Source organism: Callorhinus ursinus, unplaced genomic scaffold (assembly GCF_003265705.2).
Source record: "Callorhinus ursinus isolate GAN/ISIS: 27379988/994484 unplaced genomic scaffold, GSC_fseal_2.0 scaffold26, whole genome shotgun sequence".
NCBI classification, from domain to species: Eukaryota; Metazoa; Chordata; class Mammalia; order Carnivora; family Otariidae; genus Callorhinus; species Callorhinus ursinus.
In genome coordinates, this window is record NW_027397088.1 from 18,677,865 (window position 1) to 18,747,242 (window position 69,378).

General features: G+C 40.3%; 1 protein-coding gene and 1 long non-coding RNA gene across 2 annotated transcripts; one reads left to right on the plus strand and one right to left on the minus strand.

Moving 5' to 3' along the window:
* Positions 1-22,138: 22,138 nt before the first annotated feature.
* Positions 22,139-22,452, plus strand: LOC112838279 (small ribosomal subunit protein uS14-like). Its single transcript, XM_073877684.1, has one exon. It carries the CDS (start codon positions 22,172-22,174, stop codon positions 22,340-22,342), a length of 171 nt encoding a protein of 56 aa, XP_073733785.1. The 5' UTR covers positions 22,139-22,171; the 3' UTR covers positions 22,343-22,452.
* A 12,331-nt stretch (positions 22,453-34,783) lies between these two features.
* Positions 34,784-44,789, minus strand: LOC141370102 (uncharacterized). Its single transcript, XR_012373844.1, has 2 exons — positions 44,690-44,789; positions 34,784-39,506 (listed from the first exon to the last, which is right to left on the minus strand). It is a non-coding gene; the product is annotated as an uncharacterized lncRNA (long non-coding RNA).
* Positions 44,790-69,378: the final 24,589 nt, after the last annotated feature.

The window sequence follows — 69,378 nt, forward strand, 5'->3', positions numbered from 1 at the left end:
TCTCAATATATGCAGAAATAGTTAACATTATTTGACAGAAATGAATACCGATTCACAATAAACTGTTAGCCAACTAGAAATAGAAAGGAACTCTCTAAACCTGATAAAGGGCATGTAGGAAAAACTGTAGCTGACCACATACTTACTGGTGAAAAACTGAGTGTATTTCCCTTACTATCAGAACCAAGGTAGGGGTATCTGCTCTCAGCACTTTTATTAACTTTCTGTGAACAGTCCTAACTAGAAAATCAGTATGAGTGAGATAATAAATGAAAGGCATATAGACTGTAAGAGAAGAACTAAAATTCTCCTTATTCACAGATGATTCAATTCATGTACTTAGAAAATCCTAAGATATCTATAAAAACTGCTAGACTAAGTGAATTTAGCAAGGTTGCAGGACACACAGTCAATATGCAAAAATCAACTGTGGCAGTTCCATTTCTGGTCTGGCTGAATAAGCTACAGCCAGACTGATTCTCCCACAAAGGACAATTCTATACATGGGACATGGGACAACGTACAGAAAAACCATCTACCCAAAGGTGCTGGGAAGTAAACAAGCGTGGAGAAAAGTCAACACTCAGAAGAAGAAAACACAGAGTGAGCTTCCCATTTTTATGGCTTTTAGCCTGATGATAGGTTGCCATCACCAGCCTGCCAACAAGCTAAAATGCCAAAGAAAACCAGCAGTCTTTCTGATCTGAAAAACAAGGAGACAGTGTTCAGGGCGAACACAACCACTCTGAAGTGAAGGGGGGGGCGGTTTCTGAAACGAGACAGAGTCACAGAAAGGAAGACCAATATCTGTGTGTGAAGTTTGTCCAGATTTCTGACTAACCCTTGAAACATGCATGCGTAGGACAGACTCAAAGGAGCTACGGATAAAAGAATTGAATGGAGTGTTAAGCTTTTGCTCAACAGCTAAGTTACTTATCTGCTAAAACAAAACAAAATGAAACAAAAGCTATGAAAAAGGATGTAATAAAAATGCTAGAACTGAACAATATAATATCTAAAATAAAAAAAAATTGATGGGCTTTATAGCAGAGTAGAGATGCCAGAAGAGAGTCCATGTAAACGAAGATAGATAAATAGAAACTTTCTCTGGGAAGAACAGAAAAAAAAAAAATTGAAACTAAACTTGAACACAGCCTCGACAACTTGTAGGATAGCCTAAAAACATCAAGCTTACAGTTTTAGGTTCATACAGTGAAGTGCTATTCACCCCCAAAAGGAAAAAATTTGCTATTACACAGAACAACAGGATGATCTCAAAATTACTCTGCTGAGTAAAAGAAGTCCTACAAAAATGAGTCAAACTATTTGATTGCATTTATATGAAATTGTAGAACATCCTAAAGTTCTTTACAGTGTGAAAGAAAAGGAAAGGAAAGAAAAGAAAAGAAAAAAAAACAAAGAAAAGAAAAGAAAGAAAATGAAAGAGAAAAGAAAAGAAAAGGAGAAAGGTGGTTGCTTCTCAGGGGCAGGGGAGGAACATATTGCAGAAGGGTATGAGGGATTGTTGTGGATCAAGGGTAATGTTCTACATCTTGACAGGTGTTTTAGTAAAACAGATACATGCATGTGTCTGAACTCAGTGCAGGTACACTTAAGATTTGTGCATTTCTTTGCATGTATATATTATACCAAAATAAAAACTATGAAATGTATTGAAATTAGTTAGTGATATGCATGTTAAATCCTAGAGGAGAACATAGGCAGTAACTTCTTCGACATCGGCCATAGCAACTTCTTTCAAGATACATCTCCAAAGGCTAGTGAAAACAAAAGCAAAAATGACCTTTTGGGACTTCATCAAGATAAAAAGCTTCTGCACAGCAAAGGAAACAGTTAACAAAATAAAGAGGCAACCCACAGATTGGGAGAAGATATTTGCAAATGACACTACGGACAAAGCGCTGATTTCCAAGATCTATAAGGAGCTTCTCAAACTCAACACCCAAAAAACAAATAAGTCAAAAAACGGGCAGAAGACATGAACAGACACTTCTCCAAAGAAGACATACAAATGGCCAACAGGCACATGAAAAAATGTTCATCATCATTAGCCATCAGGGAAATTCAAATTAAAACCACATTGAGATACCACCTTACACCAGTTAGAATGGCAAAAACTGATAAGGCAAGAGACAACAAACGTTGGAGAGGTTGTGGAGAAAGGGGAACCCTCTTACACTGTTGGTGGGAATGCAAGCTGTTACAGCCACTTTGGGAAACAGTGTGGAGGTGCCTCAAAAAGTTAAAAATAGAGTTACCCTTTGACTCAGCAATTGCAATACTGGGTATTTACCCCAAAGACACAGATGGAGTGAAAAGAAGGGCCATATGCACCCCAGTGTTCATAGCAGCAATGTCCGCAATAGCCAAACTGTGGAAAGAGCCGAGATGCCCTTCAACAGATGAATGGATGAAGAAGATGTGGTCCATATATACAATGGAATATTACTCAGCCATCAGAAAGGATGAATACCCAACTTTTACAACATGGATGGGACTGGAGGAGATTATGCTAAGTGAAATAAGTCAGGCAGAGAAAGTCAATTATCATATTTGTAGAACATAAGGAATAGCATGGAGGACATTAGGAGAAGGAAGGGAAAATGAAGGAGGGGAAATTGGAGGGGGAGACGAACCATGAGAGACTATGGACTCCGAGAAACAAACTGAGGGTTTTAGAGGGGAGCAGGGTAGGGGGATGGGTTAGCCCAGTGGTGGGTATTAAGGAAGGCAAGTACTGCATGGAGCACTGGGTGTTGTATGAAAACAATGAGTCATGGATAACTACATCAAAAACTAATGATGTATTGTATGGGGACTAACATGACATAATAAAATAAAATAAAATTTTAAAAATAAAAAAACACAGCAAAAACAATAACAACCATAAACGCAGAGTGAAAGAATTCAGACACAGATTGCATTCATAGAAAATTCTAGAATAGACAGAGCAAATTTACCATGATAGATTTGCTTACGGTCAGGGTAGTTGGGAAGGGGCAGAAGGGAAGTTTTGGGGGTGATGGAAATGTCCTATATTTTGATCAGTTTTGGTTACTTAGGCATATGTATTTGTTGAGACAGATGTCTACACTTCAAATGGGAGCATTTTATTATCTATTCATTTTGCTTCAATAAACTTGAGTTAACAATGTGCAGTTTATCATGGAGTCAGTGGGTGGCCTGTGGCTTGATAGGGAATTGACAGGGAGATTCCCAACTGACATGCTTGTTGAAGGTTTGTCTTAACAAGTAATGGGATTGAACTGGTTGGTGATTTTCTCTACTCTCTTACTCAATTTCACTATGAATTCTTTCAGAAAGAATTGAGTGATATTATGAGGCTAAAGATAAAACTATTCCTATGAGGGTTGATTCCAATGGTGTCTGTAATCTTGGAAAATTTTTGAAATGCTTATAAATGCTTTGAAAGTTAGCCCATTTTTGGAATATGCTATTAATAGAAAGACACATTCAATGAAAGTTCTGTCAGAAAACTGTGGGTGAGCCTACCTTTTCCTACTGGGGTCTCACCATTTATTGTTAGTCATATATTTTCAAGTTGGGGCAGAACTATGCTCCTTGATTTTGGAACAAGATCTATTCTTAAAAACATGAAATTTAAAGACTGCCCTTGGGAATAGTTTTCTGTGTTCCCAAAATAATATGTTCTTGTTCTTTAAAATATTTTAAACATTCATAGTCAGCAGCAAAAGCAACACATTGCACTCATCTCTTTTTCGGTATCAAGTGTGTTTCTTTAAAGACAAAAAGATTAAGTTTGACTTTAGTTCATTAGGCCTCCAAGGAGAATGATACAGAAAAGTTTATGAAGGACAACAAACAGGAGGGGGGTCATTTGGCCTTCTCTGACTTTGGATATGCTCTCTCTTATTTACCATTTAACCCATTCCAAAAAGGTATTCTCCCCCCGCCCCCGACCCCTTACTTCAGGGAGAGTTGTGTAGACCACAAATGGTCTCCATAGTTTTAATGCAGTGGGTGCTGCTCAGGCTCCATCTCTCTTGAAAACTAATCATTCTGTACACCTAACAATTTGCTCCTTTCTGGAACATTCTTCTCTTGACTCCCATGGTGCCCCATTCTCCTCGTCTTCTCTCATCTCTGTGTCTTCCCTTTTTCTTCTTGGCTTTTCTTCCCCTACTCAACTTCTAGATGTAGGAGTGTTCAATGTCTATGTCCATTCCTTTTCTCTTGCTACTATAGCTTCTCCTTAGAAAATAATTTAATCCCAGCCTTCTAGGTGTAACAAATATGCTGACGACTAGCACGTTTATGTCTCTGTTCCAAAAGAGGCCCACATTTATATATCCAGTTGTTTCCTTTTTAAATCCACATGGACGCATAGTAGACAATTCCTGCTTAACATGCCTAAAATCTCTTTCTTTCTTCTAGTCACTTGTCATGACCTAACCTCTTCCTAAGAAGAGATTTTCCCATGTAAGGAAATTGTATCACCATGGACTTGATTGATTAAGCTCATCTCCCATGTGTGATTTCTAACTACCTTTTTCTTATGTCTTATGTGGAAAATTGTACATGGTCCAAGTACAAGAAAAACAGAATTACCAAATATGGGTACCTCCACAGGTACTTTTTTTTTTTAAGATTTTATTTATTGACAGAGAGAGTGAGAGAGCACAAGCAGGGCGAGCAGGAGAAGGAGAGGGAGAAGCAGGCTTCCCGCTGAGCAGGGAGCCCGATGTGGGACTCGATCCCAGGACCCTGGGATCATGACCTGAGCCGAAGGCAGATGCTTAACCATCTGAGCCACCCAGGTGCCCCCCACAGGTACTTTTGACTTACATTTTTAGGATTGGTTTCAAAAAGGAGCCACATTCTGTGCCTGTAGGGAAACCGATCAAAATCCATCCAAGAAAGATGATTTTAATGCCATTTTAAATTCCTGGTGAGAGTTTTCACAGCCTCTCCTGGTAGTCCGTTAATACAGTAAATGTCCTGAACACTCCCTCCCTGAAATTTAAGTCTTCTGCGTACCTTCCAGACCTTTCAGTAAAGGAATTAAACTGACTAACTTTACATGAACTTGTGGTGTCTCATCTCAGTCTATAATTGCCTCCCCTGGTTGAATATCTACCACTTATAGGAGCCAGGATGTTAGGAACTTCCTGGATGCTATTTAATTCCATGTAATTAATGTACTTAACTTAATTTTTACAACAATTTAGAAAGATGGTATCTTCCCTGTTTTCCAGAAGGGGAAATTGAGGCTTGTAAAGGTTACATAAATAATCCAAGGTCATTTAACTAATAAGAACTGATATCCAATGATGTCAAAATCAGTGCTTTCTCCAGGATCCCGTGCTGTGTATATATACATATTTATTTTAATATTCTATCTCATAACTATGTATATGTGTGTGTGTGTGTGTGTGTATGTGTGTGTGTGTGTATAAATTCTCAAAACTCAAGCAACTATTAGCCACTAGAACCCCAGTTTCAGACACAGTGTTTGGTGGTGTTGTAGCAGTGACAATGACATAATATCTTAATGGTTGTGAGTTGGGTAGAAGATTCTACAGCTGCCTGGTCCAAAACTGTGACCACTAGCCACATGTGGCTACTTAAATTTTAATTTGAATTAATTACAAGAGAATGAAGTTAACTAAAATTTAAATTTAGAGTTCACTTCTTCAATCACACTTACATTTAAGTATTTAAGTGCTCAGTAGCCATATGTGACTAGTGGGTACTATACTGGATGTTCCCATCCCCAGAGAATGATCTATTGGCCATTGCTGTTGTAGAGGATTCATGGCTTGTGTGTTTCCACAAATCATTTGTAAAGTAAGTGAAAATTAGTACTGATGTTGGTCAGCAGGGGCATTGCTAGTGACAGAGGAGACGAAGCAGGACATGAGCCTAAGGAAGTTGTAAATGAAAGGTTAATTTAGATACACAAATTATGCCAGAGTCTCAAAAAGACAAGCCTGAACTAAAAAAGAAATTATGGAAGAAAGCAAAATATTGTCCAGTTGCAAATTGAGTTAGTGATACATTTTCACAGTAACTTCAGTAATATTTACAAGGGCTTAAGTAATTTTATGTGAGCTTGAGAAGATTTACTGATAACAGAGAGAAATAATGTTATAGTCAGAATTTAAAAATAAAAGTATGAGTGGGGCACCTGGGTGGCTCAATTGGTTAAGCGTCTGACTCTTGGTTTCGGCTCAAGTCACGATCTCAGCATTCTGGAATCGAGCCCCTTGTTGGGCTCCATGCTCAGCAGGGAGTCTGCTTGAGATTCTCTCTCTCCCTCTGTCCCTCTTCCCACTTGCTCTCTCTCTCTCTAAAATAAACAAATAAATCTTTAAAAAAATAAATAAAAAATAAAAATATGAGCAACACGGGTATTTAGTAACAATCCTAAATTAATCCAGACAAAAACAAAATTATAAGATTTGATTAGATTTTGATTTTAAGACACACTCTCTTACATCATAAATGGGTATGGGATTCAAGACAGAATGCTTGTTTGTCATGGGAGGTCTGGTTGACTGCCCAAATCATAGCTACATACCCCACACCAAGTGTCCCTTCAGTAGAAGCACCAGCAGCTTCATTGAGCTGGGGCCCAGTGAGGTCTCAATGAAGGCTGTCTGGACAGTGGTAGGCAAGGAGAGAATCAGGAAAAGCATCATCCTAGAGAAGTAGGTAGTGAATGTAAGAGCCCGTCTCTGAGAAGTGTTCCTAGCCTGGCCGCAGGCATCATGTGACTCTCATCAAATGGGTTCTCCTGGCTTTCTCAGAGCTGCCGTGGTTGAATGGAAACAATGGCTAATTCTCAGACTTATTTATAAAGAGGTTCCACTCTATTGGAAGCACTGTTAATGTATTCCTACAAGGAGAGGTAGCTAGAATTGTGAGCTTTTGTCCCCTAAATCAACATAAACCCTATTTCTTGCTCCAACTCTGATCTCTTCCCCTTTTCCAAATCAAAATTAGAGTTGGAATACTCTATGCCTAGACAATTCTAGAATTGTGAAATGAAATTCACAATTTCACAATTTCATTTCATTAATAGACTTTTTTTCCACTACTTTTCACTGGCCTTGCATTTACCATGTTGCTAATAAAAACAAAGCAAAATACATACATACATACATACATACATACATACATACATACATACATAAGTAGATCTAGCCAATCTCAAGTGTAAAGTTGGGGCTAGAGGAAGAAGATCCTCTTCTTGTGGATTTTCATACAAATCTCATACCCCTCTTAGGGGTTGTGGTTCCTACTTGAGAAATACTTTTCTAGATTGGTGGTTTAATATTTTTATTCTTGTCAAAAATGTAGACATGAAAAATTATCTTCAATATATAGAAGCCTGGATTTCAAGTGAAATCGAAGAACTTAGCACAATTTCTTCCATATACTGAACAATAATGAGAAGGTTCTCGATTATTGAGAGATTTACTCCATCATACTGTACTGTTTAGAGTTGAGGACCGAGTGTTGTCAAGAAAAGATCAAATGTTTAGGAAAGATAGAAAGTATGAGATGTGTTTGACATTTTTCATCAAAACTATTAAAACATATAATTAACTTTTTAATTATAGGACATTTTGAACATATAGTAAAGTAGAGAATGAGATATATGTGTACCCACCACCCAACTTCAACAATGATCCATGGACCTAATCTTGTTTCATCTATAGTCTTTCCCTCTACATTCCTACCCCTCCCTATACTCATTTGATGCAAATCTCAGACATTATATTTCATCAGAATGCACCTTTAAATAATAAGGACACTGTTTTTAACATCATGAGCTTCTACTGTGACTACAGAAAATATAGGATAGTGTATTAATGGATGCCACACAGGTATCACTGGCAAAATTCTGAATGTTGGAAACTCTACTGGATAAACACTGTTTTCTTAACAAATAAATTGCAAAGGATAAAATAGGATTTATGGATAACTTATAAATTGAGAAAGACTAAGACACACATTGATTCTAACTAACAATTAGGAGACAATTGGGGAAATTTAAAACACTATGTTGATATCTGATGATATTAAGTGATATTAAAGAATTACTATTTTTTAAAATTTTTTATTGTTATGTTAATCACCATATATTACATCATTTGTTTTTGATGTAGTGTTCCATGATTCATTGTTTGTTCATAACACCCAGTGCTCCATGCAGAATGTGCCCTCTTTAATACCCATCACCAGGCTAACCCATCCCCCTACCCTCCTCCCCTCTAGAACCCTCAGTTTGTTTTTCAGAGTCCATCATCTCTCATGGTTCGTCTCCCCCTCTGACTTACTCCCCTTCATTCTTCCTCTCCTGCTATCTTCTTCTTTTTCTTTTTTCTTAAAATATGTTGTGTTATTTGTTTCAGAAGTACAGACCTGTGATTCAACAGTCTTGCACAATTCACAGCGCTCACCGTAGCACATACCCTCCCCAATGTCTATCACCCAGCCACCCCATCACTCCCACCCCCAACCACTCCAGTAACACTCAGTTTGTTTCCTGAGATTAAGAATTCCTCATATCAGTGAGGTCATATGATACATGTCTTTCTCTGATTGACTTATTTCACTCAGCATAACACCCTCCAGTTCCATCCACGTCGTGGCAAATGGCAAGATCTCATTCCTTTTGATGGCTGCATAATATTCCATTGTGTATATATACCACATCTTCTTTATCCATTCATCTGTCAAGGGACATCTTGGCTCTTTCCACAGTTTGGCTATTGTGGACATTGCTGCTATAAACATTGGGGTGCACGTACCCCTTCGGGTCCCTACATTTGTATCTTTGGGGTAAATACCCAGTAGTGCAATTGCTGGATCGAATGGTAGCTCTAATTTCAACTGTTTGAGGAACCTCCATACTGTTTTCCAGAGTGGTTGCACCAGCTTGCATTCCCACCAACAGTGTAGGAGGGTTCCCCTTTCTCCACATCCCCGCCAACATCTGTCGTTCCCTGACTTGTTAATTTTAGCCATTCTGACGGGTGTGAAGTGGTATCTCATTGAGGTTTTGATTTGGATTTCCCTGATGCCGAGCGATGTTGAGCACTTTTTCATGTGCCTGTTGGCCATTTGGATGTCTTCTTTGGAGAAATGTCTGTTCATGTCTTCTGCCCATTTCTTGATTGGATTATTTGTTCTTTGGGTGTTGAGTTTGATAAGTTCTTTATAGATTTTGGATACTAGCCCTTTATCTGATATGTCATTTGCAAATATTTTCTCCCATTCTGTCGGTTGTCTTTTGGCTTTGTGGACTGTTTCTTTTGCTGTGCAAAAGCTTTTTATCTTGATGAAATCCCAATAGTTCATTTTTGCCCTGGCTTCCCGTGCCTTTGGCGATGTTTCTAGGAAGAAGTTGCTGTGGCTGAGGTCGAAGAGGTTGCTACCTGTGTTCTCCTTTAGGATCTGGATGGACTCCTGTCTCACGTTTAGGTCTTTCAAGCATTTGGAGTCTATTTTTGTGTGTGGTGTAAGGAAATGGTCCAGTTTCATTCTTCTGCATGTGGCTGTCCAATTTTCCCAACACCATTTGTTGAAGAGACTGTCTTTTTTCCATTGGACATTCTTTCCTGCCTTGTCAAAGATGAGTTGACCATAGAGTTGAGGGTCCATTTCTGGGCTCTCTATTCTGTTCCGTTGATCTATGTGTCTGTTTTTGTGCCAGTACCATACTGTCTTGATGATGACAGCTTTGTAATAGAGCTGGAAGTCCAGAATTGTGATGCTGCCAGCTTTGCTTTTCTTTTTCAATATTCCTCTGGCTATTCGGGGTCTCTTCTGGTTCCATACAAATTTTAGGATTATTTGTTCCATTTCTTTGAAAAAAGTGGATGGTATTTTGATGGAGATTGCCTTGAATGTGGAGATTGCTCTAGGTAGCATTGACATCTTCACAATGTTGGTTCTCCCAATTCATGAGCATGGAATGTTTTTCAATTTCTTTGTGTCTTCTTCAATTTCTTTCCTGAGTATTTTATAGTTTTCTGAGTACAGATCCTTTGCCTCTTTGGTTAAATTTATTCCTAGGTATCTTATGGTTTTGAGTGCAATTGTGAATGGGATTGACTCCTTGATTTGTCTCTCTTCTGTCTTGTTGTTGGTGTATAGGAATGCCACTGATTTCTGTGCATTGATTTTATAGCCTGCTACTTGACTGAATTCCTGTAGGAGTTCTAGCAGTTTTGGGGTGGAGTCTTTTGGGTTTTCCACATAAAGTATCATATCATCTGCAAAGAGTGAGAGTTTGACTTCCTCTTTGCCGATTTGGATGCCTTTGATTTCTTTTTGTTGTCTGATTGCTGTGGCTAGGACTTCTAATACTATGTTGACTAGCAGTGGTGAGAGTGGACATCCCTGCCGCGTTCCTGACCTTAGGGGAAAAGCTCTCAGCTTTTCCCCATTGAGAATGATATTCGCTGTAGGTTTTTCATAGATGGCTTTTATGATATTGAGGTATGTACCCTCTATCCCTATACTCTGAAGAGTTTTGATCAAGAAAGGATGCTGTACTTTGTCAAATGCTTTTTCTGCATCTATTGAGAGGATCATATGATTCTTGTTCTTTCTTTTGTTAATGTATTGTATCACGTTGATTGATTTGCGGATGTTGAACCAGCCTTGCAGCCCAGGGATAAATCCCACTTGGTCATGGTGAATAATCCTTTTAATGTACTGTTGGATCCTACTGGCTAGTATTTTGGTGAGAATTTTTGCATCCGTGTTCATCAAGGATATTGGTCTGTAATTCTCCTTTTTGATGGGGTCTTTGTCTGGTTTTGGGATCAAGGTAATGCTGGCCTCATAAAATGAGTTTGGAAGTTTTCCTTCCATTTCTATTTTTTGGAACAGTTTCAGGAGAATAGGTATTAATTCTTCTTGAAATGTCTGATAGAATTCCCCTGGGAAGCCATCTGGCCCTGGGCTTTTGTTTCTTGGGAGATTTTTGATGACTGTTTCAATTTCCTTAGTGGTTATAGGTCTGTTCAGGTTTTCTATTTCTTCCTGGTTCAGTTTTGGTAGTTGATACATCTCTAGGAATGCACCCATTTCTTCCAGGTTATCTAATTTGCTGGCATAGGGTTGCTCATAATATGTTCTTATAATTGTTTGTATTTTTTTGGTGTTGGTTGTGATCTCTCCTCTTTCATTCATGATTTTGTGGATTTGGGTCATTTCTCTTTTCTTCTTGATCAGTCTGGCCAGGGGTTTATCAATCTTGTTAATTCTTTCAAAGAACCAGCTCCTAGTTTCGTTGATCTGTTCTACTGTTCTTTTGGTTTCTAGTTCATTGATTTCTGCTCTGATCTTTATGATTTCTCTTCTCCTGCTGGGTTTAGGCTTTATTTGCTGTTCTTTCTCCAGCTCCTTTAGGTGTAGGGTTAGGTTGTGTATTTGAGACCTTTCTTGTTTCTTGAGAAAGGCTTGTATTGCTATATACTTTCCTCTCAGGACTGCCTTTGCTGTATCCCAAAGATTTTGAACAGTTGTGTTTTCATTTTCATTGGTTTCCATGAATTTTTTTAATTCTTCTTTAATTTCCTGGTTGACCCATTCATTCTTTAGTAGGATGCTCTTTAGCCTCCATGTATTTGAGTTCTTTCCGATTTTCCTCTTGTGATTGAGTTCTAGTTTCAAAGCATTGTGGTCTGAAAATATGCAGGGAATCATCCCAATCTTTTTGTACCGGTTGAGACCTGATTTGTGACCTAGGATGTGATCAGTTCTGGAGAATGTTCCATGGGCACTTGAGAAGAATGTGTATTCCGTTGCTTTGGGATGGAATGTTCTGAATATGTCTGTGAAGTCCATTTGGTCCAGTGTGTCATTTAAAGTCTTTATTTCCTTGTTGATCTTTTGCTTAGATGATCTGTCCATTTCAGTCAGGGGGGTTTTAAAGTCCCCCACTATTATTATATTGTTGTCAAATTGTTTCTTCGCTTTTGTTATTAATTGCCTTATATAATTGGCTGCTCCCATGTTCGGGGCATAGATATTTACAATTGTTAGATCTTCTTGTTGGATAGACCCTTTAAGTAGGATATAGTGTCCTTCCTCATCTCTTATTACAGTCTTTGTTTTAAAATCTAGTTTGTCTGATATAAGGATTGCCACCCCAGCTTTCTTTTGGTGTCCATTAGCATGGTAAATGGTTTTTCACCCCCTCACTTTCAATCTGGGGGTATCTTTGGGTCTAAAATGAGTCTCTTGCAGACAGCATATTGATGGGTCTTGTTTTTTTTTTTTTTTAAAGATTTATTTATTTATTTGACAGAGAGAATGAGATAGAGAGAGAGAGCATGAGGGGGGGAGGGTCAGAGGGAGAAGCAGACTCCCCGCTGAGCAGGGAGCCCGATGATGCGGGACTCGATCCTGGGACTCCAGGATCATGACCTGACCCGAAGGCAGTCGCTTAACCAACTGAGCCACCCAGGCGCCCTTGTTTTTTAATCCAATCTGATAGCCTGTGTCTTTTGTTTGGGGTATTTAGCCCATTTACATTCAGGGTAACTATTGAAAGGTATGAGTTTAGTGCCATTGTATTGCCTGTAAGGTGACTGTTACTGTATATTGTCTGTGTTCCTTTCTGATCTTTGCTGCCTTTAGGCTCTCTCTTTGCTTAGAGGACCCCTTTCAATATTTCTTGGAGGGCTGGTTTCGTGTTTGCAAATTCCTTTAGTTTTTGTTTGTCCTGGAAGCTTTTTATCTCTCCTTCAATTTTCAATGAGAGCCTAGCTGGTTATAGTACTCTTGGCTGCATATTTTTCTCGTTTAGTGCTCTGAAGATCGCATGCCAGTCCTTTCTGGCCTGCCAGGTCTCTGTGGATAGGTCTGTTGCCAATCTAATGTTTCTACCATTGTAGGTTACATATCTCTTCTCCTGAGCTGCTTTCAGGATTTTCTCTTTGTCTCTGAGACTCGTAAGTTTTACTATTAGATGTCGGGGTGTTGACCTATTATTATTGATTTTGAGAGGGGTTCTCTGTGCCCCCTGGATTTTGATGCCTGTTTCCTTCCTCACATTAGGGAAGTTCTCTGCTATTATTTGCTCCAATATACCTTCTGCCCCTCTCTCTCTTTCTTCTTCTTCTGGGATCCCAATTATTCTAATGTTGTGTCGTCTCTCGAATTCTGCCCTCGTGATCCTGTAGTTGTTTCTCTCTCTTTTTCTCAGCCTCTTTATTTTCCATCATTTGGTCTTCTGTATCGCTGATTCTCTCTTCTGCCTCATTTATCTTAGCAGTTAGTGCCCCCATTTTTGATTGCACCTCATTAATAGCCTTTTTGATTTCAACTTGGTTAGATTTTAGTTCTTTTATTTCTCCAGAAAGGGTTTCTCTAATAACTTCCACGCTTTTTTCAAGCCCAGCTAGTATCTTTAAAGTCATGATTTTGAACTCTAGGTCCGACATCGTACTAATGTCCATATTGAGTAGGTCCCTGGCTGACGGTACTACCTCTTGTTCTTTTTGCTGAGGTGATTTTTTTCATCTTGTCATTTTGTCCAGAGGAGAATAGATGAATGAGAGAACAAAATGCTAACAGGTTTACAACGTCCCCAGCAAATATACTGTATACAAATCAGAAAAGACCTGAAGCCAGGGGAAAAGAAAGGGAAAGAAAGAAAAAAGAAAGAGAAAGAAAAAAAAAAGAAAAAAAGATAAAAACAACAGAACAATACAAAAAAGCAGAATATGATCAAATATGATCAGGCTAGTGCATAGATCAGTGCCACACACTAGATTTTGGGTGTATTTTGGTCTGTTAGAAAAAAGTGCCTCCTAAAATTTTAAAGGAAGAAAGACATATATGTACAAAATAAGGGTTGATACAATGAAGGGATGGAAGATGACTGTAAAGATGAAAATTATAGAAGATTTTATAAAAGGACTTGATAAGAAGTTGTTTGAAAAAAGAAAGAAGATTTAAGAAAAAAAAAAAAGAAGGAAAAAGGGAGAGAATGTGATCAGGCAGGAGACTAGAACAGAGCCATACACTAGTGATTTAGGGTATATTTTGATCTGTTAGAAGAAACTGTATCTCAAAATTTTAAAGAGAGAACAACTTACATATATATGCCAAAAATAAGGGTAACTACTATGAAGGGATAAAATATGACTCTAAAAATGAAAAATAAAAAATGTTTTTTTTTTTTTAAAAAGAGATTGATAAGATGTTGGTTGAAAAAGGGAAAAGAAAAATAAAAAAAAAAACAGTTAACAAAAATTAACTTTGATGAACTAATGAATCATGGTAAAAAAAAGCCATGAATTCTATGTGCAATATTCCCCTAGCGCTGGAGTTCTCCCATTCTCCTTGATCGGTAAACTTGGTCTTGGCTTGCTGGCTGTTCGTGCTGATCTTCTGGGGGAGGGGCCTGTTGCCGTGGTTCCCAAATGTCTTTGCCGGAGGCGGAATTGCCCCGCCCTTGTCGGTCCGGGCTAAGCAAGCTGCTCCGGTTTGCTCTCAGGAGCTTTTGTTCCCTGCAAGCTCTCGGTACAGCTTTGGAGGACCAGGGCAAAAATGGTGGCCTCCCAATCTCCGCCCGGAGGAGCTGAGAACTCGGGGCCCCGCTCCTCAGTGCTCCCCCAGAGAAAAGCAGTCACTCCCGTGTCCCCGGTCTCCGGCCGCACTGCGTGCTCACCCGGCCTGTGACCGAGCGTTTCTATCTCTGACACCCGACCCCGTGTGGAGTCTCCAAACCCAGCAGATCCCTGCGGTGCGCTCCTGCGCCGCTCCTCCCCGGGAAGGAAGAGGAGTCTCCCCGGCTCTGCCGCTTGTTGGGTCCCTGCTGGAGGAGCAGTGGCCCGAGTGGGCCGCGGATCACAGTTTATGGCCACCCCGAGCTGAGAGCCCACGCCTCGGCTCCGTCTCTGCAGCCGGCTTCCCCGCTCCGATACCTGGGAGCTCTGCTGCACTCAGGCACCCCCGGTCTTTCTGTGACCCCGAGGGTCCTGAGACCACACTGTCCCGGGAGGATTCCACCCCCCGCTTAGCCACTGCAGCGACGTCCCTCAGCAGAGCCGACTTCTAAAAGGTCCGATTTTGTGCTCCGCGGCTCTAGCACTTGCCAGAAGCGGCCGGCGGAGGCCCCCTCCCCCACCGTCTATCCTCCCGAATATCGCCTCGGATTCACTTCTCCGCACGTCCTACCTTCCAGAAAGTGGTCGCTTCTCTGTTCAGAGAGTTGTTGCTACTCTCCTCTTCGATCTCCTGTTGAGTTCGTAGGTGTTCAGAATGGTTTGATCCCCATTCAGCTGAATTCCTGAGACCAGACGAAATCTAGGTCTCCTACTCCTCCACCATCTTGCTCCGCCCCCCCCAAGAATTACTATTTTTTTTTGTTCTTTCCTTTCTCTTTGTGTCTTTAAGCAGCTAAGATAATGGTATTATGATTATTGGAAGAATTTTTTTTAATAGTTTGCCATAAAAAACAAGAGTAAATCTTATCTATCTGGAAACTGATAACTCAGAATGACACATAACTTAGGAGTTCTGAGTAACTCCCTTCTTCCTGTGGCAATTTTTATTTTTTGAATAACAAAAAGAGAAAATGTTACAAAAGTGAAATAAAATAAAATAAACAAATCCTGAATTCAAAGGTAAACCTACCAACTCCAGATTCTTTCTGTTTTGAGGGGCAAAGAGCCGTTGTCTTTTTCAGAGTTAAGTAACAGAGCAAGGAAGCCATGATTCTCTAAACCCTTTTTCTTTTCTTTTCTTTTCTTTCTTTTCTTTTCTTTTCTTTTCTTTCCTTTCCTTTCCTTTTCTTTTTTCTCTCCTCTCCTCTCCTTTCCCCTCCCCTCCCCTCCCATTCCCTTCCCTTTCCTTTTACAAATATATCTACCAAACAACCCTGAGTTTGGCCGAACTTCTCAGCTTTTGTCATTTTTGCCTTGTTAAAAGTACAGGGACCCAATATTTTATTAATCCAGTTCATACCCTCTCCTCTGTCCTGCATGGGTGATGTAGGCCGTTGGAAAAGGCACAGAGAAGACTCCTTAGACTTTTTTCCCCAGCTTTTCACACCATGCCATATATTTAAATAACAGGCTGAGATGGGGAGTGATGAGTCTCTCAAGGAAATAAATACGGAGCACTCATTAGAAGGCTCATTAAGAATAAAGTGCAGGAAGGGGGCTCTGAGAACAGACTCTTATTCTGGTATTTATTAGGACAAAGCACTCTTTTTAATGGGGCACCTGAAATGCTCTCTGCTGCAATCATTATTAGGCATTAGTGCTTTTCCTAACTTCTTGGGATCAGCTTTACCCTTCTTTCTGCCTTGGTAAACAGTTGGCAACAATGCCTTTGTGTTCCAGACTCCTGTGGAGGATTTGTTCTCACTTTTCCCGTCTTTGCTCAGGAGTCCTGGGCTTCCACTCTGCGAGGGCATTTAAAAATTGGACCTCTCTTCCAAGCACTGTGAATTGAAGGATAGAAGCATACTTTATTGCTTGTCTCCTCTCCCGAATCCCTCTTCCCTTCCTCCATTTCATGTACTACTCTCCGAGTCTCTTTTGCTCCTTTCCCTTAGGGCAGAGATTGTGAAACTTTGTCTTTAAAAGGTCAGATAGTACAGATAGTAAATATTTTAGGCTTTGTGGTCCATAAGATCTCCCTCACAACTCTGCTGTTGTAGCGCAAAAACAGCCATATACTATACATGAATGAATATGTGTGGCTGTGTTCCAATAAAACTTTATTTATAAAAACAGGTGGTGGACCAGATTTGGTCCACAGGCTGCAGTTTGCTGACCCCTGTTCTAGAGATCTAAAAAGGAAGTTCCCATTGTACTTATAAGATGAAAGTAGGCACATGGTGTTCCCAGTTTTAACTTCATTTATTCAGTAACTCATCAAATTTCAACACCTACTGAATGTTTAATACCCGCTATGTGCCAGACAATGTGGAAGCATAAAAAACCCAAGGAACTCGCAGTCTTGTGAGTCTTTGGACAGAAGGGCGAACAACTATAATATGATATATTTGATCCTGTAATGGACATAAGGGCAGTTGAGACCATAGGTTAAGGGGATGTAAGAGGGTCTCTTGAGCATTTGAGTGTCACTGCAGGACTAGTGTATGTGCACAGGGAGGGGAGGAAAGAAAAGGAGGCTTTGCAGGTGGGAAAGTCTGGTGCTCCACGCTAGTGTTAAGATTTTATTTTGTAAGACATGAGAGCCATGGAACAATTACAGCATAGGGGATAGGCAGGTTTTCCTGCTAACTCACAGGGAGCAATGGGGAGCTGCAAGTACATCAGTCCTTGAAGGCTGTGACTTTTCTCTTGAGAAGCTGTCAAAAATAAGCAAAAGTTCACAAAACCAGAATCTTGAAAACCAGGAGGACAACTTAAAATAGCCTGAATATTCTTCCTGCTAACTTTCCATTTGCACTCCCTGGGCCAACTGCGTTGGTAGTGGATGTTCGGTGTTTGCCACAGAAAGAAATAAAGTTCTCTCAGTTCAGTGGCAAGAGGAGGAGAATCGTTAGGGCTAATATTTCCAAGATCTATAATGAAGAGTTTCTTCTGAGTATGATTTGAGGGCTTCCGAGGAATCCCTTTGCCCTGAAACACCATACTCATTCGCCTTCTGTAGAATCTAAAATTATACAACTGAAGATTTTATTCCTTTAGGTTGAATCTTGCCCTCTCTAGGCAAGGTATTTTAAAATGCAAACACTCCCAGGGAGGATGATATACTATGTCAATCATAACCTAGTTCGAATGAGGATATAAATCGGATAGGAACTCTGGAGAACAGAGACCCCAGAGACGGACAGCAGGAGGAAGCTTTTAAAATGAGGGAAGGACTCCAGAACTGGGATATGGAGGGCAAAGGATGAAGATGAACTTTGCCTACTTCTCTATATTGCCCAGGGCAGCGTGAAACATAATAAGGTAGATGAGGACAGGGCAGAAAATAGCAACTGATTAATAAACATGGGGAGGAGAAGTGTGTCTTTTTCAGACTCAATGGAATTTTTACTGCCTAACATTTCCAGAGCCAATTTGTAAAGCTGTCTGGGAGTGTTCTGTGTCTGCAAGGCAGACACAGAAAGGGGAGGGAGACAATTAGGAGTCTAAAGATGCTTCAGACTGGGGATGGGCCGCAAGTGACAACAGAATGAACCCCACCACCCCCTTACTTCCGGCAGCTCTTATTCTTCTCCCAACAAGTCCCTGCCTGCTGCTTTGTCTTCTGAATGCAAAACAAAAGTGCCTGGGTGAATAAACAAGAGCTCTCTTTCTCAAGGAGAGACAGTGCCCAGTCTCTTTGGGCTTGCTGTTTGTTCCCATGCAGTGCCCATTGATTTGAAGCTGGTGAGAGATGGGATGGCATAGCGCATAGGTGATGAGAAAGCAGCCGCTCTGGGACCACAGAATGGAACGCCTCAGGAGTCATCCTACTTCTGGCGTGGTCATGTGATCCGCAGAAAAACACTTCTGAAGCCAATTCCTGCCTGCGTAAGGCAAAAAATGAACAAACAAACAAAAAACCCCACAACACGCGCACACACACACACACACACACACAACCCAAAACACTTTCAGGCTTTCTTGATTGACTCATGCATTAAATATTTAACCATATTTGTTGCAGACCTACTTTGTGTGAAGGTTCTGATCAGGTGCCAGGGAGATTCACAGGCACGTGCGTGAACGATTAGGACACAAGATAGGTGCCTGGGGGTGATGGAGAAGTTATTATCTGAATATAAAGGAAGGAAATAGAATGGCCTCCATTCTTCAACTGTAGAAGCAACCCAAGAGACTGTAAAAGTCTGAAAGAGTTTATATGATAACCTAATGTGCCCATGAGGTGACATGGGGGACATCCGCTTGGGAACGATCTGAACAAGCCCTGATTGGAATTTGGAACGTTATAGGCTAGTGGGAAGAGACAGTCAATAGAGATAAAATGTGATGCACAATTAAACATAGTACATAAGGGTGATAAGGACCATGGGGAAGAAAGAAAAGAAAAAAAAGTAGCGTAGGAGGAAGTAGAGTAGGTGAGGACCCAGAGTCTCTCTACTGGGCCATTACATACACACCCCCCAGTTGCTTTGAGTGCTGGCTGCACCCTTCTCAAGAGCACTGTCCGGCAGCCAATGGACCTGCCTTGCCCATATACACCTAGGAGGTTATGCCTCCCTGAACGGGTGAGAAGGCTGGTAATTCGTGCACAACGGAGGGAGCTTAGGTAGGAGAATGGCGAGTCCATCTATCACAACGGGCAGGAACGTAGAGTATGAAGATACGCACGCTGGTTAGGGGCAGCGGTTCCATTTGCTTCGGTGATTTCTAATGAAGGAAGAGCAACAGTACCAGTCTAGGGAGGGAATAGAGGATGACATTTGGGAGACTGAAGAAAGAGGAAATAGTCTGAAATAATCCAGTTAGAGAGTGACCAAGTGACTGGGCCAGGCCATATTCTGTGCCAGTGCGGCTGCATGATCGCTCACCTGAAGTTCACGATCATGAATTCACAGCAGGACGGTGGATGCAGTCAGCCACGTGAAGTCAGTGATGCTGGGCAGAGGGTGCCATTTTCCCATGTAAGCGCGATGCAGTGAGTGCAGATAACATGATCGAGGGTGTGTGCGCAGGAACTGATGATGAGATTTGGCTAAGGAATTTAAATGGAATAAGTAAGTAAATGAAGATCTCAAGGGGGAGTGGGAAAAGGGGATGGAAAAATCAAGTAATAAAAAGGAGGGACTAGCAAGACTATGGATGAGACAGTGAAAAAATCAGTGGTTGCCAAGGATCTGGGCTGAGGGAGGAAGGGATGAATGGGAGCAACACAGGGGGCTTGGGGGGCAGTGAAACTATTCTGTTGGATATAGTAATGGTGAAAATATGACATTATATGTTTGTCAAAACCCATAGAATGTACAACCCCAAAAGTGAACCCTAATGTAAACTATGGATTTCAATTAATAATAATGCATTCATATTGGTTCATCAGTTATAACAACTGCACCAGGATAATGCAAGATGTTAGTAATAGCAAAAACTAGTGGGGGTGTGGGGTGGGCTGTATGTGAGGGGCTATATAGGAACTCTCTGTAATTTTTACTCCACTTTTTTCTCTAAACCTATAACTGCTTTAAAAAAAGATATTAATTTTTTTTTAAAGATTTTATTTGTCAGAGAGAGAGAGGGGGAGCGCACAAGAAGGGAGAGTAACAGGCAGAGGGAGAAGCAGGCTCCGCACTGAGCAAGGAGCCTGATGCGGGACTAGTCCTAATCCTGGACTTGTCCCGATCCCAAGATCATGACCTGAGCCGAAGGCAGATGCTTAACCGACTGAGCCACCCAGGTGTCCCCTATTAATTTTTTTTTTTTAAGATTTTATTTATTTGACAGAGAGACACAGCGAGAGCAGGAGCACAAGCAGGGGGAGTGGGAGAGGGAGAAGCAGGCTCCCCGCTGAGCAGGGAGCCCGATGCGGGGCTCGATCCCAGGACCCCGGGATCACGACCTGAGCCGAAGGCAGACGCTTAACGAGTGAGCCACCCAGGCACCCCTATTAGTTTTTTTTTTTAATGTGGGACTTAACATAATTCTCCATGAGACTAGAATTTGTTTTTTTAACAATTTTCTTCATCTCCTGAAGAAATAAGAAAGTGCTAGGCTTACATTACATGATCAATATGAGTTAAATGCAATTATGTTAAATCTAAAGTCACTTCCTTTAGATAAAAAAATGAAGAGTCATAATGTAGAAAATAGATAAGTAAAGAAAACGTTTTTAGAAAATTTATTTTTGGGTTACAGAGGCCACACACTTTACTGGCACCCAAATTGGAAAAACAATATAATTTTAATCTTCCAAGTCAGGAATAGCAAGGAATAATAATAGCAGTGACCTTGGAAGAGGAAACAATGTCTAAAGTTTGGTTTCCTTAGCCAAGAGGAGAAGCACTTTCACACCTTCTCCACTGTCTCTCTCTCTTGTGAGACCAAGAGTAGGAGGTAGGAGAATGGCAAGTACGTCTATTACAATTGGCAGGAACATACAGGATGAAGTGTTGGCCAAGACTGCTATGTATGCTCCTCACCAAGGGACTATGGAGTTTGGTGATCACATGACTCTGGTAGGCCTTTTATTCTTAAACCTAAGAAAAATTATTGTGATCCATGTCTCTCTATCTTATGGATAGAGCAATTGGAACTGCTGCTCGTAACCAGGGTGTGTATCTTCATCCTGTATGTTCATTTTCCTTTTTTTGAGAATTTAAAGGTGAGATAGTTTTACATGCATGGTGAGGCTGGTTTAAACATCTTGCATAACAAGGGCTCTCAATGCTAAATTCTGTGAAATTCGCACCTTGCTTTAAATTCAAAAGACAAGATATGGTTGTAGTGGCAAATGGACTAACATAAATGGACCGTAAATGGGATGCCTGGGTGGCTCAGCCAGTTAAGGATCCTACTAGTGATTTGGTCTCAGGTCGTGATCTCAGGGTCCTGAGATCAAGCCCCAAGTTGGGCTCTGTACTCAGTGGGGAGTCTGCTTGAGATTCTCTCTCTCCCTTTGTTCCTCCCCCCTGCATTTGTGCACTCTAAATAAATAAATAAAATCTTTAAAAAGAAATACATAGACAAATAGATTGTAAATGAACTTTATATAAACCAACTACATAAGCCAACTGTTAACCAAAATAAAGAGAATATTGATAATAATACTTTAATAATAGGAGACCTCAACACTCCACTCTCAGCAATAGACAGATCATTTAAGCAGAAGATCAACAAAGAAACAAGAGCTTTGAATGACACACTGACCAGATGGACTTCATAGATATTTACAGAACATTCCACCCTAGAACAACAGAATACTCATTCTTCTTGAGCACACATGGAACTCTGTCCAGAATAGACCACATACTGGGTCACAAATCAGGTCTCAACCGATACCAAAAGATTGAGATTATTCCCTGCATAGTTTCAGACCACAATGCTTTGAAACTGGAACTCAATCACAAGAAAAAATTTGGAAGGAATTCAACCACTTGGAAGCTAAAGACCATCCTGCTAAAGAATGGGTCAGCCAGACTTCTTTCCTTTTGCTTCGTTGCATCCGAGAGAGCAAGATGGGTCACCAGCAGCTGTACTGGAGCCATCCGAGGAAATGTGGCCAGGGTTCTCGTTCTTGCCGCATCTGCTCAAACCGGCACGGTCTGATCCGGAAATACGGCCGCAATATGTGCTGCCAGTGTTTCCGTCAGTACGCGAAGGATATAGGCTTCATTAAGTTGGATTAAGTGAACTTCCTTGAATTGGTCATCCAAGATAACCTACGTTAACTGCAGATAACCAGGATACCTACTTCAATGTCAACTCATTGTACATAAAATAAAAAATACTCCAATTATGAGTGCAAAAAAAAAAAAGAAAGAAAAAGAATGGGTCAACCAGGAAATTCATGGAAACCAATGAGAATGAAAGCACAGTGGTCCCAAACCTATGGGATACTGCAAAGGTGGTCCTAAGGGGGAAATAGATAGCCATCCAAGCCTCACTCAAAAAAGTAGAAAAATCCCGAATACACAAGCTAAACTTTCACCTAAAGGAACTGGAGAAAGAACAGCAAATAAAACCTGAACCAAGCAGGAGAGGAGAAATAATAAAGAATAGAGCAGAGATCAATGAATTAGAAACCAGAAATACAGTAGAGCAGATCAACGAAACTAGAAGCTGGTTCTTTGAAAGAATTAACAAGATTGATAAACCACAGGCCAGCCTTATAAAAAAAAACAAACAAACAAACAAAAAAGAGAAAGGACCCAAATTAATAAAATTATGAATGAAAGGGGAGAGATCACGACTAACACCAAGGAAATAGAAACAATTATTAGAAATTATTATCAACAACTATATGCCAATAAATTAAGCAACCTGGAAGAAATGGATGCCTTCCAGGAAACCTATAATACTGAATCAGAAAGAAATTAACAATCTGAATAGACCAATAACCAGTAACAAAATTGAAGCAGTGATCAAAACCTTCCCAAAAAACAAGTCTAGGGCCTGATCGATTCCCAGGGGAATTCTACCAAACGTTTAAAGAAGAAATAATACCTATTCTCCTGAAGCTGTTTGAAAAAATAGAAACAGAAGGAAAACTTCCAAATGTGTTCTATGAGGCCAGCATTACCTTGATCCCCAAACCAGGCAAAGACCCCATCAAAAAGGAGAATTACAGACCAATATCCCTGAGGAATATGGATGCCAAAATTCTCAACAAGATCCTAGCCAATAGGATCCAACAGTACATTAAAAGGATTATCCATCACGACCAGGTGGGATTTATTACTGGGATGCAAGGGTGGTTCAACATCCTCAAATCAATCAATGTGATAGAACACATTAATAAAAGAAAAGATAAGAACCAGAGGATCATAATCCTCTCAATCGATGCAGAAAAAGCATTTGACAAAATATACAAGGGAACAATTGCAAATCCGATCCTTAAGTGACAAGAGTGCATTAAAAGGCTTATAGTATATTGAATGAAGTTACTCTAACTGGTTAAATAGTTTTAGGTATAATTAGCTTGTTCTTTCATAAAACTGTTAGAAAATATTTTCTCGAGCGTTTGGCCATTGCTTAAGAAATCACTGTATTTCAAAAATTAAAGGGAGGAGATGATAAATAAATTAATAGTGACATTAGATGCATATTAAGTTATCTCTGCTGTCCACACATGCAGGCACATTAGCACAGACTCATCATTCAATTAATTGCCTTTTGCTGCAGTGAACCTCTAATCTTGGAAATGCAACGATCACACACACAGAAAACCAGATAAGCTATTTGGGCCACAGTTTAGAAATCGGAAATCAGGTTTTCACTGCTGATGCATATGGGATCTCTCTTTGAGTGACCAGTAGATTGTTTTTGTATTAAATGCTTTCAACTCTTGCCACGTATTCTGAAGGAACACAGTGGTGAGGCCAAGAAAAAAAAATCTACATTTACCAGAGAGAATTTTACTCCTTGTTTGTTTCTTTTAGATTAAAAACCCACTGGGATGAAGGAAGAGACAAGAGATCACCAATTCAGTCTTGCTAATATTGGGTCTGGTTTCTTACATGCTTTAAAAAGGGAACTAGTCCAGTTTCCTTTATGATGGGGTCTTTCAGGAGATATCCCAAAGTCTAATAATCCTTATGTTTGTCTCATCTCATTTCCTCGTTCTGCTATTTCACCATCTATTCTTTTCTGATTGTTGGAGGCGGAGAGTAGGCTTGCACTGATCTCTAAGTGAGAATCTTGATATATTTGAAGATTTGTTATTAATTTCCTATTCACTTTTCTTCTTCTGGCCCAATAAACCCTTATTCTTTATTGTTTGGGCTTTGAAAAATTTAATCATTTTCCTGACTTGCTTTATATTGGCTCTCTGGTTTCTGTATCTTTATTGTGACATTCAAAATTAGACTTGAGTTTAGTGGAGTGCTAAAAACCTAGTTTCAATGTATTGTAGATATTTTTAAACAACAGAACAACACTGTTTAGAGTAGATATTATTCTAATGTCTTCCAAACCCCCTCTCTGCTGTAGTGATATTTTTTCAATCATTGATAATTCCCTATCTTTTATTTTCTGTCTTCTGTTTTTATGTGTATTCCAGAATTACTGAAAGACAGACACTCAGCACCATTGATTTTGGAAAATCACATATAATGCAAACAACTCCCATCTAGAATTGTAAAATTTAGTGGATGAATTCCTTATTTCAATGTTAGATCATTGCAGAAAGTACAAAAATGAGTCCCAGAACTTTATTTGTAATGGCAACTTTACATGTGTGTTGGAAGAAATTATAGAAATGCAGATGCACCTTTTTGTCATATTCATTCAGTCAACAAATAATTATTCAGTGCATCTTACGTATCAGGCAGAGGTCAAGACAAACATTGTGCCTTTATCAGATGGCTTTCTAAGAAGTGTACTGGAAAATATTTTTACAATTTTGATCATATTCCAGATTTAAAGGATCTCAGTGTAAAGAGAAGCTTGGTGACTCTTTTTGATAAAGGGAAGACTCCCTTTTTAAAGTGGTGTGTATGAACTAGTTTTTATAATTTAGTCTCGTTTCCAGCTAGACAGTAAGCACAGAGTGTCAGGACAGAGTGTCTTAGATTTTCTTTTGCAGGTTCTAGTGGTCTTCTAGGCACAGAATTGGTGTTGATCACACACACTGTAACTTGCAGGACAGTAGATTTTAATGTTGTGTATGTAAATCTAGTGGAAGCTATGGGTTCTCATTGCAGAAAAAAAACCAATGCACTTAAGATTTCAGAAGCACCTGTGCTCCCTAAAACCCATTTATGGACTCTAGGGTAAGAATTACTGACAGTTCAAGGTCTTTACACTTAACCTATGTTCCCACGATGCCAATGGAAGGTGGAGGATCTCTGATATGTGTCACAGTCCAAAAATAAGGCTTCAAGGACCAGTACAGGATCTCTGTAATAAGGGGAGATATATAATCTCACAGAAATAAAGGAAACCCATTTTGTCTTTCTTCACCCATCAAATGGTAGGATGGAAGAAGCAACAAGGACCAGAATGGGGTGCAGAAGAATATGTTGCACATCTGGATGTTCCATCTTATTTCTAATCTAAGTTTGGAGCTAGAGGGAAATATGTGAACTTCGAGGTTCATCTATTAATTCTAACTGGCCATCAAATCTTTCATTCATTGATCAGATATTCATTGAGTGGCTACAAGATGCCAGCACTTGGAAAGACCCAGTATCTGGTCTCAGAGAGCTCATTTGGAACTCACTGGGGCAGCAGTGGAAGAAAGCTGCTTTGGAGGCCCCATTGTGCCTGACTTTGGACAACTCTGGCATGACCAGCAGAAGCGCTCAATACATATTATCTGGTTGATTAGTCTGTTACTTCCCCTGATGAGTTAGTTTTGTTGCAGAATCAGAGAACAGCTGGGGTTAATAAAAGAAAAGTTTAGCTTTGAGAGGGGCACAAAGCTACATATACTAATTATAATAAAATATTAAAAATCTACTTTGGGTAACATAGTTATGAACATGAAGTGCATACTAATGTGAGATTCGTTCTGATGTAAAGCGTTTTCAAAATCAGCTATCTATCCTCAGAGTGGCCAAAATAGCAGTCCAGAGACGGACAAGGAGCATTTCAAATTCAGCAGTCTGCTCTCTTATTGGTCCAGGGATGGCAATAACACAAGGAGCAGCTGGTAAGAATCTGGGTCTATTCTGACTAGATCATGCTGCCTGAGAGTCTAATTTTGCTTCAAAAATGGTCTAATTTTGCTCACAGTGGAAAAAGTGGTATATGCCTTTAGTGTCAACAGACCAGATTGCATCTCCAGTTTGTTTGATGGGGGAACTTGGTTTGGTTCCCAGATATGGCTCTCCTTCATGGATCATTGAATTACGCTAAGTGTTTTGAACAAAGTCAATTTCAATACATGCTGCTTTCCTCCCAAACCTTGGAATTTCTCTTCATACCAAAGTTCCAAGGGCTCGTGTTTGGAGGAAGAGAATATCCTGCCAATACAAGTCACTTCAGCTCTGGTTGTCAGCTTCTTCAGCCCTAAAGAGGTAAACCCTAAGGACCCTTCAGGATTTAACAGTTGAGCATTTTTTATGGTGAGTTGTAGAGGCTCCAATATTCTGACATTTATGCAAAGATATGTGTGCAATAGATGTACAAACTGGGGCATAAAAAATATTAGGCTCTTTCTGGCCAAAAATATCCCCAAATTGGGTGTTTTTTGCTTTGGCTTTCAGTGAAGGGACTTCTGATATTTTCTTGTCTATGTTCCCTCACATTTCTTCAGGAAATAGCAATACGAGAACGATTTTATTACTTCATCAGGATTTTTTCTTTCTTTGAGAGTATTTCCAACTGAGGGCCCATTACCTATTTCTAATTCACTTATTTTCAAACTTTCTGGTCCTAACTAATGAGCCATGAAGGAGACCAGGTTGGAGAGTGACCTGAGGAAGGACTTGCAGCCTCACAGGGATCCCTGGGTCCCTCTCTGAACAAGGAGCCCTTTCCTTCCAGCATGTGCTCCTTTGTGCAGCTGCCTGTGGCCACAGTGAATCCAGGAACTTTGCTCCAGGCAGACCATGTTCCACTGAAAACCCAACTTTTTAAAAAATGACCCCAGAAAACTTCACAGATGATATATCTGTCCCTGTAATTCATACCCTGGGAGTGAGGCTGCAGGAGGTGGATGGGGAGGATTGATGAGCAGCTCTATTTATGTTCTACCAGTGGGCTAATCTCTCACACACACCTGGATGTGATCTGAGCTCCTGCCCACACAAAGGGATCCTGGCGTTGGCGCTGGTGCTAACAAGTCCGAACTGAGCTCAGACTTCAGTCTGGCTGGAATGTGCAGGTGCACTACCTGGATTTTCATGGAGAACCAGCTGGGATCTCCCCAACTTGGCAACTGCTCTTGTGTGGGTGGGTTGGAGAGGGTGGTAGGAAAGGGATGATAATTCAGAAAGGGCGTCCCATGGGAGAATTTTAAGGAGAAGCAGCATTCCTCTTTCCTCTTCCTATATTTTTTTCTTATATCCCATCTGGTCTCCAAGTTTCTGGTCCTTTCACTTTTCTCTTTAATTTTTAAGAGTCCATGAAATTGTGACACTTAGCTTTACTGTGTAATGAATGCAGATTTTCAAGAAGGCACTATTTGCTTCATTTGGTGTTCTCCAAAATGGGTGGTTTCTTCTATGTAATACCTGGAGATAGGATTTTACTCAATCCTGTGTCTGAAATCCATTGTATATTTTTAGCTTCTTTTTGGAATTTCTAGTTGGACAGGGGGCAGAAAAGCCTGCAAACCAGACTTAATGCTGGTGGAAAGGCTTTGGCATGTGATAGAAAGCCTACCTCATCATGCTCACTTTGCTGGGCCGGCTGTTCCCTGATGACTTCTCTGGATTGAATAAAGCCAGCTACAGAAGTGGGTGAAGCTATCCCTCACACTGACATTTAATTTACCTAGGAGTACAATAATCTGAGAAAGAATCAAATACTTGAAAATTTTGCTTCAGTGAGCAGAAGCTAAGTGTTTATACCATATTGAAAAGTGATACGTTTCTTCAGAATTTAAAGTAAAAAAAAAAGGGGGGGTGACAGTTTCATAGACTAAAAGCAAAAAAAAGACCAAAACTCTTGTTCGGCATAGTCACAATTCTGACGTTGGAGAAAACTCTGGAATTTTGCACATGATGATATTATTTTATCAGCTCTGGTTTGATAGAAAGAGGTCAGTGGGGCCTAGGAAAAGGATGTGGTTGTAAAGCCTAAAAAGAGAAGGGTATTTTTAAGTGTGTTGCAGAGAAGGAAGCAGCTGGACTTAATAACTAACAATATGTGGGAGGTGAAAGTATGTTGAATCTTGTACAGAAGTTTGATGATCAGAGAAAGGGCGGGCAATATTGCTGTCCAAATCAAAATAACCCTCTATAATTAGTTCCACCTGTGCTAAAAAATTATGCTCACATACTGTTCCCAATTTATTGAAATTTATGACCATGCGATATGTTATGTGAGTAATAGTCACTACTCAACCAAAAATCAATATGCAGTTCTCTATTGACGAAACTTGGGTTTATATTTTATTCATGTGTGTGCTTTCAGTAACTAACATGATGCCTGACATCTAGATGATGTTCAAAATGCTGAACACATGGATAAAATGGCAAATCTGAGGCCTGCTTAAGCTCTCTGATTTTCCTTTAAAGCATACCTGGCTAGGTTCAATTATTGTTTGCTTTAATGAGTTGAGTGATTAATTTTGTTTATTGAAATCTGGCACTGTATGTCATATTTCTTTGCAATGCGTCAATAGCCAGGCATTTAGAAATTAATATCTGCTTCAGATCAGCTTTCAAGGTAGTCATCATGATGAAAAATGGAATGGTTTGGTGAAATATCCAGATATTCATTATGCCAAAGCAGGGACCACGGCCAATACTTCCTCTCCTTACCTTTTGTTTCCTGACAACACGATAATTTAGGATCATGTTCCCATATGATATGAGCAGGCATTCCAGCCACCACTCCCCTGCATATGCCTTTCCCTCCTGTTGAAAGCCTTTCCATAGAACCTGGATCTCTGGAGGTGGTTTGTGGTGGCATACTGGACCATCTCATATGCCATGTACTTCCACTCCCATCTGTCCCAAAGGTAAGTAACTAGACTTCTTACAACAGCTTGGAATACTTCTGAGAGAGCCCAAATCTATGTAAGATACAAATAGACCAGCTGCGTGTCTATCCTCCAAATCAGGAACGTTAGCGTCTTTATGTGTGAGATGTGCAATTCAGCAGCCATGACTTCTTGTCTCTTAGCTGACTCAAATTCTGGCTAAAAAATTAATCCGCCTAAGCTGTGAAGCATCTAATGCAAAGAGACCTGAAACTGGGCTGGATACATGGTATCAAGGGATTGGTAGCCCTGATCTACTAAAGCAATGTCACTAAGAGGTTAAGAGCAAGAACTGTGGAATCAGACAAGCCAGGGTTGATCTTCAGCCCCGTCACTGCATAGCTGTGAGATCTGGGGCAACTTACTTAACCTCTTTACATTTCAGTTTGCTCATATGTAAATTGAGAATAACATCAACTTACTAACATTGTTGTTAGGATTAAATGAGGTAATGCTTATGAAGCACTTAGCAGAGCATCTGGAAAATGGTCATCAATAAAAATTATACATCATCATCACCAGTCTCACTGTTTCTCTGTGACCTGAACCTGTGAGAATTCCTAAGAGCACCCTGGTAGCCCGACTCTGAGTTTAAAAGTGAAAGAGTTTCACGGAAATGGAAAAGCATAACGACTGCCTGGGATGGAAAGCTTATCTTGAGTCTCCTACAGTTGCCATCACGAACACCAAAAGAAGTCACTTGCTGGGCAGAACCTTCCACTGCGGGGAAGGACACTTAATGACCACTCTACTATGGCTATTTTCCTAGGGCGTGTTGTCTGCAATTTACAGAATGAGGCACATGAACCACTCCAACAGCAAAAAAGCCCCATGGGGGCATCATCTATAAATCGAACCAAAGAAGTAACCATGTAGTCATTTTGTGAAATGGCCAACCCATTTCAAGAACTAAAATAAAATTTATTCATAAGCATAACTTAAGCCCATCAACTGTTTACTGTGTCCAGATCAATTTTCAGCTACAGAAATCCATGGACAATAATAATTTCTGAAAGACCAGAGAGAAGAAACAAAACAAAACAAAACAAAAACTTGAGAAGGCCTTATAAATAAGAAAACCTTAAAAATGAGAATGTTCTGAAAGTGTTTTAGTCAATGTCTTTATGCAAACTGCACTAATTAATCTCATGCAAACATGGATATTTTTGTAAAGCATAAGCCCAAGTGCCATTTTATGACCATGTAATTTACAAGTCCTCAAATTACATTAAAATCACCACACACAGTGTTTACAGTTTAATTACACGGTTATTTACCATTCCCAATCAAGTGTTATTCATTCAGTACCTCTTTGCCTGATCTTACCTAAAAAAGAAAACACTTTTATGCTGAATTTGAGTGGTAAACATTCAGACATGCCAATACTTAAAGGCAACAAAGATGTGATTTGGAGTAAACAAACTCCGTTCACACATTTCAGAGAACTTCCAAGGGGGAAAAAGAATGGAAAGAGATCAACATTTTACTAAAATAGTATTTCTTTGGTTGTTTCAGTTCTACCAAAAAAGAAGAGAAACCGATCACTATTCACTGCCCATTCTTCATTTAAAAAAAAAGCCAACTGGCTCTGTTATCCAAATTTTGTATTATAATGATATAGTTCTTCAGTCAAGAAATGTTTATTGAGTACTACATGTGTTCTGGATCCTGTGATAAGAATAAGTGTGAGAAATACGGCATGGCCCCTGGATGAACTCAGACTAGCTATCTACTAGTACATTATAGACATTTCAACATGTAGAATATATTTACTTCTGGTTTTCTCTTTGTCATTTACCAATACCATTTTGAAATGACAAAATCTCAGTCCCACCGTGGAATATTTGTCTTCAGGCAATTGCATAACCTTTCTGGGCCTTAATCTTTTCATCTGTAGAATATGGCAATGGGGAATATAATAAAAATAATGCCAGTTTTCCCTCCATGATAGTGTGATTATCAAGATGAAGTAAGTCTGAAAACACTCGTAGATGACTTCTTCAGGATCTGCTTCTGCAGCTAATTCTCCAAACCCAGTCCAACTGAGTCCTTATTTGCTTCCCTGTGTTGCCTAAGAGTTTGTGATGGTGGTAGACATTTGTATCAGGAAACAGTTACTTGATGAATTAACTGGGATGATCCTTAAGTTTCTAAGACATAACTTTGAATTTAGTCCTTTGGGAACTCAAATTTTAATAAAAGCGGTCCTCATTGTGATGTCCTTGGGCCACCTGCCTCAGTATTAGCAGAGGGCTTCTGAAATTACCTATTTCTTGGGCCCACTCCAGGCTTTAGTAGTGGAGTCCAACCACATAGCTGCCTTTTAAATAAGTTTCTCTGATAATTTTAAGCATACTAAAAATCCAAGAATCACTGTACTTACTAGGATTGTTTGCAGATGCTTCAGTTCTCTTCTTTGGGGAACATGGTAGAATCCTATTTCTGCACCCACTTGGAATTAGGTGGGTGTGTAGCACTTGTTTGGGCCAATGGAATGTGGATGTGTATGACAAGTCATGTGACATTGAATCAAAGTCACTTATTGGAGGTGACTTCATATTTCTCATAATTAAAACATTGTATTTCCCTTTCCCATGATTAGAAAACAATGTCTGACTAGTTTTCTCAAATATGATTTAGTGGTGGTGGCAAAAAGCATTAACAAACATCATATTGTAAATTAATCCACCCCAATCATTATGACATCATTTTTGATGGAGCAAACATTGAAATGGCAGTGTTGTTAACAAGACATTTTTTCTCTTTCCTTTAGGTCTTCAATATAGAAGACACAATAACATTAACATAGGGAGATTTTGTATGAAGTTTTTAATTGGGCATGCTAATTGATCTCAGGCTGAGTTACACCAGCAAATAGAAAGTAGAAATAATTGCATGGGATGAAAAGAACTCATTTACTATATTGAGCACCTACCATATACTACTCACTTTGCTCAATCCATTTACACTTAACCACATTTAACAATTGTCTTAGAGACATTGTCTTTTATACATTTTGAATATGAACAGTTAACCTGGTTAAATAATTTTCCAAAATTTGTCAAATTAGAAATTGAGATTCTAGCTGTTTGCCCACCCACTCACAATCTTTCCGTGGCATTGTGTCACCTATGGGAAATTGAGACAGTCTCTCAACGTACTGATAATCATACTAGTTTTTCAATTAATTTCTCAATTTTCATGAGGACTCCACATCTTTATGGATGTTAATAAAGTGTAGCTTTTTTCAATATCAAATCAAAAATCTATAGACCCTGCACAGCATGTATGTGGTGTGTATCTCTATGCCCACATGCATTTTGGGATAGAAAATTAGGAATGGCACATGTAAAATGGTACTTATACTCTTCAATACCAATTTTGCAAACCAGTGTGTCTCCTTCTGTCTGCAGTAGATGCAAGTAAAATGTAACAAATTAAACTAGGGTGATCACCTTTGGAAATTGCTGTCCCTAAGATATAGATATTTAAATGACTTTCAATCTGGAAAACACATTAAACATATGACACGTCATTACCATCCAACAATTATCCAAATGGAATGTGAAATATAAAATTATTTCAGATATTAAGGCTTTGGAGAAGCTTGGGAGAGATAGGCGTGGAGGAATATAAGCCCATTTTGTGAAGTCAATTTTGATAATTGAGGCAAGAACATAGTTACAAATTCTACTCTCTCTCTGCTCCTTTGTGTTTGTTTCTAAATTAGGGAGACAAAGCATCAAGTGAGAGGACAGAGTTTAGAGTCTGGCAAAGAAAGAGGAAGAATTAAAATAAGCACACTCCTCACAGTGTTTGTGGAATATCTAACCCTGAGGATTTTCTCTGGGCTCTGGCTGTGGAATATTACACATCCATTGGGCAGTTACCTGGTTGACAGCCCTTGAAATGATACGTATACTACATAGCATGTACTCATCAAACACATACATGGGAGCCTAAGTAGAAAATAATAAGTAACCAACCTCAAATCAGTTAATAACAAAGGATTCTTAGTGGTGTACCTGGAGTGGGTTTTTTTTTCTAAGTATGTGTTATCAAACTGAATTTGTGGACAAGCTGTTGCATAGCTCAATTTGAACACCTTATCGTTAGGAGCAATTAGTATTTTATCCCAGGAAAGAAAAATGACAATGAGAGTTTTCAGAGCAGGAACACCATAGAGATGATCTTTTCTGACTCTGATTTCACAAGTGAGGAAACACATTCAGGACAGTAAATGGTTTGTCTAATGTCACTTGGCTAGGAGATGGGGATTGCACGATCTCCCCTCAAAGGGCACTCTTTCAAGTCCACATTTGCCATTCAAAGCATAAACAAAAGTAACAAGATAGCTTTTGCCAAAATTAAATTAAAAATCACGATTATTACATAAAGATCCTTTTCAAAGTCTATTACATCCATACTGCATGTTGTATGAATACATATATCCCCATGGAACTTACTGGATGTTAAATGGTCATATTTATGCCTGTTATATTAATTACTTTCACGTGTATGTTGAGTTTGACTCTAGGATTATTGCACCATGACAGCTGAGAAGACAGAAATTAACAAAAGTGGTATCTTTCCCAAGATTATACTGTAAGTGAAAGACCTAGAGTTTGTACTTAGGTCCTTCTGGTTCTAGAACATTCGTCCTTTCTACCTGGCTACACTATGTCTCATCAAGACATTTTAAGAGGACAAGAACCTTATAACACAGATCTGGTTAACAAAGAGACTGTAGGGGCGCCTGAGTGGCTCAGTCATTTAGGCGTCTGCCTTCAGCTCAGGTCATGATCCCAGGGTCCTGGGATGGAGCCCGGAATCAGGCTTTCTGCTCAGCGGGGAGCCTGCTTCTCCCTCTCTCTCTGTTCCTCCCCACTGCTCCTGCTCTCTCTCTCACTCGCCCTCCCAGGTAGATACATAAAATCTTTAAAAAATGTTTAAAAAAAACCCCAAAGAGATGGTGTAAGAAGTATTCAAAACAAAAACCACAGAAAACTAAAGAAAGATAAAGTGAAAAGATGTGAAGTGAACATTAGCAATGAGAAGGGACCGGGGTGGAGCAGGGGAGAGCCATCCAAATGAACTACAACAGGCTTTGTCTTTAGTATCAAGACTTTCATCGACCTAGAATTCATTTCCAGGAGCTCAATACTGTGTAAAATGTAGAATATTCCAATCAACTTAGGAGTTATCATAATAAAACCCCTAGGAAGAATTACAATTACCTTGAGTCAATTAGATTTCTCAAGGATCCCTGACTTTAGCTCTGGCTAACTGGAATCTTAATGAGACAATTAATATTAGCTAATATCAACTTGATTGATTTAAAGGGTATGTATAATTATATATATGTGTGCATATAGAAATGTTTCTGTGTGTGTGTATTCTACACCTATCCGTGGCATTCAAAATTAAGTCTCAAAATATTTTAATAGAAAAAGAAATCTCCATAGAGAAGAAAACCTGAGTTTTAAAAATGATTTATTCTGAGAATCAGAGACAAAGTAAACAACCTCAGAAAATCAGGCTTAAGCGTGAGCTAGAGACAGTTAAATGAAGGAAAAGTTGGATAAATTGTTGTGTGCCAACCCAGTATCATTTTCAGTAAATTATCGTTTTACTCCTCACAGTCTTGAAGGGCGCTATTTATTACCCCTATTTTATAGATTAGGAAAATGAACCTCAACAAGTTTAAGTGACGGCCAAGGAGAGTTCTCAGGGCTGCCATGTATGGTTGTACGGTCTGTGTACTGCACAACAGCGTCTGGTAGAAGGAAGGAGCAATTTGGGACTGATATACATTTTGTGTTCTACTGCCCTATGAATGCACCTTAATGAAGGGTTATGTCATCCCAGAGAAAGAGGGTGCCTTTCCCTGATCTCCGCAGAGGCCACCTGCCACACTGGATTATGGTATTAAAACTTTAATCCATGAATGTCAGGAGCAAAAACCAGGCTCTTTCTGTGATGTCTGGAAGTCTCTTCCACTATGAAGATGCAATTGGAATAAGTTATGAGTAGCTGGTACCCATCTCTTAATAAAAAGACTAGATGATCTGAATATTAAGAGTTAAGACAATAAAGGGAAACATGGAAATTTTTTCATAACTTCTACATTTTTGGACAAAACATTAGCTGACTTTGAGATTTGGGTATGGATAGAGGGAGAAGAAAAAAATTAGTTCTGATCGGGCTGTTTTATTTGTTTGATCTTCTAAACTATTCGAGTCGGTACATAGTAAATCACTCTTTTGGTCTAACAAGAAAGTCTATGACGAACATCAGCACCATGCCAGGCAAAAAGCAAGCCCTCCAGTCACATCATCACCAGATTGTACCAGATGAGTTCTGAGGTTTTCATCAGCCAAAGTGTCTAAGGATGGTAATGTCACTGGACTTCATAACCACTGATGAAAAAAGAAATTTCGGTGACTAAAATCCAATGCAGTGGGGAAGCTATGGTGGCTGCACAGGAAAGGGAAGCCTAGTCCCACTTTGCTCAGCCTTGGCACCTTGGCTTCCTCCTGCCTCCTTCAGGGGTCCGTGAGTTCTTTGGGGGGTAAGGTACACGGATAATCTACTCCAGCTCCAGCATTCTGCACATAATAAGTGGTCTGTTCATAGCAGGTGCTTTGTGAATGCTGTTGAAGAAATCATTGTTTCTTTTTCCTCGCCCTCACAGTACTCAAGGTCATTGCCCTGTAGACACGCAGGCCTTCTCCTCTGTGTTAGGATGGAAAAAAAGTGGAAAGGGACTACAGAGGAAGCCCACTTGGGAATGACATTTTAAAGAGCAATAGAAACAAATTGTGGTTATATTCTCCAGTGCGTGATACAGAAATAGCAGAAATTATTGTGAGCTGAGGGGGCTGGAAGAGGTCAAGCTAAGCCTTTGAGGTAGAGATAATGGGAATAAATTGGGTAGGAAGGAAGAACATCTTCAGTGTAGACAGGAGTGTTCAGAAGAATGAGTGTTTGTGGAAGGATGGGGACATGCAGTTGACCTGGAGTAGAAAAATCCTCACCAGAGGATGAAAGTTAGAATCTAAAAGCCACAGGAGCCTTAAACTTGACCTTCCACTCTAGTGAGTCACACTGGGGACAGGCCAGGAAGAGCTGAAGCCAGTTTTATTTTTTAATGTTTAAAACAAAATTTTAGAAAGATGGCACAGGATTTACTTAATCTTTTTTTATTCCACCCACATTAAAATATCTGTATTTTAACAGTGGCTTCTTAGGAGACCATGCATCATCCCAAAAGCAGGATGATAATCTGGGGGAGGAGGGGATAGTCTTGTATGTTTGGACTTTCTGGTGCCCTTAAACTCCCATCTTAGGAAGGGAAGTCTACCTGCAAGTAGGTACAACCTGCTGTAAATTTTCTTAAATGGAAGCCCACTATGGAAGAGATGGCAGATGTACGGACGTGGAGAGGCATGTCGGCATCACCACCATGGGGAGTGATAACAGCTAACAAGTCAGAAGAAAGAGCTGTCTGTTCAAAGCTGTCACTCCAGGGGTTCTGATCTTTGCCTTTCTGCTCTGCAGTTCCCCCAAGGCTGAAATGGTTCTTTTATAAATTGGTTTAAAGGTAATATGAACATGTCTGGTCCCTGACCAACAGTCAGTACCAAATAATGCTACTCAATTGGCCCACTAGAAGAGTATGTTGATGAAAAGCCAGATGTGGTTAAATGAGTACTAGCTTCAAAGAGTTGGGGGGGGTTATCTAGGTTCTCATCCTGCCTCTATCAGGGACCCATCAAGGGGTCTCTGTGGCACTGACAGTGGGGATCAGAGCTACCCCACTTGAATTGCCCTAAAGTATTAGACATTTTAGTGCTACCATTTTGGGGAAGCTAAGTCAAGTCTACTCTCCGGTCTGTATATGCCATAGTGCATTTTCATTATAGGTCGATAACAGATTTGAAATTCTAGTACGTTCGAAGACATACAGATATGAAGAGTTGCCATTAGGCATCAGTTCTCCATAAATTTTCTCTAGGGCTGGAAACTGTGTTACAGGGTGCCTTTGTATAGATATAGTGATGGCTGACTTAGGATAAGCTGCCTCTTCCTTTTGTATTTAGTTGGACAACCTTCCCTTCAGAGAAAGAGGGAAGCACAAGCTATAAGTTTTATTAGGCAAAATAATACCACACATCCTGAGCTGTGTATTTATACCTTAGTGGATGTACAGAAAATATTAACCTGTGGAATTGTTAATTTTAGGAATTGACAGTCTTCCAGAGAAAAGACTTGTCAACTTGTGTGGGTAGGGAAGACTTAAGATTCATTTAGGACCATAACCAGAAGGATTCTCCGAATAAGCCTGGGGCTTAAAGGCAGAAAACTGGTTTCTTGTTCAGACTCTGCCATGGTCTCCGATGCCCTGGACCAGTCTTCTTGGTCAGTTCATTTTAAAATCAGGGGAGGGGGTTGAACACTGGGCTAGGTGATCTAGTTTGAACACTTTCTACTTGAGAGTCAATTCCTTTTGGGGATGGGCAAAGAAATAGATCCCGATAAAGAAACTTTAACACAATTACGGTTGCTCTTAAAGTGGGGTCCATTACCAACTTACATGCCATCTGTTGACTCTGGACCTCCAAAATTTCTCATTAGGAATACCACTTTTGTTCTTATGATATAATACGAAATAGGTTCCCTCTAGGGTAAGTATCAGGAAATGTCCTTGAATGTCATGGTCTACGTGCTCTGAACAGGTCAGAGGTAATGAATGTTGCTATAAAACCATTATCTTATTTGGCCCACGCCATCCAACCCACCTTCAAAGGTTTTCAAAGCGGACTGTGGCATATGCCTGACTTGCTCTGAAGCAGGTCTTATAGGAAACCCCTTGAGTTCTTTATGGCCCCTCACCTGTGCTATTCTTTCCTCAGCCATTTAACACAGTAAAGGAATCCCTGTTATAGAGTGGTTTGCCCGGGTCACACTGTTTTCTTTATCTAGGCTTGATTGTCTCCCCCCCCACCCACTCCACACATTCCATCATGTCTGGCTCTGTTGGCAACACAGTAAACAGCCGGGCTGGAGTTATATTCTTCCTGCAGGAAAGACAGATGACTGCGTTCTTTGTCTAAGAGGTTTGGTTATTATTGTTCCTTTTCTCAACCTATTCTTTTATGAACTGCTTTACTGCAGCTAGCTTGTCCACGGGTTTTCCTCTCCAGCAGAACTGATTTAACACCCTGCCCACCTTTGGTGAGTACATTGCCTACCTCTAGAGAGGTACTTAACCTTATTAACGATGACTTCGATTCCAACGACTGTTTAAGATAAGAGGAGAGCAGAGACAGTATTCCCTGGAAACACAACCCCAGACCCCGGAGCTGCTTTTAAGCCTGGTTTTTCTGTTTTCCTTCTCCACTTTTACGGAGCATATGTGAAATTTAAGCAGACATGGATGATTTCAAAAGTGCCTGCTCAGAATGTCCAGTGTGAGGCAGAGCCTGCAAACAGCTGAACAGATGTAGCAGGTGTAAACATGTTTCCTTATCTTGGTTCGTGGGTTGTACATCCTCCTAGAAGATGCTCTGTACTGCAGAAAAGGGTTATCGGTACAGATGGTAAACTGCTAAAATGCCCAGAAGGTTCAAGCTCATCTGTGCTTTTAAAGAAGGGGAGGCGTGTCCGTGCTCTGACTCACAGGTGTTTAGAAGGCTCCAAATTACCTTCAGGTTTTCCTGTTTTACTTTGCTCGAACAGACGTCTTGGATTATATGTGGAAATGTCCACTCCTCACGGTGTCCAAGTGTTTAAAATTGGAAAGAGGGTCCCACGAGCAAGGAGGTGGAGTTCAGCTCTTGGCACACGAGCCCCTGCCATCCTTGCAAATTGAGGCTCTGGCCTGGTGTCTGAGCGGTTGTCACTGATGATTTTCTCCGGTCACTGGATCCTCACTTTCCTGCTTTGCAGAGTTCTTACTGTACCATGTTTTTGGCACAGACACTCTGTAATTCCTGAACCTTAATGTCCCCTGTTCCTGTTTCTGTCTCTCCAGCCTGGGGGTAGCCAAGAGTGCAAACAGGCAATGACCACACGCTTCAGGTGTTGGGCTCAAGCAGCTTCCCAGGGAGCGAGCAGCAGAGGGATCCTCTGTTACCACCGAAGATTAACACAGACATTGCTCAGCCCCCCTTCTAGGAGCACTGGACTTTAATCCTCTATGAAAAAAGCAAAGCAGAACTAAATTAGGCTAAAGGAAGTCAGAGAGGGAGACAAACCGTAAGAGAATCTTAACTCTAGGAAACAAACGGAGGGTTGCTGGAAGGGAGGAGGGTGGGAGGGATGGGGTAACTGGCTGATGGACATAGAGGAGGGCATGTGATGTAATGAGCACTGGGTGTTATATAAGACTGATGGATCACTGGACTCTACCTCTGAAACCAATCATACATTATATGTTAATTAATTGAATTTAAATTAAAAAACAAAAGCTTATGTCTCCTCACCAAAAAAAAACCCCACTAAACTAGACTAATGTCAATTCCTGTGGCATTATTCAACCTGCTATGTTTGCCCTCCTGCAATTCCTCTTCCTCCTTTCAGTAAAAAGAAACAAGTCCTCAGAACTGCATTTCCTAAACTGTATCCCATGGGATTTTTCATAGGTAATATTTGGGAAAATCCCATGATGACAAGGTCTGTGAGAAGTCCTGTGTTACATAAAAGAAAACATTTTTGGGGCGCCTGGGTGGCTCAGTTGGTTAAGCGACTGACTGCCTTCGGCTCAGGTCATGATCCTGGAGTCCTGGGATCGAGTCCCACATGGGGCTCCCCGCTCAGCAGGGAGCCTGCTTCTCCCTCTAACCCTCCCCCCTCTCATGTGCTCTCTCTCTCTCTCATTCTCGCTCTCTCAAATAAATAAATAAATAAATCTTTAAAAAAAAATGAACATTGTTTTAAACTCTGGGATTTGGGCGGGGGCACTTAAATATGCTAATCTGTGGGTCAAAATCCTTATAAATATATTATGCAACACTTCCCACTCTTTATTTAACCAAGAGATACTTTCTTTGTGGAGCATGTCAAGAGGCAAGTGCTCCTTGGACTACACTTTTGGAAATGTTTGCTTAGACAAAACAATAAGGCCCAAGAGACCCACAAGGAGCTGCAGTCCACCCTGGGGAAGATCAACACTCAGCGAACGGTGTTTTGTTTTGTTTTGTTTTGTTTTTAAATCAGGGGCAAATTGACATTAGAGGGTTTTGCAGATTATAATGGACATTTTGGCTAACTCCCCAACATCTCTTTCTCCCTCCCACTCTTGTCACATTGTTTGAGAGGGACTGTCCCCCCTCTTAGCACCTGTTACGGACTAAATTGTGTCCCTCTCCAAATTCATACATTGACACCCTAACCCCTAACAGGACTGTATTTGGAGATAGCGCCTTCGATAAGGTAGTTAAGGTTAAATGAGATCCTCTGGGGGGCACCCTTAGATAATTGACTGGTGTCCTTCTAAGAAGAGGAAATGTGAACATTCAAAGAGATGCCCAAGAATACACATGTGCACAGAAGAAAAGCCGGATGAAGAAGGACACAGGGAGAGGAGAGTCATCAGCAAGCCAGGGAGGGAGGCGTCCAGAGAAACCGAATGTGCTGGCATCTTGGTCTTGGACTTCCAGCCTCCAAAACTGTGAGAAAATCAGTTTCAGTAGTTTAAGCGCCCCCCAACTCTGGTGTTGTGTTATGGCGGCTCTCGCAGACTCATATAGCACCCTCTGTCCCTGCCCTACAGTGTCAGGGCAATCCACCCCAATTACCTCACTGCTACAGAGTTTCAGATAACTCTCACCTAAGCCAGATGGTCTTAGGATATTTCCCAGAACACAAGGATTAGGTCAGGAGTACTCGCCTAAGCATAATGCTTGGAACTTTGTTTGATGGTGTTTGAAAAGGGACCTTTGGTTCCTGAGGTGCGTGGCTGAGGAAACATGCAGCTTCGGTTGCTGTGGGCAGCCATCTTGTGAAGGCAGTCAGAGGCGGAGAGATGGAGGAGGCGAACCAGGAAACAGAGAACAAATGCATTTGGAGCTCTGATCAATCCATGCCTCAAAGCTGCGCTTTCCAATTATGTGAACTAATAAGCCTCCTAGATTACTTAAGCCACATTGTATTGTTTGCTTCTATTTTCACTGAAAGCCATTCCAACTCATACATGGGTTACACAAGTGAATCAAGGCTCAGTCCCAACAGAAAGTTCTAGGGTATGTCTTGGTGTCCAGGTTATTGTGGATCTGACTTAGTGTCCAGATTATTGTGTCTCTGTATAATCTCTGAGTTCCTGAACAATAAATTCAGTTTGTATTTCATTATTCTGATCCATTGCCTCCAATATCAGGATGTGTGCCCCAAATTATAGTTTTCTTAGGGCCTTTAATTAGCTAGATTTTTAAATCCTCTATAAGTGATTAAATGATAGGCTTCAAAGTATGATCTTTTCCACGAGTAAAAAACTCTCGAAAGCAGACGTGCCTGCAGGAACCTAGGGAATTTCTAGTGCTAAAATATAAGACTACGAGACAATCTCATAATGGACATATTTTGGGATAGGACTCACGCCTATTAAGGGTCAGCCAGCTGTAAACAAAGTCTAGCCCTGGAAACATAAGATAAGAAAGTGTGTCCCACCTACGCTGTAGGAACTGAGGCCTTTTCAAGACATTTAACCAATGAATTCTCAAAACCTTGACACTGTATGCTAAAAACACTCATTCCTGCAGCTTAATTCCTGGGTTTCCATGGGTAAAAACCCGACAAACTAGATTCCTCCACATTAGCCCCTCTTTCTTTCTAACCCTGAGCCACCTGTAAGCCTCCCTGAGCTTAAAGACAGAAATAAAGTCACCGTTGGTGGTAAACTGAGTCAACTTCTCAAAGAGCAGTGACACGCTAGCAGGACATCTTGTGCATGTGCAGACTGTGAGGTCTCCAGTGATGACTTGGTGACTTACTTCATTTCTTGGAACTGGTCACTTACTTCTTGAACCTAAGATTTGTCAATCATAAATTCATGATCCTGACTCAGGTTTTGACCTCAGGTATAGATCAAAGATTAGATATAAAAAATTCAATCAACAATTATTCATTGACTATATACTATATGCCAAGCATTGATCTAGACACAAAGATGTTCAAGTCCCATAAAAATAGGATTGTGCAGGGTGCCTGGGTAGCTCAGTTGGTGAGGCGTCTGCCTTCGGCTCAGGTCGTGATCTTGGGGTCCTGGGATTGAGCCCCATGTGGAGCTCCCTGCTCAGCGAGAAAGCCTGCTTCTCCCTCTCCCTCTGCCTCTCCCCCCTGCACATGGGCACTCTCTCTCTCTCTCTCTCTCTCAAAATAAATAGATAAAATCTTTTAAAAAGATAAGATTGTGTAGCCAAACTATGGAAAGAGCCAAGATGTCCATCAACAGATGAATGGATAAAGAAGATGTGGTATATATATATATATATATATATATATATATATATATATACACACACAGTGGAATATTATGTAGCCATCAAAAAAACTACATCTTGTCATTTGCCACGACATGGATGGAACTAGAGGGTATTATGCTAAGCGAAATAAGTCAAAGAAAGAAAGACATGTATCATGATCTCACTGATATGAGGAATTCTTAATCTCAGGAAACAAACTGAGGGTTGCTGGAGTGGTGGGGGGTGGGAGGGATGGGGTGGCTGGGTGATGGACATCGGGGAGGGTATGTGCTATGGTGAGTGCTGTGAATTGTGCAAGACTGTTGAATCACAGATCTGTACCTCTGAAATAATACATTATATGTTAAAAAAAAAAAAAAGAAGAAGAAGTTAGCAGGAGGGGAAGAATGAAGGGGGGGAAATCGGAGGGGGAGACGAACCATGAGAGACTATGGACTCTGAAAAACAAACTGAGGGTTCTAGAGGGGAGGGGGGTGGGGGGATGGGTTAGCCTGGTGATGGGTATTAAAGAGGGCACGTACTGAATGGAGCACTGGGTGTTATATGCAAACAATGAATCATGGAACACTACACCAAAAACTAATGATGTAATGTATGGTGATTAACATAGCATAATAAAATAAAATTTTAAAAAAAGGTTTGTGCATGATGTGTGTGTGTGCATATACAGATAAAAAAATATGTAATTATAGTATAAAGTATGTAAGAGGGAGCTAGGGACTGTGGTAGTTTTTGTACTGTGTCCAGGTGCTTAAGGGCGACCCAACATGGCTCTCAGTTAAAGTGGGCCAGAGACGAAATTCACACAAGGTTGGGAAGCCGGAAGTGAAGTAGCGGCCATGCCATGTGAAGACCACTGTGGTTAGATGCCCTGAGAGAGGCAGACGAGCCAGAGGATCCTGCCTGGCTCTTCTCCCCCCCTGCTCTGTGTCCAGCCCTGTAGTTAAGGGTCCGCTCTGCTGACCTCAGCAGCCTCAGGCTGACCAACAAGACTTGGGCTTCTCCACCAGCCCTTCTGAGCTGCTCTGCTCCCAGCTGGACGTGCTCTCTTGTGAGCTCCTACTTGTCCATCTGCAACCAGGCTTCAGAAGGGTTGGGTTAGGACTCTTGTCCGATCTCTCAGTTCGGTTTGCAGCACCTTACTTTCCACATTCTCCTACAGTCGTGTAAGGTCTTAGCATGTTCCATACCACTCTTGGTGGTGCTGCTTCCCTTGCCAAACCCCGATGCCTAGAAGCACTACAGGGAAATGAAGCGCGAGGTAGGAGCAGAGGGAGGGCGGGCGAGATAGGAACTGCAATTTCAAATAAGGCAATCCGAGAAGTTCTCACCAAGAAGGAGACATTGGAGCAGAGGCCTGAGGTGATCAAGAAAATCATTGTGAAATCCTTTCTAAAGTGCATGAACTACTATTCAGAGGATAATCAGAATAATAAAAGATTTAGCCCTGAAACACGGAACACTCAATATCTTATAATACTGCATAAATATAGTAATCGCAAAAAATACTCTATGATTTTCTTTAGAGCCTCCTTTTGAAGTTGTATTTTCTTAAACCTTACGGCATCTTGCTGGGGCAAAATCAAGGCCAGAAATGTTCTGTGAGCTTTTAGAAGGAAAAGACCTCTGTAGGTATGAAGCCATAAGAATAAAATACCCTTGTTAAGTCACATTGCTCCGCTGCCTGCTGGAGCTCAGCCATCTCTCTTTCCAAACACACTCCTCCGGCTTCGTCTTGTGTTTGCAAGGGCAACAATGGCAAACCAATAGGAGGAGTAGAAGGAAATCAGGGGAGCCGGCCCCTGAGAAGGAGAAAGTGATAGAGTGAGGTTTCTCCACTGAGAATCTTGGAGATGAACTGCTTGGTTTCAGAGCATTAAAGAAGGATCTAGACCCACCTGGTGTGTGTGAGAGAGAGATGAAACTGCCTACACAGACACTGTCCGGGAAGGCGACTCTCTGCTCCGGTGTTTTGGTGTTTTGCGGCGAGCAGCCCCGGGTGATTGGTTTCCTGGCAACCTGCCCCGGCGCCATCCCTCTGGAAGGTTCGTCCGCCCCTAGGGGGAGCCCATCGTCTATCAGCCTCCAAGGACCGCCCGTGTTGGAGCTCCCGCATCTTGGGATGGCAGGCGGGCTCTCTCTCGCAGAGCACAATTAGAGCATCTGCTAGGAAAAGATTGTTTTGACGCAGGTATGCATTTAATAAATTGGTGGTGCAGGCCTCCTGTGCCATGGCATAGCTGACTGCTCACGGGTGACTGGGGACTTTGTTTAGGCTCTGAAGTCGGAAGCTAATAGAAGGTCTGTGTCTGTAAACAGTTCTCTTCGAATCAAGGCAAACGGAACTCTTACCTATCTGATAATCATAATCCGTCTGCAAACCTTCGATTTTGCAATGAAAAATGCTTGTTCATTTTTCCGTGAATTTTGTAAACACTAGTTAGTCGTTTGTTGAAACGGATGTGTCCTCATTTGATACAACGGAACACCGTAAGACATAGGACATTTTGCAGACGTATGTCCCTGCAATGTGCACAGGGTAGAGAGGAGGCAGACGAGAACCAAGAGTTTCGACTTTGAGGAGTAAAAGCTGAATGTGACCTTCCGTGTATGTGGAAGGCAACATAGTAAAGGAAAATGTGTCTCCTTCCCAATGGCCCAGCATTTCCCTGGCTCTGCTAATACACTTTTTGATCCATGAACCTCAGCTCAGGAGCAGGCTCTCCCCACACCTGTGTGGATGCAACTTAAATTAAGTCAGAAGGGAAGGCCTGAGGGTTGGAATAGGAAAGTACCTACCCTTCCTACACGTGACCTCCTCCAGTGACTTGCCAGCTATGGACAATGGACCCCATTGACTAAAAAGTTTGGAAAGGAAGAAACCAAGAAATGTTCCTGGTACCAAGCCAAGTTTATGGCAAAGTTTAGTGATGGGAAGAATCTTATGATGTTGGTCTCCTCCTATCTTTCTGGTTTTATTTTTCAGACATTAATTTATTCTTCTTAAGTACCAGAGAAGTTTCCGGCCTAGGCCAGGACAATAGTCAATAGTTCCAGAGATATCATCCATTGAATTGAATGAAGGCAAACAAACTTGAAAACACAAGCCAAGAGTCTAGTGTTTGTCTCTGTAAACATTCAGTTTCACAAAAGCCAGGAGAAAGGACCAGGTGTAGTGTGAACATCACATCAATGTTTATTTGATCTGACAACACTGCTCAGATATAATTTTTTCCCAATATCTAGTGCCAGTTTGTTCTAGGAAAATATCGAATATCATCCTTTGGTTTCAGAAGTCTCACTGTGCATGGCAATGTCCTAGTCTGCATCTTAACAGAGTGAAAATCCAACCTTCGAACCTAAGATAAGTACGCATAACCTGATTTTGTAATTAGATACATTTCAAATAGCAGTGAGCGGCATTATTAGCTCTTTTAAAAAAATAACTCTCTTAAGCCCTAGCTTCTTCCTTTCCTTCAGTAATTGCTTGCGTCGAGGAAATGAAACAGTCCATTTGCCTCCATGTCCTTGCTGTCCGGATCCCATCGGACTCCCTCTTTGCCAAATTACCAAGGACTATGTCAGTAAAGTGAGGGCGAATTTTGTAGACAGCGGGAGAGAAGGACATAAAGATGATGTTTGCCTATCCTTTATTTAAAAAAAATAATAAAGATCTTATCGGAAGTGCAAAGCTGACTTGAATTTGGAGTTTGCAAGCCTTGCCTTGTAACTGAATAGCTTGAACTTCACTTGACATATTAGGAAATCATCCCTCTTTCCCATCTCATCGAGAATTCACTTTAAGGAAGGAAAGAAAAAAATCACATCTTCCTGATATTTAATTAGTGAAGGACCGCGCTCACTAGTCCTTTCATTTTTGAGTTACTTTGTGTCAAAAGTATACGGAGAGTAAAAATGCCTTACCGGCATTTACTTTAAATACAGTCATTTCTTATCATGTGGAAATGTGGCAGCATGAGAATATGCATTTGGGAGGGAACGCAAATTAGCTTTATGGTTTTTTTCCTACCTTTCCCTCACTCTTATTTTAATGCCTGCAATGTTTACAAGGCTTGAAAACTAGAAGCTTTTTTTTTCTTTCTCATAATTATTCATGAAATTCAATTAACCTGTCATCAGATGAACAATTATGTTACCCTGGTCTTTTTGCCCCCAACAGCTAGACTTCCTATGAGTTATCTGAATCGAAGTTTCACCTGATTTTCTTCTAAATGATGTGTTTTTTTATGGAAAAAAAATTATGAAGCTATCCAAGCATCATTTTAGACTCCTTATAAAATCAAAACGATCTATATCAATACTTAAAAAATATAACCAGATATACTTAGCTCCTCAAACCAACCCTTACTTTCCACAGAGATTTTGCAGAAATCATCCTTGATCTTTACATCTCTGATGAAGATTTCCTGGGCCGGTGTGTGGCTCCAGTAACATTTTCAGGCACTTTTAAGCTAATGTCAAAAACCCTTACACACTGTGTCTCTTCAGTAGCAGGAAGACATGCCTATCTTCTGCTCACCTCTCAAAAGATGAAAAGACCGGCTCCCCCTTCTGTCTTACCCAGATATTCCCTCTGCTCTCCTATGCAAAAAAGAAAAAGAAAAAGAAAAAAATCTCAGAAGGAATAATAAAACTATGGGAAACAATAAAGGATGAGGGGAGGAGAAAACCTCCAGACAAAAAGAAGGAGAAGAAATTTATGCAGGATAAGGGTACTGGTGTGCATGGAAAAACCCTAGGATGGCCTTTTTCCAGTCACCGGGGAGTAATTTTCCCTTCTCCGGTGAGAGACCTTCCTCGCCCTTTGAAACCAGAGTTGATGTTTACTAATTAATTTATATAGAATGGTCCCTTAGCAACCATTTCAAACGGGATCTGTTACCTCTGCTCCCTGGGTTTAAAGCTACATACCCGTCCCTAAGACACGGTGTTTGTAGAGACCAGTAGAATGCAGCAGGTTTCTGAAGGCAGGTGTCAGGTGAGACTTGCACCACCCCCGGCGATTGGGAGGATGTCTTGGAAGTTCTGACGTTGTGATATGATGCTGAAATATGCTTTTTCCTACCATTTAATGTGTAGCTATCGTTATGCCCGATGCAAAGACCTTTAAATCACCAAAGAATTATCATCTGCCACGCTATTGTTACATAGGAGCCCATTGTCATTCCTCACTCCTGAATTGTGGCATATGCAAAGTGCTGTGAGGAAATCAAATTCTGTCTGCTCTTGGGGCGCCTGGGTGGCTCAGATGGTTAGGCATCTGCCTTCGGCTCAGGTCATGATCCCAGGGTCCTGGGATCGAGCCCTGAATCGGGCTCCCTGCTCAGTAGGAGCCTGCTTCTCCCTCTCCCTCTGCCTGCAGCTCCCCCTGCTTGTGCTCTCTCTCTCTCTGTATCAAATAAATAAATAAAAATCTTAAAACCCAACCAAACAAAACAAATTCTGTCTGCTCTGTCGATGGCATCCCCAGCATCTGGGCCTTGGCATAGAGTGCACCCTCCTGAAACATTTGTGGACTGAAGAATCCATGAATAAAGATTTCTTGCAAAGTTTGACAAGGAGACAAAAAACAAAGAGGAATAATATTTACCAATTTCTTGGGTTCCCATTTGAGGGGACTCTGAAGGAAGGAGTACAAGTGCGTCCTCGGGCTTTGTCAGCTATAATGGAAATTTGGATCTTATGTTCACTACAGTATGTTCCCGTGGGCTTCTCTTGTAGTGGTCTTGTTTTCGTCCGACCCATACCTCCTAGCCCTTACCTGGAATCTTGGTTTCTTTTATTTATTTTTTAAATTTATTTTTTAAATTTAATTTTATTATGTTAGGTTAGTCACCATACAGTACATCATTAGTTTTTGGTGTAGCGATCCACGATTCATTGTTTTTGTATAAAGCCCAGCCCAGGGCTCCATGCAGTACGTGCCCTCCTTAATACCCATCACCAGGCTAACCCATCCCCCCACCCCCCTCCCCTCTAGAACCCTCAGTTGGTTTCTCAGAGTCCAGAGTCTCTCATGGTTCGTCTCCCCCTCCGATTTCCCCCCTTCATTTTTCCCTTCCTTCTCCTAATGTCCTCCATGCTGTCCCTTATGTTCCACAAATAAGTGAAACCATATGATAATGGACTTTCTCTGCTTGACTTACTTCACTTAGCATCATCCTCCTCCAGTCCCATCCATGTGGATGTAAAAGTTGGGTATTCATCCTTTCTGATGGTTGAGTGATATTCCATTGTATATATGGACCACATCTTCTTTATCCCTTCGTCTGTTGAAGGGCATCTCGGCTCTTTCCACAGTTTGGCTATTGCGGACATTGCTGCTATGAACACTGGGGTGCATATGGCCCTTCTTTTCACTACATCTGTGTCTTTGGGGTAAATACCCGGTAGTGCAATTGCTGGGTCAAAGGGTAGCTCTATTTTTAACTTTTTGAGGCACCTCCACACTGTTTTCCAAAGTGGCTGTACCAACTTGCGTTCCCACCAACAGTGTAAGAGGGTTCCCCTTTCTCCACAACCTCTCCAACATTTGTTGTTTCTTGCCTTGTCCATTTTTGCCATTCTAACTGGTGTAAGGTGGTAGCTCAATGTGGTTTTGATTTGAATTTCCCTGATGGCTAATGATGATGAACACTTTTTCATGTGTCTGTTAGCCTTTTGTATGTCTTCTTTGGATCTTGGTATCTTTTAAATGTTATTTTCACCCAGTGTTGAGGTCCTGGTTGGAAGCCGTTTGGTTCCCTTTCTGGACTAGCCGATTAAGGCCATGCTCCCAACCACCTCCCTGACTGGGCTCTCACGCTCGGGGCTGCTCTCCACCTGCTATCACCTCAGGGCCAGGGAGCAGACAGCTAGAGACAGCCAACCTGAAACCCCTTACCCTGCCTCACCCATTCCCCCCCTTGGAAACCACAGTGAAGGCCGTTGTCCACTTACTCCCTCTGCCTCGCGAGTGGCCCAGGCACTTCCCCTGAGTGGCCCCGAATGCCTCACTGTGCTCTCTCCAGGGAGGTGTAAGCATAATACAAATGAAGACTCTGGTTTTCCTTTCTTGGTCTGTGCCTGGCCTAACCACACGTCACCCAAGTTAGGATAGGAATGTAGCAGCCAGACCCCCAACCACCTTCTCTTTGCCCTTCTCCTCATGGGGTTCTTCTCCTACAGCTGGAGCTGAGCTTGCCATTCGGATTGGAGCTAGGAGTGCTGGGGAAACTAACAGTCCCTGTGAGGAGCCCTCAATCAATGGTCAGCTGGAGTAGATGCACCAGGACCCTGCTCCCTTCCCCCAGATCCGTGGACTCTGAGCCCTACGTTTTATGTGGGCTCTCAGGCTTTCCCGGCAATATTAAGCTCTACCACCAACTATTCTCGCATAGTTCTAGAGGCCGGAAATCTGAAATGGAGGCGTTGATAGGGCCACACTGCTTCGGATGTCTTTAGGGGAGACTTCAGTTTGGGGTAGCCTTGTTTACCACTTCGGTTTCTGGGGCCTGCAGGTATTATGGGGCTTGTGGTAGGATAATTCTGATTTCTGCCTCTGTCATCACGTTACCTTCCCCCCTTCTGGAGAAAACATTCTGTCTCCCCCTTTTATGGACATGAGCCATTGGATTTGGGGCCCACCCTCATCCAGGATGATCTTGTTTCAAGAGCCTTGACTGACATTGGTAAAGGTCCTTTCTCTGAATAAGGTCCTATTCAAAGGTTCCGGGTGGACCTGTCTTTTGAGGGGATACCATTCAACCCACCAGAGCCCTGAATCATTGTCTCAGGGCCTCCCTTTGAGGAAACCTGAATGAAAACTTCTCTGTATGCAAAATAAATTGAGATTGTTTCAGAGTAGCTAGGAGTCCAACATCGAGATGCCGGGCAGGGTCCAAACCCGTCCTGCTCTCTGTATATGGAAATATTTTTTATTCCTCAGTCCAAACTTGGCTTCTATCCAATTGAAATGAGCAATAAAACAAGACTTCATTCTTATCTGTGGATTTTTACAGCCCTTGGAACATTTCTACAGTGATGGGAGAAGCGAAGCTCATAATTCTTCAGAGAACTTCTTCATTCCTTGTTTCTCTTTTTCCTCCTCTTCTCCCATATGATGCCCATTTCTTCTGCCTGGGTGATGCCATTACCTTTCTCATAACAGTCCATACCTCCATACTGAGCTCACTGAGCCAATTTTCACAAAAAATGTGTATTAAAGCTCACTTATATTTTTAGGGTTCTTTTGCAAGGAGGGGGATAGTCCAGAGATTTCTAGGGTTCTGAGTTACTGATACCCTTGAATATCATCTCTGTCAATTCCCTCATTTCTTAGATTAATAATAATAATAATAAGCCTTATAGCACAAAACCAGGACCTCACAATTGACAATTCTGGATAGTGCTATGGATGACTAGGCAATTTCAAGCTTTGTTTTGCTACATTCATTTAAATGAATATAAATTTAGAAAATACATGTGATTTCCCCCATGAAGACTAAGTTTGATACCGAAAATAAGCCCCTTTCGTCACCAAAAACTGAAATCTTTGATCTCAAGGAGTGACTTTTCCTAACCCGAATGGTAGAATTTAGTAGTTCAGTCTCACTATTGTTTATGCGTGGGGTCTTCTGCATTGCTTCCTGGATAGTGGGGACTTTTCTCTCTACCAATAACCCAAAGTGGTCCTACATAATAATCTACCCAAAGCAGACAATGCCTTTCAGTCCACTTCTCTCCAGAGGCTCTGAAGATGGAAGGTCTGGCTGACTAGACATTCCCTGGACCTGAGAGAGAAAAGCTCTTACCAATTAAATCCTTTATAGACAGGATTTTCTTCACAGATGCTTTGTTCACTGATATGTTTTCTCTCTTTCTTCTGATATTCCACTATCTGCAGGCAGTTCTCTGTCAAATCTCCCTGTCTGATAACCTTAGTACTCTCTCTGAGAACCCCTGTATCCCTTGTTCTAGAAGAGGTCTAGCCCTTGGGGCTTTCCTGTGGCTCTTGAAGAGTCTGGCAACCCTCAGGCCCAGGCTGACTGTATATCAATATTTCCTTCTATCTGTCATCTCAGACCCCCGAAAGCCCAATGTGTGCAGATCAGGTGGGCCCATAAATTTCAGTCCACTATTTAGTTTCTCCAAGTGGGAGACTCTGCTTTTATAATATGGTCACTTATAAAATAAAAACAGCTCACAAAGATAAACAATTTTTTTCTCAGGGACAGAACAATCTAATCGCATATTGATGAATGATATTTCTACGATTGGTAACCTCCCTTTTCCCCTCCCTCGAATTTTGGAGTTGAAAATCATTTACCTTTTTCTTGTCCCTCTTGAGCTATGGCTGCCATCTCTGATGTACCAGTTTTGATTAAATTGTTTGGATTTGAGGTTTCACATTAATAATTTAGTTTAGATCCTTGTACAAGGAAGGCAGCATCTAGCCTTACAGATACACCGGGGTCAACATATGCAAACAATGTTATGGGGTGAATTTCATGTTTTTACGATGAAAGATCATGGCATCTCCCACCAAAGAAGCACACACACACCTTCTACCCCAAACTATCCCTCCTGATCTGAGACTTCTCAGCGGTGTTCCGTAGGCTTGAACAACGTTGTCTTAGAATCAGAGATAAGGGAAGATACAGGCTAACTCACGTGCTAGGTCCCCAGACTAATCAAATGCCTACTTCATGCCAGCTCCCTTCTCCCAAAGGTTTCAGTAGGGTCTCCTGGATTCTGTTTGCACTACTGTTCTCTGCCTTCCTCTGGCTTCTCCCGGCTGGGCTCAGATACGGGCTGGAGACTCCCTCACAGGCTCCATTGTGGATAGTAACTATTTCTACCCATCACCTTGGGGCCTGGGGCTGATCTCGTGCGCACGTTATATACAATTCAACACTGTCCTGTGGCATCTTTCCACCTACTTGCTATTTTGGGCTTCCCAGGAACCTCCTAAGTTCCTCCACCAAGCGGGAATACCGGCAGCGAGAAGCCAGTGAAAGCCTCTTATATAACTCGTGGGGTGTTTCTGCTACAGCTGGAGCTATATATATAGATAACTGAGAAGTTTCAGGTCAGCTGTGGTGCAGCACGCCATGGAGGAGGGATGTGGAGACAGGTGACGGGTGGGGCTGTGGAAGTGGCCGCTGCCAGACCAGGTGCTTAGCATACGGAGAAGGGAATCTGGACTTCATTCTCAGGGCATCGTGGGGCCAATAAAATGCTTTAAGTAGGATGCAACATGACACTCTTGCACGATATACCAAAACATGTCTGAATCTGGAACTTCCGACCCGCTCCTTGAGGCAGGTCACTTCTCCTTAGAAACAATGTCAATGAAGGTCTTGCACAAATCTCTCTAATCAGGATCAGACAAATACCAATCAGGTTCTTTGTGCTCTGGCTCTATAGGGTGCTATTAAGATGATTGAAAACCAGGCCTGAGCCTCGTGCCAACATTAGTCTTAACCTGGCCAATCACGTCACTGTGATCTTCTCTGCTTCTGTCAGCTCTCAGCTCAGCAGCGCCGATCATCTGAAGGAAAAGGAGTATTTGCAACTCAAACTGTGCCGTGGCACAGATTTATTTGTGAAACCTCAGATTGGAACTACACTGTGTTGTATCGACATCAAAAGCTGCTGATAGTAATTAATATCCTTTCAATTTTAGTTGCGCTTGAAGAAAAGACATGGCCAGAAATTTTACCTGTAATGTATGTGAAAACATATCTTGTAATTTAAAAGCTATTTTGGCACGCTGCACTAGACAGAGTGGGATGACACATGTGAGAGACTACATAATAACATTTCTATTCTAAGACACAGAAGGAGGGTAAATAATTTTTTAAATGCCCTTAAATATACATACACACACACACATATATAAAGATACATATTGTATCACAATAAGTATGCATATGTGCATACAATTTGTATAATAATATACACATATAATATATGTATTATATACATTATGAATATACATATATAATGCATATGTACCTATTATACACAGGTGTTACATATATATTATACAAATGTATATGCATATATACATATATACCTTTTCTGAATCTCAATCTCATCTATAAAATGAGGATTGTGATGCTCAAATCAAAGATTGGTTCTGAAGATTAAATTAGTTTTATGAGTAGGGTGCTTACCGCGAGACCAAGCATATAGGAGAAATGCAGTTGCAGTGAGTTTCCTTTCCAGAACACTTAAGCATCAAAGCCAAATAAATGCACAGATTTATACATGTAAAAAAATTGTGAATACATGTTTTTCAATGATTAATAGAGAAAAACCAAGAATCATTTTTGTTTTTCTATGTGGAAGAGTCCAAATTTGTTATCAGCACATCAAGTCATCAAAAATAATTGAGTTAATTTCTAATCTTTCTCTACTCTTACCATAAACTTATTTTATACCATCTACAAGTATCTAGAAATGTCTATTTCATTTTTATTCTCAAATTTTAATTCCAGGTATGACTTGGTCCACATCTAGATACAATCATCTATCATTTTGAAAAAAAATGAATACACTTCATGAAATTTAATTATTTTCAGATTTGCTTTTATTTTATTTTTGGAACCTAAGTTGGTATACACTGAATATCCAGCATCATAAATGATTTATTATTATTATTATTATTACATGGATTATTATTACCAAGATTAAAGAAAACCTCAGATTGTTTGACCCTTCTCCTCTCAAGAGTTAGAGGTCTATGTTCCCTCTCCTTGAACCTCAGTAGCTTGACAAAGGGATGACAGCAGGAGTCATGTCATGCCCTTATTCACGCTGAGGGTTTAAGAAACTAGCCATGTCCACTTCCTCCGTCTTAGCACACTGTCTCCAGGGACCCGGAACCACCACGCTGGTCTATCATGGACCACCACGTTAGAGAGGTCACTTGCAGGTGCTCCAAGTGCAGTGACGATTGAGCCCAGCCTTCCAACCATCCCTACCAAGACACCAAAGCTGTGAGAGAAGTCTCTTTCCAATCCTCCAGCCAGTCCATCCACCAGCTGAATACCATCAGAGACTTCCATCAACTCCTCTTGGAGAAGAAGATTTGCCAGCCCAGCCCTGTCAGCATTCCTGACGCCCCAAACTGTGGTGAGATCTAATAAAATGGGGATTGTTTTAAGCCACTAAATTTTGTGGGTAATCTCTTACATAACAATAGATTGCTGGAACAATGGATTTACAAACAGAGAAGTAGAATGTGTTTCTCTCCTGAGTGGGTATTGTTAGTATGGGTTCAGCAGATAGGTTGTGAGCTCCAACAAACTGTAATGGATGACTAGGCTTCAGAAGAAAACTATAATATTTTTAACAACTAGGATAATTTTATTATAAGTATTTGTTGATCTTATACAAACCTGGGAGTTGTTCATGTTCCACAATGATTTAAAAATGCGTTTCTCCTCAAAAGTAATTTTACAGGAGATTATTATGAATATCTGATACAGATGTCTGAAATTCACTTGTGAGGCTACAGACATGATTGGTCAACATCTATTTTATTTAAGTTGTAAGGTATTTCTGAAATAACTGTCATAATAACAGGTCCAATCCAATATGGTTTTCTGGTAATACTATGCTTCAGACGTGAGTGACGAAGTTTTGAGGAACACTAGCTACTATTTCTGATGCATCTAAAATAATTCTTATACTTAAAAAATAGATACTAAAGGAGAATGAAGAGTGTGAGAGTTACAGATGAAGAATATAAGAATGACTTAAGTCTGTTGCGTGTTTAGATACATCAAGGATGCTTAAACGCAGTTAAAATAAATGGCAAATGGGCTCCGTGCTTGAAACCTCCTCCTGAATCATGCTCCCAACTTCTGTTCGTCATCCTCCCTTCTCTTCACTACACATTTGCTCAGGGTTGGGGCATTGCACCTATTCTCAGGCTTTACCCATAAGACAGAAATTTGAAACATAAAACATACATTGGAAGAGGGGTGCCTGCGTGGCTCAGTCGGTTTAGTGTCCCGCTCCTGTGTTTGGCTTAGGTCCTGGTCTCAGGGTTGTGGGATCGAGCCCCTTGTTGGGCTTTGTGTTCAACGTGGCATCTGCTTGGGATTCTCTCCCTCTCTCTCTCTCTCTCTCCCTCCCCCACTCTCTTTCTCTCTCTCTTTAAAATTAGTAAATAAAATCTTTAAAAAACCACAGACATTGTAAAAGACCCATTACATTTCTAGTCTTGACATTTTTACTACGTTTCAGACCTGTATTTTCAAACGCATAAAACTATATCCGCTAGATAATCCTCTAATATCTCCAACCAAACATATTCAAACTAAAAAAATAAAAAATAAAAAAATAAAGGAGGTTCATTATGTTCAACTGCATAATCATTCAAATCTATCAAGCTAGAACCTTTACGGTCACTTTTTTATCTTCCTTTGATGGCATCCTAGAGATAACTTCAAGTCCTGCAATTTCCATCTGTGTTACCTTGCTTCTGTTCTGTTTGGTGTCTGAAGTTCCACACAATTTAGACTCCCCTCTATTTTCTGCATTTACACAATAATCTCTTCTCTCTGTTTTAAGGCAAACCGCTTTGATATTTGTTGTTGAACACTCCGTCCAAGAGGATACAGAGTCCAAAAAAGTGTTCTCTTTCAATGTAATGCTAGAAAAGCCTATGTCCCATTTGAGAAAATAGCATGCTTCCTCCATTTTGATTAAATTCCTGTGAAAATGTTTAAAGTAAAAATTCATGTTAAATTAGAGCATAAATACAGAAGTGTGCAAAATTATGTGTGCAATTCAATAAATTTTCAAAAAATGAACCCATTTGAGTAACCACCACACATGAAAAAAAAACCATTCTAGGCTTCCCAAAGACTCTTTCATGCTCCCTCCCCAAAGGTAACCGCTTACAGGACTTCTATACTATCAATTAACTTTGAGTATTTTGAACTTTATCTAAGTGGAATTATGGTATGGTATACTTTTGTATCTGTCTTCTTTTGCTCAACTATAAAGTTGACGTTTATTTATATTGTTATGTATAACAGTAATTTGCTTATTCTCATTGTTGTATGATACTCCTTTGTGTGGATATATCACAATTTACTTATCCAGTCTGCTGTTGATTGACATTTGAAATTTTCAGTCTTAGGCTATTTTAAAAGAGTGCTATGATGAACATTTTTTAATATGTCTTTTGGTACAAATAAGGATGCAATTGTGTTGAGTATATGCCTTAGGAGTGCAGTTAATGGGTTGTAGGACAATTTGTCTTTATAAATACTACCAAACACTTTTCCTGAATGGTTATACCAATTTGTATTTCCGGCAGCTGTATATGAGAGTGTCCCTTAACCCAAATCTTGTATCACTTAATATTGTTAGTATCCTCAATCTTAGCCATTTAGTGAGCATGTAATTGTACTCATTATGGTTTTAATTTTTACTACATGAGGTTAAGGAGATTGGCCACATTTTCATATACTTACTGACAATTTGGATATCTGTTCAAACATTTTAAACATTTTAAAAAATTTGTTTGCTATAGCCTTGTTTTTTGTAGAAGTTCTTTATGTATTTGGTACATGGTTCCTTTGTCAGATATATGTGTAGCAAGCATTTTCTACTCTGTGGCATGCCTTATCATTCATATAACAGGATCTTTTGATAAACATAGGTTTTTAATTTTAATGTGTTGCAATTTATCAAGGTTTTTCATTTTGGTTAGTGTTTTGCAAAAAAATCTCTACTTGCAAGATGTTATTTTCTAGAATGTTTACTATATTATCTTTAACTTTTTGATCTAAGGACCATCTGGAATTAATTTTTGCTCAAGGAATGAGTTACAGGTAGAAATTTATGTTTTTCCATACAGATATCCAATGGGCCTGGTACCATTTATTGAGAGGACCACCTTTTTCACACTGCAGTATAGTGGTATCTCTTTATAAATCAAGATATTGTATGTGTGGATTAGTTTCTAGAATTTCTATTCTATTTTATTGGTCTATTTAATTTTCTTTATGACAATACGACACTGTGAATTATTATAACTTTACAATGAATCTTGGGTAAGACCTCTAACTTTGCTCTCTTTCTTCAAAATTGTCTTGGATATCCATATTCTTGCATTTTAGCATTTGTACACAAATTTTAAAATAGGCTTACCAAGTTTTTAAAACTTTGTGTTTTTTTATTTTGATTGCTTTGCCTTTATAGTTAAATTTAGGAAGAATGGTTATTTAAAAAATATTGTGCCTCCTAATCTATAAATATTGTCTATTCCTTCCATGTTTTGGCCATTCTTTATTTTCTCTCAGTAATGTTTTATGCCATACATGATTAAACTCCAAGTTATTATTTTGTCATATAATGCTCTTTATAATATCATCTCAAGGATCTCTCCTGCCCACCTTATTTCCTGCCACTTCCCACCATCCATGCATTTTTCCAAATTCTTTGATCTTCCTGTCTAGACTATAAAAGGCTTTTTTTTAAATTTATTTATTTCTAGAGAGAGAAAGAGAGAGAGTGTGCACGGGAGCAGGCAGGGTGGGGCAGAGGGAAAGGGAGAAAGAGAATCTTAAGCAGGCTCCAGTGCCCAGTGCCGAGCCTGATGCAGGGCTTAATCTCACAACCCTGAGATCATAACCTGAGCTGAGACCAAGAGTCAGACACTTAACTGACTGAACCACCCAGGCACCCCTATAAGGCTATTTCTTAACTCTGATTTTCCATGTGATTTTTCCTATTTCTCAAAATGTTCTTCTCTTCCATGCCTTGCAATTTTCTAGCAATAGTTTGCAACAAAGCTCAGCTTCTATCATCTCTGTTAAATTTCCCCTTGCAAAGTAAATTGCATTGCCTGAAATGAATTGATAACACTTTTTCACATCACTCTATTTAATTATATTAGAATTTGTACACTATTTAATTAATTCATATCACCGTTCCTCTGTGAAACTGAACTTGTCCAGGGCAGGGACTGCATTATATTTATCTTTGTACCAGTACCTGGGGCAATTCTCACAGCTAAGCCAGAGTTTAACTATTATTTACTGGTTGAATGGATGTGTCTCCAATATCTAATCCTTGTCAGCTCATGTGCCAATACACACACACAAAAAGAGAACTCCAGATGCCCTTCAGGTTTCAAAGAGTCTCAGGGTTACCTACTATCCAAAATAAGCTAAGAGTACAGATAAAAAGTATACCTTAAAATTCACCTTTAAAGAAACATCTAAAAAACGGTTGCTGTATTTCTAAGCCTCTTATAGTTTAGGTTAGCAACACCCAGTGTGTCCTCCACAGACCAGTTATGTCGGAGTCATGTGCACTAATAAATTAGGTTCCCTCACCCCAGGCTTAAACCCAGGCCCTCTGAATTAGAAAAAAAAAAAAAATGGGGGGAGGGGTGCATAGAGTCTGCATTTCTGACAAGTGTCCAAGATGATACTTATGGGCATTAACATTTGAGATGCATGGACCCAGAAATGGCCTTTTGGTCATTCTTTCAAATGGCAGCCCTGGGTTTTCAAGCAGAGTTTTCTTATGGGCATTATGGCCTTAGGATCTCTTCCTTACTTCCATTCCCTCTTAGAGGTTGTCGAGTCGCCTGAAGGTAGGATTCTAGAATTAGAACTGTCTGAAAGCTTTAGCAGCAAGAGATTTCCATTAAAAAACAAAGCATATATAAGACTCTATAAGAGATCAAGATAAGGGGAGGCATGAAAGGAACTCTATCTCTATAGTGTTGTGAAAATCCTCCACATTGAATACCAACCCAGGTCAAAGGGTGGTTGGCTTTTTCGTTCTTATTTATCCTACTTTAATCATTATGTTTCCACCTGTGGTGTCCTGGGCATGGTCCAGAAATTGGCATTGACAACTGTATTTCTATTGCAAGAGAAGGTGAAGACCAATCTCTGAGGGTCATGCTGGCCATTTGCAGTGGCCCACGTGAAAGGCAGAGGAAGCTGTAAGTGTATTTCTTCCCCACTCAGGGAACAGTGGCCGTCTGAATTGTGTGACATACTGAGGTATAGAAACCTTTGTCCTATATTTGTGTGTGTGTGTGTGTGTGTGTGTGTGTGAAACCTAGAGTGAGAAAACCCATTTCTTTCTCTCTGCCTCAACAATGAGAGCCACTCTGTTCTGTCCGGAGTTTGTAATTAAAAAGGCCCCTTGTTGTTTGGCATGTCCAATGAGTGAATGGTAGAGAAGGTCAACCTGTGATGTTAAAATGCTGATCTGTAGGAAAATGGTGAGAACGCAGCTGACTTACACATAAACAAAGCCAGAAAAAAGTAAAACCCCTCCATAACCCTGAGTAGAATACAAACCAGAAGAATATTTCAGCCTCACTTACTTTTGATGAGGATGCTGTTTTATTTCCTCATCGTAAATATCTCTCCACACCCTTTTTAGCCTCCTGAAGTTTGGATGCTCATAGATGGATATATAACAGCAAGGAGGGAGAAAATTGCTGAATTTGGAACCTCAGAGTTGTTCAAATCATTGGGAGAATGTCGTCCCTGGGACATATGCTGAGACAGTCAGGGCTGATCCATTTCCAGATGGAGCTCTCACACCAAAACCGCAGAAGGACTGTGAATTTGATTTCACAACTAACAAAGCCTCATTTCAAATCCAGATGCCTAAGGATTCTGTTCCAAAACAGATTTACAAGAGGGCCAACAAAGACCAGGCAATAAAATTTTTTCTAAGCAAAGACCATGTAGGAAGATGCATAAAAATTCCTAGTACTAAAAACTAGTTATTATCAAGTCAAATTACTCAAGAACACTAAAGTGATGCTTCCATTGCTCATTGAAGAAATAAACTGAGAAACACAATGATGGTTCTCCTTTAGGGACAGGTGATATCAAGGTACCACAAAAAGATATAGCTTTCCTGAAAGTCCTCTGATGTTCTGGGCACGATTGAGCTTAGAAAAAAATAGCAATGTGACCCCCAAACTAGATATTAAAAGGATTCTCCTGGGATTGGCGGACACTAAAGAGTGTGAGCACTAAGGGTGTAAGTTTACCTAAAGCAACTGCATAGTTTAAAATTCCTAAAACGTAATATATCTGTAAGGGTGAGAGACCCTGATGCTCATGAAATCATGAATTGCCTAAGGCCAATTCCGGACAAAATTTGCTCACATGGAATGATATTAATATTTGCTCACAGCAGACTTCGTTCTCAAAATATTGTGAAAGCAAATATGTCAGAGACACTAGAGGCAATTCTCCGATCACTGACACAATATTCATCTTAGTAAAGGTATGATAGAATTTGAAATTAATTTGTTAATTCCATATGTGAAACAAAGATGAGGAGTCTAATATGAGTCCCAGCTGCAGTGAGATGGAATATAAAGCTGCATAATGGATCATTTGATGCCTAATGTACATCATAATCATTACTCACTGGCATGGTGTAGGCAGTGGTTCTCAACCCTGGTGGCACGTGCTGGGGAGCTTTAAAGAATACGGACCCCTCCCCCTGCCCCACATTCTTATTTAATAGACCTGGTGTGTGCCCTGTACCTCAGCATTTTTTAAAGCTTCCCCAGGTGATTCTAATGTACTACTGGGACCACAGACCACTAAACCCTTGTGTGTGTCAAACCTAGAGTGAGAAAACCCTTGGTATAGGTCATTATTTCTCAACTTTGGCTACTCATTAAAATTACCTGAGAAACTTAGAAAAAAAATCCCCATGTAGCCCGGGACCTATATATATGGACAAAGATACATATATATAATACATCTTTACTATGAATTGGAATATGAAGGATATAAAAGCAAAAGCCATGTCTTGCCTTCAAGAAGTAATGAAAGGATTGCTTTGAACTTGAATGTTTCAATCAGAATTCCAATATCAGAAAAATATTGGCAGAAAGGACACTGGCGATTTTTTTTTTTCTAAGTCGTAAAACTGGGACAAATGACTCTTGTCTCAGGTTCTGTGAGTAGAAAATCTCTCCTCCAGGAGATACTGTCATTCAGCTGTTCAAATCCTAATGTGCTTAAAAAAACGCTGATGTGCTAGATGTTTTTTTTCCTTTCCAAAGGAGTTGGTCATGAAACACCGAAAAATGAAGCATGAAACAAAAGAGAGAGTTAACTATAATTGCTCTGTTGAAGGATTTTGTGTGAATCTTGGCAGATTGGTGACTCCATTTGCAAATCTCAAAATTTGAAAGTCAGCAATTCTTAGGTGTGGGGAATCATTGTGTTCAAGGACTGTCACTGTATTTGCAAATGTCAAGTAGGTTTTGAACTAATGAAAGAATGAATAAAAGACCTTTCATTTTTATTGTTTGTACCAAAGACATCACTAGGTGCTTTTACAATTTTTTCCCCTATAATATACTGATAAACATTTCTGTGATTCCATAATTTATTATACATGTCTTTGAAATGATAAAACATGCTCATAGAAGTTAAGGAAATTTCTCAAAGCACAACTACAAGATATCACAAGGTACTGGTTTAATCTCAGGTCATTTGCTCCTCGAAGGGCCAATTTTCATCAATGTCTCTACAAAAATTTTCCTTCAGTGAGAAATAAAGTCCTTATTGCCTCCCTCTCTACGTATCTGACAACTGGGAACGGCCTTCTCCACTTTGGTTCAGTTGGTTGTTAATGTACAACTTGGTGTTCATTAGCGAGGACTCAAGGGACCGTGAATTTCTGCTGGTGCCCATTCTTTTACTGTTCTAGTTTCTGTTGAATCTTTCTAATCTCTGCCCTAGTAGGTACAGGATGGGAAATAAGACAGATTTCTGCCGTGGTGAGTTAGCGCCTTCCGGGACTTACCAGCATTGGAAAAATCGGGTGATTATAAAACACTACAGAATAGAAAAAGGTCAACTTTTGGGGATCATTAACTAGTTCTTCCTCGAAGAACTGCTAGGAAATAAAAAGTTGATTAAGCCATCAAATAGTGGATGGTATTGCATTGAGGGCAGAAGCCATGGTTAATTTGTTTGTCTAATTTTCTCTGCCTCTGTGCACAGTAACATGCCTTCCATGTAGAAGGCAGTTGGCAAAGATTTGTGGCAATGTATGATGGAGATGTGAATGTTTATATGGCCTGCCTACACCATCTCTGTTTCTCAATTTTATTTTATTTTTTTAATCTCAGCTATATGCCTACGTATAGAGATGCCACAGTACGGAGGGGAAGAAAAAGTTCTTGTTGAAGGCTGTTACCATGGAGAAAAAAACCTTCATTGTTCTGAGGGCACTCATATTCAAAGATTTTAAAGTGAATCTTTCTAAGTTTGAGCAAAGGATAAAGGTGATCACCTGAGAAGAGCTATGCATTTCCGGCAAATGTCTGTTCTGCTCTTCTGCTGACCCCTGTTCTTCTACCCCATGTCAGTCTCCTACTGCTGCTATCACAAATTACCGACACACAATGATGTCAATAACACGAACTTATTATCCTACAGTCTGTGGGTCCGAAGTCCATGATGGGTCTTACTGGGCTAAAATCAAGGTGTTTCCAGGGCTGTATTCTTTTCTGGAGGCTTCAGTGTGGCATCTGTTTCCTTGCATTTTTCAGCTTCTAGAGAATGTCTGCGCTCTGTGGCTAGCGTTCCTTCCTCAATCTTCACAAGCAGCAGCATTACGTCTCCCTGACCATCTGCCATTGTCACCTTTCTCTCTGACCACCACCAAGAGAGGTAGAGGTTAGGTTGGATCTGCCATTTAGCCTGGATAAATGCAGGATAATCTCCACATCTTAGGGTCCTTAACTTAATCACATCTGCGAAGGCTCTTTTGCCCTTTTGCCTTGTGGGGTAATATAGCCTCAGGTTCCGGGAATTAGGACAGGGTCGGTGTGTGTGTGTGTGTGAGTGTGAGTGTGTGTGTGTGTGAGTGTGTGTGTGTGGGTGTGAGTGTGTGTGTGTGAGTGTGAGTGTGTGTGTGTGTGAGTGTGGGTGTGAGTGTGGGTGTTATTCTGCCTTCCACACTCACTCCTCATCCGGTGCTCTCTATCCTTCTCTCTCTTTTCAAATCTTTTAAAATTTGCTGTGAGGCTATGAGGACAACCAGACATTTGCTGCAGCCAAAAGTGGCGTTGTTGGTAAAATGAATTCCTAAGTATCTTTTTAGTGATCCACAGTTTGGGGACCATGGGACGTTTGTAGAGTGAAAGTCCCAAAGACAGAGTGGTTGTAACTACCAAGTGGATAGGAGAAAAAAACTGCGAGGAAAAGGGGATGACCCAAGTGCTTCTGAGCAATGGACAAGGGTCATACCGCTCCCAGAATGGGAAGAAGCGAGAGTAAAACCTTCCCTGGTCCAGCCACCAAGGTACTCTGCCCCCTAATTTTGAGGCTGTAGGGGGAGAGTAGGCCACTCCCCTTTGCGATGCTGGGATATCATCCCAAGGTGGTCCTCAAAGCTTCAGATATTTTACAAGACTTATCTCCAAAAAAACTAGAGTGAAGTCGAAAGAGATTTGGAGTAAACAGAGACCACATCTCTCTTTTCTTCCTCAAGTTAATCTTCTCAAACCACATCTGTAAAATTACAAGGACCTACTTAGGCTCTGCAGTGTTTGCCAATAAAATAGACCTGCATTCTGAGAGAAGGAGGGGGGAGGGAGGGGTAAGAGGGGGGGGAGGGGAGGGGGGGGGAGGGAGAGGAAGGGGGGGCACAAACTGAATTAAATGAACATGCAGGAAGTCCCTACTGTGTGTTGGACTCTCCATATATTTTATTTCTTTTAATTTCCTCTATTTGTTATGAGTCAAATATTGATAAACCTCTGTTTTATAGGGGAGAACTCTGGTTTTGACTGGTGTTTTTGAAGCGGCGCTGTGAGAGATTTGTCTCCAATTTCTGTGTCTTGAAAGCCCTGTTCTTTCCTCTGCCGGACTAGGCAGCAAAGTATGTTATTTGCTGAACGTTTATAATATAGACTGAAGTTAAAAGGTAGGCACCAGTGAATAGTAAGGTACTTGTTTTTCTTAACTTACTGCTTTTGTTAGATTTTTAGAATAGTATTTGGACTTAGAACATACTCAATAAATGGTGGCTATTGCTATTTATAGTACTGATGAAAATTACAATGAAACCCCTTCTTCCTGCCCATTAGAAAAGCAGCTGCAGTATATATACATTAACCTCTTTTTTATCCAGCTTTATTCAATGGTGCAACTACTAAGGGCCGGGAATTAGTCTTGAAGGGGACACAAATTTAAAAGGATATGATTTTGGACCTCAAGGACTAGATGGTATAGCTGAAGATCCCACAGTTTGAAAAAATAGCTCAAAGAAAGGTAAAATATGATAAATGTCTTAAGGGTGGTGGAACAGGAGCTATTGAAATATTTCACCAAGGTGCTCAGAAAAGATTTCATTTAATAGTATTTGCTTGATTATAGGTTATGACATCTTTGTAAGATTTGGCAAAAATAACAATAAGAGGGATGGAAATAGTCACGGGCAGAAGCTAGAGTAGACAGATATAGACGGCTGATTAATGAGATTTCCTTGTGTTCTCATTGCCCATATGCTGGAATGAGTCATCATGATTAGTGAAGCTCAGGAGAGAAAACTTCAAATCACTGTAATCTTTCTGAGCCTAGTTAGTCAGTTTCCTAAAATAAGGTCACTTGCACAGGTAAAGTTTATATAGTAGATGGATGGTAAAAATGGCTCCAAATTTCCACTCCTCTTTGTGTCCAAACCCTTGGCTACATATATGACTTGCATCTCTTCCTATCAAGAAGTGGGGTCTATCTCTCCAACCCTTGATACGGGCTGATCCTATGGCTTGTTCTGGCCAAAAGAGTGCAGCCAAAATCTGTTCAGATCCAAGAAGCCTTAACAACCTCATTTGCTTTCTTGGAAACCTGCCGCCACCATGATATCAAACACAGACCACGTGGAAAAAGCTGAATCAGTCCATTTGTTTCAAATGAAGCCCAAGATAGGTGAGAGCATCCAGCGGAGAGTAGAAAAGAAGACCATCAGACCAGCAGGTAAACACAGGCCTGCCAAAGAGCCACAGCAAGCCCAGTCAGATCAGTAGTGCTGATTAATGGACTCACAGACTCATGGGGGGAAAAAAGGTTGTGATTTTAAGCCACTGAAATGGTGGGATGGGTTGTTACATAGTAGTAACTAGCTGATACAACATATATAATATTCAACAACGCCCCCCCCACCCCAAACAAATGGTACAGATGACCGAAGATAAGCTCTGCTTTCCTAAACACAAAAATAATGAAAAACAAAAAACCAAAAAAACAAACAAAAAGAAAACCATACAGTTTACTGAGTCTTTTCCATCTGAAAAAGATGTAGTAAACTTTGGGGTAAGCAGTATTTTGCCCTATGTAAAGGTAATCCTTTCTCTCTTCAAAGCGAAGAACTTTTGGAGAAATCATTACACACTATGTCTCCAAAAAGAGAAGTCAGACATCTGCCTCCAGCCACGATGGATGAACAGATTTATCCTAAATCATAGAAATCTAGAAAAGGGGAACAAAACTAGAAAAAATGGACAAAATATATAAAGCAACCATTTCAGACATTAGACAAAAGATAAAGCAGAGTGGTGATCCTGAGAGAAGGTTGAAAACCAGGTGAACACTATGATCATCCCAGACTTCTGCTTGAAGTCATTTTCTGGACTGTAGTACAGGGAAGGCATCCTAACCTAAAGAGAGTTACCTAAACCTGATATAACAGCATTTTAAAATGAGGGTTTTTTTTAAGATTTTATTTATTTATTTGAGAGAGAGACAGAGCATGAGAAGAGGGGAGAAGGTAGAGAGAGGGAGACACAGACTCCGCTGAGCAGGGAGCCCAATGCGGGGCTGGATCCCAGGACCCTGGGATCATGACCTGAGCCAAAGGCAGATGCTTAACTGACTGAGCCCCCCCAGGTGCCCCTAAAAACAAGTTTTGAAATTATCAAGCTGAACTGCAAGTTACTTAACTTCCTGCCATAGGAGAGTCCAAAGCTCTTTATGGGAAAACAACAAAAATGAGACTTATAACAAAGAGAAAAACCAATAAATAGAAAGAGACACACATATCACAGAGATGCTAGAATTAGTAGACAGAGAATTTAAGGCAGCCTCTATGAATTTGCAGAAATATTTGAAGACATGAGCAAAATAAGAGATGCTTTAAAAAGAACCAAACTGTAAAGCTGAAAAATAAATATATACATTTTGATATATCACTCAACTGTATTAAAAGTAGATTAGACACTGCAGAAGAAAAAGTAGTGAACCTGAAAATGTAGTGTCAGAAACTTTTTAAGCTGACATAAAAAAAAGACTAAAATAATAATAAAAAATTTAAGAAGTCTCAAATGATCTATAATTGGGCATAGTTAGAAACAGGATGGAGAGAGGGAAGAAATATAACTATACTGTTTAAAGGCTCTGACTTTTTTCCTGAAGTGGTATATTGTAAGTTAAAAATGCAAATTATTTTTTTAAACGTCATGAAAAAATAAAACGCCATTAGTGTAGATACAGTGGGATAGTAAAAATATCCAACTAATCCAAAACAAAACAGGAAAAGAAGTAAAAAGGAACAGAGAAAATATGAAATAAATAGGAAAAAACCATCAAGATGGTTGATATAATCCCCAAATTGTAGATAATTGCATTGCATATAAGCAATTTAAACATTGTACTTGAAAAGCATGGTCTGTCAGACTGGATTAAAAAGGAAGACAGAGCTATATTCTGCCTACAAGAAAAACACTCTAAATATAAAGACGTAAATAGGTTAAAAGTAAAAGGATGGGAAACAATGTAACATGCAAATACTGATCAAGAGAAAACTATAATGGCTATACTATCACTAACCAAAGTACACATCTGATAAAGAAATATTAGCAAGAATAAAAGGGAACATATTATCAAGGAATCAGTTTATCAGGATAATATAACAACCTGAAATGTTTATGTACCTAGTAACAGAGCTTTAAGAATACCTGAAGAAAAATCTGACCAAACTGAAGTTAGCAATAGACAAACTCTCTCTTATGGCTGGATATTTCAGCCATCCTTTTTCAGTAGTTAGTAAGATGAGTCATCATAAAATTAGTAGAATACGAAAATCTTATAAAACACAATCACCAGCTTTACTGAATTATTGTTGTTGCTGGGAATGTAAAATGGTTCAATCACTTTGGAAAACAATTTGGGAGTTTCTTATCAAGTTAAACATACACTTAATATATAACCCCACAATTCCACTGGTAGGTATTCACCTAAGAGAAACAGAGAGACATCTATTGACCCAAAGACAAGTACATGAATGTGCTTAGAAGTTATATTCACTCTAGCCCCAAAGGGGGAACAAATACATCACTAGGCAAATGAATGAACAATTTGTAGTGAATTCATATGGTAGAAAGCTACTCAGAATAAAAAGCAATATCTATAGAGCACAGTGGTTTAATTTCAAAAGCTTCATGCTGCACAAAAGAAGCCAGATCTCAAAGGGTGCATATGGCTTGCTTCCGTTCAGTGAAATCCCAGGAAATGAAAGTTACAGAATGCAGGTAAGTATTTTCCTTGAGATTAAGGAGGGATGAGGGGGCCCTAATGCAAAGGGGCATAGGAAACTGGGGGTCTTATGGAAATGTTCTATTCCTTGATTGTGGCGGTAGTTACACGGATGTATACAACTGTCACATTTCATTAAACTATGAAATTTCACTTCATTAAAATATGTACTTAAAACAGGTGTGGTTTACTGCACGGGAATCACAGTATAATAAAATTGATTTAAAAAATGATGTCAGTTTCTCATCCCATTCCTAATACCCATTTAGATGAATATTACATATACCTGGGATATCATTAGGAAATAGTCTTTAAGGAAGAGCATTCTATGGAATTAATGTCTAAGTGAATTTATGTCTTAAAATTTTTAATTAAAGTTGATGCAGCCTTCCTCTTTTCTGAAATAGGAATGTGAACACCAGTGAGTTTCAATGAGAGGGAAAATCCACAGCCATTACAAGTTTCCTCTCTTGATAAGACATGCATGAAACACCAAAATACAAATGGACTGCCTATACTTTTGTTATTCTCGGAAAATAAGGTGAATGAAGTTTTGTGGTTAGCTAGATATCTCAGCTAAATGGAGAGCCAAGCACTAACCCAGTGCTTTATAATTCTTTTAGGCCATAGTGAAGACGAAGAATAAAGAGACAAAACTAAGGATAATTAATTTAAGTGATGCTTTTAACTGGTTTGGAAAATAGCAGAGGAGACTATTGGAGTAGAGGAGACAATATATCCAGATTCAGACACACTGAGTTTGAGATGCCTATAAAATCTCCAGTTGCAGATATCCAGTAGGCAGATGGTAATACCAACTTGGGGCTTTAATGAATGTCATAGGTGCTGCTGGGGATATAGATGTGGAAGAGAGATTGGGGGAAAGTAGAGGAGAGGAGGGGCAGAGGGAGAAGGAGAGGAGGGATGAGGAGAGGAGAGGAAAGAAATGGTTAATATCTATTGTGGATTTCTCTTTCAAGAAGTTTCATAGTTAAAGGGGGAAGGAAGGAAGG

Coding starts and splice junctions, on each gene's coding strand:
- LOC112838279 (XM_073877684.1), top strand. CDS start 22,172: ATGGGTCACCAGCAGCTGTACTGGAGCCATCCGAGGAAATGTGGCCAG.